This window comes from Osmia lignaria, unplaced genomic scaffold (genome assembly GCF_051020975.1).
Source record: "Osmia lignaria lignaria isolate PbOS001 unplaced genomic scaffold, iyOsmLign1 scaffold0039, whole genome shotgun sequence".
Classification (NCBI taxonomy): Eukaryota; Metazoa; Arthropoda; class Insecta; order Hymenoptera; family Megachilidae; genus Osmia; species Osmia lignaria.
Window position 1 is genome coordinate 19150 of NW_027478180.1, and position 72089 is coordinate 91238.

The window sequence follows — 72089 nt, forward strand, 5'->3', positions numbered from 1 at the left end:
TTTTAAGCATGTCGCTAAAAAGACCTGGTACATCAAAATCATCATCAAAATGAAAACTCAAGAGACGCATCTTAAAGAGAAAAATTTATTCTTTCTACTGCTTCTCTTCCGAATAATCTACGATGATTTGATCGCTTTCTATAAGCGGTTAAAGTGAAATCAACGACTTTTACTTCAAAATTAAATAACTCAGCCAAAAAAAATCGCACGACAACCAAAAACTACTGATTCTACATACAAATTGTTAAAAAAAATTTGTTAGTGCCATGCAACATTACAAATTTGAACAAAATTTTTAAAAATTTTCAAGGTGCTACTTATATCACTATAACTTTTATAAAATTCAAGATAGCTATAATCTTAAAAGAAGATCTGAAAATAGAGATTTCACAGCTTCGAATGATCTTTCCGCGATATCGATTCGCGATATCGATTTTTTTCAAAGTTATAACCATCTGAATTTCGTTCTATTTTTCGGATTCGTAGAAGTGATCCCTTAATTGTTTTGCGGAGTGTATGAATCGACCTTTATTCGCTGCCACCGTCGAAGCATTGCCGACATAAAATGTGATGACCCGTATGCCACCCGTCGGCTGTGCTTTGACGTTGTTGCGGTGGTACACAGCGAACTACCACTACACAGTTGCCAAAAAAACATCTACCGATCTTCTCGTTATGCCTAGCAAGTACATACCGTTGTTGAAGCATAGTCGACCTAGGACCTGTGCGCGACTCGTTGACACCGTAAACAAAGCAGGGGTAAAACAAAAAGTAGAGTCGAATTACTATCGAATTACACTCACTGTCTCGAAATCAAAGATCAGTTTTTGACTTATTGTCGAACATTTATCTCAAATGTTTCTATAATCTACTATTATTTTTTGTTATTGTTCTTTAGTGCCGACAAAAATGTTTTAAGAAAAGAATATTTTCGTTTATGGCAAGCGACATTCAATTTTTAAAAGCGGAAATTTTTAAACTAGTACATTTTTACTTGCCCTGCCATGTACTTCCTTCTCGCGTGGTCACCCATAAATTCTCCCTTGGACCGTCAGTTGGAGACTGACTGTATTGTTACTACGCAAGGCAATCCATGCTGAATTTCAGAACCCACTTATCGCTCGCTCCCACCACCACCCTACAGAGCTGACAACCGATTGGCTGCTGAAACACGAGTTCAACCCCAGAAAAATTGTACAGAAGACAGACTTTCAAAGAATCCTGGAGAGTACGTTACTGTGCGGAGCTGAGGAGTTTTCCGGGTTGGGCGGTCTGCGTTATGATTGGCCGCTCTCCCGCTCCTGCTTTTCAGTAACCTTCTGTCACACTTTCGGTATTGGCGGATAGAATCACAACTACTAATTCGACGTAAGACAAGGAAAGTGAAAATGACGTATCGAAAGTGAGATGCAGCTACACTGAGCGAGCGGTTAGATGGGGCGGTTAGATTTAAGTGAACCATTTTGTAAACTGCATGTATATGATAACAGCTTCAGATTATAAATTTATACCACATATGCATACCTAATATACACGTGAAGTATAATTGCACCAATCATGTTACTAGTACCAGAAATTAATTTACATTTATTATATTCCTTACCATCTGTATCGCATATTAATACGTAGATATGAAATAAAATCACTAATATAATTTTTTATCCGACTTCGAAACAGAGGAGGATACTCAATTCGATGTGTATGTATTTTTTTTTTCTTTTTTATGTATGTTCACCGATTACGCCGAGATAGATGGACCAATCGGAACGAAACCTTTTGCCTCTTGTTGGATATGTCTTCTGATTGGTCCCATTAAAAAAACATTTCGCATTTTTTCATTCCGAACGGTTTTTATTGCGAAAAAACGGAAAGTTTCTAATCTCAACATAGGTTGATTTCAATGACCCTTTAATATGTTGTCGGGGGCATGATGATGAAGAACTTTTTCATTATGCATAATCAGCTGAAAGCTTTAGTTTCCGAGATATTCGTGAAAAACTATTGTTACTACTACATTGAATTCTACGTATGCCTACGTGTATTCTAAGGCCTACTCTGGCGGTGTATGGGTCAGCATGCAGTCGCCTATCTCTACTGTTTCTATATACATATCGCGTCGACCAAAAACCAGTATACAGGTAAGTCTCGATTAATGCTAGTTCACATAGTGCGATATTCGGTTTAGTGCGAATTTTAAAATGATACCAGGTCGCATTTAATGCGAACAAAAATTCAGTTAATGCGAGGTTTGCGAGGCTTTTTTCGATCCAGACATGGATCGAAGAATGCAAGTTAATAGAGATTTGGATAAAATACTGCGGGTTTATCATCACATATACGGAGATATGAAAAAGCAGAAAAAAGTGCAATCAACACTGTTCCGTTCAAACCGCGTCATACTAACGCGTGACAACCACGCGCTCCTGCGCTAAATAAACCAACCACCGCCCGCTCGAATTAACGAAGCGCTCGCGGTATGTAATCAGAATCTTTTCACCCGTCAACCGATTAACACCAACGCTCTTATTCAAACGCACACCAACCCAACGGTCTTTTAGTTACCAAGTATTCAAATTTTCGTTATAAGTTCTTTGTGTTAAGTCTAAGGTTTCAGTATTGTATTTCGTCATTGTGTTTGTTATATTTGTGAATTATATACAATAATCGTTCATAATACGAGTTCTTCATTTCAACCGATTCCAACTACGGCTCTCCTCGATCGTCAGTCCTTTCGATAAAGACTTTCAGCAACACAATCATCCATCCGCACGAAACAAACACTGTTAAAATGCGTTAAAAAATAATAAACATGTTTATGCTATTATAATTTAATAATATAGGTATGAAAGGTATATTTCAAAATTTTGATCGTATATTTTCTTTAACTAAGAACCAATTCCTATATTTCAAGTATTCGAATAGTACGAATTCAAATAATGCGAACAATTTCTGGGATTTATTACTCGCACTAATCGAGACCTACCTGTATAAAGTGCGTTTCAGGTCTATAACCTCACCCAAAAATATTGATGTTAGGAGAGTTACTGAAAAAATATGATTATATTGATACTTGTACGTAATAAAGCATCTAAATTAACGTATTTTTGGAGAGTTTCATAAACTTTTCATTATTTGTTGAAAAATTATAGTCAGAATACCAGTTCTTGAGCGTTTCAGCATATAACCCTGGCAACGAAATGTTTGCGATTGTCTAATGTTTGTGTTACTGTTACGTCTGTGCGTTATTTTTATAAAATGCCTCGTGAAAAAATGTTGTCTGAACGCGAAAAAGGAATGATAGAGGCATTCCAATGTGAAGGAAAGAGTGTTAGAGCCATTGCAAACGCGATAAGCCGTTCGCCACGGGTAGTGAGCAATTATTTGAAGAATCCAAATCGTTATGGTAAAATCAAACGAAGAAGCCAACAGCGAATACTGACAACACGTGACGATCGACAAATTTCAAAATGTAATGTAATTAAGCGTAAATGCGGGCTTCAGGTATCTAAGTCGACGATGTGGAGATCAATCAAGCATAACCCTCACATTGTTAAAGCGAAAATGCAAAGTACACCACGTCGTAAGGATCAACACAAAGCTGCTAGGATCAAATTTGCACAAAACAATATGGACCGGGATTGGAAGCGGGTAAGTTTGTATTAGGTAATTAGATACACTCATATCAGAAATTTTTTTCTTCTATTGTTACAAATATTTAAAGAAGTTTTTTTTCAGGTGGTGTTTAGCGACGAAAAGAAGTTTAACATGGATGGTCCAGACAGTTTTAGATAATCCAGATAAATTTTCTTACTGAGAGAATGAAGTTCATTTACGCTCAAACAAAACACCTTTGCATTGATGAATCGATAGTTCTTATTGTGGAGAGACCGATTAGTTTTTAGTCAATACATAAAAAATAAAAAACATAAATACGGGATAAATTACGATCAATTACGTTTTCATAAATGAAATATTTGGACGTACGAAACTTTAAATCACGATATCTCAAAAATGAAAGCCCATTCTGAATAAACCCACAAGGCTTTTCTAACACTGGCTATGCACTACAACCTCCACATGGTGGTGTTGCAAAAGCAATTTCCACACCTTGGCACTCCGCTTGTTATTGAAGCATTAGTTCCATATAAAAGTCATTCAAGCGTAATAAAGCTTAATAATATGTTCAGTATGAAGTGATCATTATTCAATAATTCATCCCCAGCGTCGAAATATGATATATTGAAGCTGTGATATTGAATAGAGGATTCCCTCATCCCGAAATAAAACTTTATTGGCCTTCCATGTCCACGTAACTGGAAACTCGAAGTCGTATCAATTCCGTTCGCCGACTCTGCGAGTGAGTAGAAGGAATGTTGGACTCTGACAATGAGACTTCATAAGAATACGTCTACATAATAATACGTCTAAAGAATTTCAAGCACGAATACTTCAGAAAGTAGGAAAAAACGAGAATAGTCGGTATTGAATCAATTTTAATAACTTGCGTCCTTTAATCCATTTACATCCGTAAGCGGAATAATACGCATACGCTAGTAGCGTATTCAGAATTGTGACGCAAATGGGTTAATTAAGTAGATTCCTTTTTAGGTATTTTCATTAAGAAATCAAATTATTGTAGGTAATATGGACGCAAACGTAAAGGTAAATGTATAATTTACTAAACGAAAGAGTTTCATACAATAGAACTAGTTTTTAGAAGGAATAGTATCAAATTTAGAAAATAAAATTAGGGCTGTCTCTATGGTCCGCCGACCAAGGGTTAATTGATAACTTAATAACTGAGGATTGCAAAGTGTTAAATGGTATTCAGCTTGAAAATAAGCTAACGAGATGTTAGAGAGTACAGTATCTTCAAAATTTCAAGCATGACTTACGAGAAGGAAGTCTCATTTGGTAAATGATCTGAGTCTGGCTACCTACTAATTCTAACATGATTACTTTTCTGATTGCTGATCGTTCTAATATAATTTTGTGGAACAAAAAGAAACACCGATGAGTAAGTTTGAATCTATTTTAAAATTTGTTGTCACAATGACGGTGCTTTTAGTTTATGAAAAAGACTCTGAATTCATTCTCTTCTCGTTTCGTTCTTTACTTTCAGCCTGACGGACGTTTTGTTGATTCGATGGTGAGTTTGGTAGTGAAACAATTGGTTAATTATCACTTACATTTTTAGAGATAAAAAAGCTGAACTAATTTAGAACATGTGAGGCTAAATTATCCATTACAGCCAGATTGGAAACTAAACCCAGTTTAGTTGGTAACATGTCTTTGGATGATATACGAACTTCCGCAAGAGTTTGTCATCGATTTTCTGAGTATATACAGATAAGAAAAAGAAAAGTGAATATCATGAAGATTGTCGTCCGAGACTTTCGATAAAGGGTATAGCCGGGTAAGGTAGGCAAAATGGCCCTTGAACCAAATTAAATTCAGAATGCGTCATTTCATAGCATATCAAAAGAAAATACTGTACACTAATTTTCAACCCTTTATCTTAACCAGGGAGACAGTGGGGGGGGGGGGGGGGGGGGGGTGCAAAAGAAACGAATCCATTTAAAAGTATTTAATACATATTCTAAAAAAACAGGAAATACAAATTCGAAGTAGAAGTTACTTTTTCATGCGAAATACATAATTGGTTCCTGATTTTTTTAACTACGTTGCACCACATCAAAAAATCTGAAAAAATTCAAGAGTAATAGTTATACTAATATGTTATTATCACAGTAATATAAAAGTAGTGTTCTTATATTTTCAATAACAAATCGCGTTTCTTCAGATTGTTTGTTCGGTTTTTCATTTTTTACAATTAGGATTTGCAATGAAAAAATCTGAAAAAATTCCCTAATATGCGCTATCGTGTTTGTAGTGTATCAGAATTTTCGGATGTTATTAAATGGGAGAAATGGGGCACGATCTGGCGTTTCTTTTGCCCCCTCACTGTCCCCTTCGTGAAGATAAAGGGTTGAAAATTGGTGTACAGTATTTTCTTTTGATATTCTATCGAACGACGCATTCTGAATTTAATTTGGTTCAAAGGCCATTTTGCCTACCTTATCCGACTATACCCTTTATCAGTAATAGTCAGAATATCAAGTTCGAAGAGAATTTACTCAATTACCATTGTAATTAACAACATTACGTGTTAATTAACTGGAACATGTTCGAACGAAACTTCAAACGTACGTCGAGGAAAATTAGAAATTAAGTGGATATGTAATTTCTAGATAAACTTCATTTGCTGAAACTTATTGTTAGTTTAATGGATGGTCCAGCAGGCATAAATTGAGTTTTGATAACAGCACAATTTACGCACCTAAGCAACTGCCACATATTGGTAGTAAGTTAGTATTCATAGGACATGGCTGACTGTGGTGCTGTATTATTCCGAACATAGGGGAATTTTCAGCGTTGCTTCGTCAAATTAATAGCTTTCTTTATCCTGAATAATTTTCTATTTGAGAATCCAGCTATTCTCTCTAGCACAAAGTCTATTACGAATTTTCAGCAATTTCTGGTCAGGAATTTGTAATCGAACAATTATGTAAAGATAAACAGCAGATCGTATTCAGATTATCCAAAGTGGTCAACCATCAAATCTTCAAGTAAAATACTTGCAAAAGGTTCCACAACAAAGTGTCGCCGGTAAAAATATCGCGAACAAAAAATCGTCGCCAGAACATCGCCGGCGTAAAAAAAATTTAGTCGCGACATCAAGATAAAATGCCTACAAACAAGTATCTTTCTTCGTTTGACCTGGTACTTTTTCCATTCTTTTGTCCTTTTAAACACGGTTCGTGAAAAGTAATTATAAATTCCGTGACAAACTGCAATGATTGACATTTAATTTAAGTTGTCGTGTAACATCAAGAAATAAATAACGTTTAGTAATTAGAATTGCATATGGTATACGACTGGCGAACGAATAAAATGAAACTGTCGGGATCGTCTGGGAAATTCTGGACGCGTGAATTATAAAATGCAGAATATATCTTTATATGTATACGTATCTATATTTAAACTTTTTGTGTTATAATGATTGTGTTGCATCAAGACTCGGTACATATGTAAGTGAAGCGGTCAAGCGCGTAGCGCAGCCCTCGCTAGTCGCCTAGGTGGGGAAAGACAGTGAGGAGGGAAATAGCGAATTTTTACACGCTCTTAGTTTCCGACCTGATTGCGAATAAAATGCTTCAGTAACCTTTCTTTATTCTGTCAAAATCTTTAGAAAATTTCTTTTCTGTTCTGTAATCCGGTTCTGTGATCGCTCTATATGTTATTCTATAGGCACGGTAATGCTTAATAGACTGTCTTCTGTTTAATCGTGAAATCAACGCGGTATGGCTGCCAGAAAGGCAGTATTGTGACGACTCTTATAACTAAATACCTATTAAATATTTATTCTAAAGTTAAAACGTCTCTTTTTTGCCCGAGTCTTACACATATATGTAGATTCTAACTAATATTTCTTTCTTTAACTCTATTAATTTTTGCCAAAAATTCCACTTGACGAGAAACGGCAGTTCAAAGAGCTGTGATTTTGCAATCTGTCTTTATTCCATTGATTCGACATTTAATTAAAAGTTAAAATATGAGATAAACAGGACGAATCATATATGTATTTCAATTACTACGCCAATAAAACGAGACAGCAAGAGAACGAAAACTGATGGAATCAAACGTGAAAGATCAACAGCGATCGAATCGTTTCCTCAATTTCCAAATAAAATAAACTTTTCAAATATTGATTGTTGGTTTTTCTCTTTTAAGAAGAGAAAGTTTTTCATTCTTTTACAAAAACCATCGACGTATGTATTAAGTTTCTTTTTCGAGGCACAAGTCAAGAGGGTGCAGCTGTGTCCCTTCTTGGCTTATTTAGACAACGAATAGGACCGATAGAGTCTATGGGTACGTGACGAATTCTTCGTCACTGACCTGTTTGTAGTCTGACTGTTTCTTTCAAGCTGTACGGACGTGTCCTTCCACGTGCTTAAATAAAGATTTTATTTAAAGTATTTTCTTCAATTTTTATTTTTGTTTCACCACCTATTTCCAATATTGATTGTTTGACTTCACATTTCAATTTCCGTTTTCCCAATAAATGCTAAAGTGTAACGTTCCGGAATTATTATCGCGAGTACGCGAGTGCACCGACGCGTAGGGAGAGCGGTTCACTAGAAGAAGGCGACTCGTATTAATGAAGGGATCATAGATTCGGGTGGTGCGCGGTAAAGGAGTGAAATCCAACGTTACAGTAAAACCTGGATAAATTCAACGAAAGAATGCTTGGATAAATGAAACATCGCTATCCCCTCCACTTGGGGGGATCCCCCTAGGCGAACCGAGCCGCTCGACGAGGAAACTGTGTAATATGATCCGACCGTAATATCCGTGTGACTAATACTAATTCAACGATAAAACTTTTTTATTTTTAACTTTTTCTCAATGAAACTGTTACTAATGCATTTGTGAGATTTTTCTGATTAAAATGATACCAAACTCGATATAGGTTGAATTATATTTATAAACAATAGTAATAGAATAAGCAACATAGAATTGAGACCACGACTGAATATAAATGATGTCGGCTGAATACAAAAGATGTGTACGGACACAGAATCGGCATGTTGGCTACAAAGAAAACATGTGTACGGATTCAGAATCGACACCTCGCTTGGATAAATGAAACCTTTGAAACCAAAGCCGACACCGCGACTGGTTTGGATTTCGATCTCTCTTGCTTTTCGCCAACTTATAACATCAATTTTAGCAAGTAATTATAATTGAAACTATATCGTGTTTGGTACCACTTTACTCACAAAAATCTCACCAATGCGCTAGTAAAAGTTTCACTCAAAAAAAGTCAAAAATAAAAAAGCTTTTTGATTCAATTAGTATTAGTCACACCGATACGTTTCGGCTCTTTCCTTTGATTTCGGACCTCTCTCTTTCCACCACTGTCTGTCCCTTTCTACGTTCACGCTTAGCTGGTCGTCGCGTGTCATCCGAGCTTCGATACCGTGCTTAGGTAAACGCAACCACTGGGTCCCAATCTTGGTTGAATTTATCCAGGTTTTACTGTAATTCCTTTCTCAAAAATATGTAGTGAGTACAGTATTGATCCGTAATAAGCAACAGTTTTCTGGCTCGAAATAAGCAAATCTCTATCCCCACCTTTTCGTTTAATGTCGCCCGCAAAGTGAGAGGTCCGAGAAATGACTGAGAGGTCAATGAAAGCGCGAAGCCGATGTTTAGGGTAATAAATTTCACACTCGACTGAGCAGTGACATCGGTTAGTAGAAGAAGGATGGAATATATATAATGCTTTCTCAGTCTGGTATATTTGCTTCGAAGTAAAGCATAGTGCGAGAATGAGAGGGCATGCTATATTCTATCCTTGTTCAAAAAATAACATCCTTGCTCGGCCGATCACTTTATGATTTGCCGCTACCTCGGATCTCTCACTTGTTTCTCGTGTTCTCTATCGTCCCGTTTCGAGAACAAAGTCGAGCCGAATAGCCTACCTGATCCGTAATAAGCAACAGGCCAGACCCGAGCGTGTTGCTTATTACGAGGCAATCCTGTATGTTTATTCAAAGAAAATGTGTTGTGTTTATATATAAAAATATACAGGGAGGACCAGGATGGTCTCCCCACACGTTTTTCTCACTTATCATAGGCGATAGCAAAAAAAATAATAATGGGGGGTATTAAGGGTATTTATACCGACTGACGGAAAATGTTACATTTTCAAGATGGCTGCCGGTTTTGGCGCCACATTCAAATTTATTTTTTTTTCTTATGGAATGCGCGTGTTTCGAATTTTTTTATGGACTGTCCTTATTTTTGTGTGTATAAATAAATATAAAGTTTATAGTAAAAAGTCGACACTTTTCGAACTATTGACACCCAAATTCGAAAATGGTTTTTAATTCACAGCTCAAGAACCGTGGGTCCTATCGACATTGAGCTTTTTGCAATCGGTGACGCCAATGGTGACCAACAATACCATGGAAAAATTATTTCGATCAAGTTTATTTTTTTGGTCGAAAATCGATTTTTTAGTTTTCAACCCCCATTTTCTCGAAAAATTCAAATGGCACCCCCTGTATGTTGATGCATATTTTGATTGTTCTTTTTAAGAGGTTTCAGAAAAGGTATTGGTTGATACACTTTTTCCTATTGTTTTTCAAGTTATTTGCAAAAAACCGGGTTTTCGGGCAAAAAGCTAGTCATTGTTTTAAGTGCTTGTATGAATGCTCATCACAGTCATTAACAGCCTTATACTCATTCCCTTCCCCTTATACCCGTATAAGGGTTTGTTCCCTACATGCTAGTAACCTTTCAAGCTAATTCTGGGATGGTAATTCAGATGTGTTTTTTGTGTGACAGAAAACTCAATATTCTTATTCAAAAATTTTATTTGGAACTTTAGTTTACAACCTATTTACAAGTGTTCGACTATAACAGGTGTTCGAAGTGACCGCCTTGCTCTTGTAGGTAAAGTTCTGCCCTCCGTAACACTGCCGACCTCACAACTTCTCGAATCATTTTCTTGTCGATTTGCCGACAAGCCTCTTTAATTCGGTGCCGCAGTTCGGCAACATTGCGAGGTGGGTGATCGCAGTCGTACACTTTGTTCTTGAGATATCCCCACAAAAAAAAGTCAAGGGGCGTCAAGTCCAGTGACCGCGGAGGCCACGCAACACTACCTCTTGTTCCAATCCAAAAGAAATGGTTATCAAGGTAGTTTGTCACTATTCTGGCGTTGTGGCACGGTGCCCCATCTTGTTGGAAAATAAGGTCCCCCCTTATGTTTAGTGGGACATTTTGTAGGAGATTCGGCAACACATTTTGTAGAAAATCCAAGTAACGCTGCCCGGTAAGTGATCCATCAAAAAAGTAAGGGCCAATTATTTGGTCATTGACAATACCGCACCAAACATTTGTGAAAATTACAGTTTGGTAGCCACGTTCAAATTTTTCGCGCGGATTTTCCGCTGCCCATTTTATGGAATTCCGCCGGTTGAGCGCTTCATTGTTGCTAAATTTTGACTCGTCAGTCCAGAGGATTTTGCCTACAACATTAGGGTCAACCACTAATGCAGACTGAAGCCACGCAATAAAATCAAGACGGCGCATATCATCTCTGGGGCGAGCGTCGAGGCCGAACTCCGAATTCCGCGTTGGTAAAACAGTCAACGTTTCATCGAAAATTAGGCCGAACAGAAACTGATTTCAGCGCCACCTCAGTTATCGCATCCAACTAACGGCATGCTATTTACGTCACTCTTCGCATACACCTAAATGACACACGGATGCTGCGATAGGTATATGTATTATGTACGATGAATCAGACCAATTTTTGCGTGTCGCCGGAGAAACCAGTTTCTCAAGCGAGCTCGGCTCGCCTTTAATGTGGTGACTGCCGAGAATCGAAGCAGCGTACAGGGAAAAAAGCAAGTTTAAATACCCGTGTACGTGTGAGACAATACTAACACAATCAAAATTTAAGATTAAAACCTTTTTATTTTTGAATTTTTTTTAATGACTTTTTTAATGAATTTTTTTTAATGAGCTAAAATCGATATAAAATCGGGTCGGCACGTGTGCCGAGTACCCGTGGGTAGTGAATTGTTACTCATGGAATTCTTAATCTTACAGTGACTAGTGTAACGACCCAGTGATAGGTACGTCACTGCACCGACGTATAGGGAGAGCGGTTCCCCAAGAAGGCGACTCGTATGAATGAGAATTGGGATTATAGGTTCGTGTGGTGTGCGGTTAAGGAGTGAAATCCAACATTAATGTATCAAACTAAAAATTATCTTTTATTTAAGTAAGTAAATTAACTATAATTGCTCTAAGTAAGTATAATATTAAGTATAACAATAGGTACGCCCTAGATAATGAAATACAATAAGAAATTATAATAGGTACGCCCTAGATAATGAAATACAGTGCAAAATATATGATTAACGCGACTTGATCTTCGAATACAGCCAATACTCTGTACAATTTGCCAAGTTACACTAAGTACTGGAAAACTATATTCTAGTAGCTTGTATGATACCTTCGGACACGAGCGGACTATACCTACAGGTCGCAATCGGTTTCTGGTCTAGCCAGAGCTATGCTAATACAGGCCTGCTCAAGGAGCTCCGCTCCTCGCTAGCTCTTTACACTTGAACGTGTGGCTTAGTATTAGCACGTGTTCAACACGTTGCGTACCATGAGTAGGGTGTCCACAGATCCGAACTCTCGTACGTCGCTACTGAAAGAGAAGGATAGAGCTAATCTCGCGCTCTATAGTTGCCTAGGCAATTCAGCGCAAGCTTTTCCTCTACTTCCAGAGTATTGTCTGCATCTGACCGAAGCCAGGGAAGATCTGATCTGGCTCTGCGTGGAACGCCTCTATTTATAGTCAGATTCTGCTGACTTAGCGTTTTTTTTTATTATAGGGTTCCTCTGAATTTCTGGAATTCCCCATCACGTGACGGCCAAGCACCCCTGCTCCTTAGTCTACGCGGTCACCCTACTCTAGAATCTCACCCCACCGCGAGATCATCGGGGTTGCGCTGGCGCGTATGCATTCGTTTGTCGATCATTTATCGATAATCTATTTACCGACTGACTTACCGACTAATTGCTTATCGACTTATTCAATCAGACTATATTATCGATTAAATGAAATTTATTTATTATAAGAAGTATAATACAAATCAAACTAATTATTTTTTTATAAATTCAATTAAACGTAAAAATTAACTTAACTATTTCGTACAATATTTAAACCAAAAATAAATCATAACAACAACAACGAAATGAAAAAGGTGCTGGGTCTTCTTAACGGGTCGTTACAATAACGTAAATAATCCGGAACACTTGCCGAGAGCCCGAAATAATTCAGAGAAGCTTTAGCTTCGAAAACTTCCTAACGAATAAGTTTAGGGCATAAGTATGTTAGTACTTTTATGTAGAGCACAAGAAACTGCATCGACTGGTGCAGTCAAAAACATAGGTTTCCATTTAAAAAAAAAGTGCAGTTGCATTTTTCTGATGCACCGATGCACAAAAGTGCATAAAATTAGTTGCATATTATGCACCGTCCGATACCATTTAACTATTACTTATAACATCTTCTTCTATTCCCAACCGTTTCGGAGGTACAGCCTGTTCCAGTTGCGTGGGACACCCTGTATATACATATATTACCGGTGGGCTTATAAATTAAATTTAACTAATTTTCATGATTTTGAATCTCAGTATGTGTGTCTGCTCGCCTAATGGCGACCAGAATATCACTTTACCCTAACCTAACTTAATTCACTGATTAGGTAGTGTAGATTGGGTTAGGTTAGGCTATATTAAATTCCCAGCTACCATCATAGTTATGATACATTGAAATCATGAATGCAGAAGTACACAAGGTATATATTGGTCATTGGTCGCCGTGCTGTTGCCTGCAGAAACAGTAGAAAAGCGACGATTTCATACTAATGCGTACGTTGTCAAGGGACACTCACGATCAGGGATGGCCAGAATTCATTGTGTTAGTTTCGACAGTTTTTCGAAAATATCTCGAAAACTAAGGCCGAGCGGCGGTTATATGTATAGGAAAAAGTTGTTCAAAATGTTGAGTTTTACAATATATTTAAATTTCATAAAAATCGGTGAGGTGTAACCTAATCTCAATAATTACGAATGTTTTATCAAGAAACTCTATTTCTTCCTCTTCACTAGTACTTAGCAAACGTTTCCTTCTCTTCTGATCAAACACTTTCTGACCAAATAACGAATGGATAAAATAAAAAATTGATCACAAAATGAAATAAATGGACACTTACATATGCAATAAAGAAACAGCACGAATCAATGGACGATGCAATTAGACAAGAGCGTACGTACGGGAGCAATGGCAATAATATGAAGACAATTGACAGAACAATATTGAAACAATATTGATATTCGGTTACTATGTTACATAAAACGATAAGTTCCCTATTCAATCAATTGGTGAAACAGTAAAGATGTCGTAGAAAGAAAAATGCGAAGGGCGTCTATAGACACCTTTCGTATATTTCGATAGACTCGTAAGGACGTCTATACACGCCTTTCGTAGTCAAAGGGTTAAGTGCGTCTTCGTTGGGATTGCCCCGTACCGAGGCAGCGCTTCTACAAGCCGATCCGCCGCGCCGCAGCGAAAGGGTTAAATGTATTTAGTATACTATTTGGCTGAACTTCCGAAAAGCTCCCACACCCGATTTTCTTGATCTTGATATATACAGGGTGTCCCAGGATTAAATGATCAAACTGCACCAGCATGTTCTATGAGTAAAAATAAGAAATAAATGTTATATAAACGTAAGTCCGTAGATGCTTCATAAAATAGTTATAATAAAAAATCGTGTATCGTTCAGACGTTAATTCGCGGCATGAACTAATAGAAAGGATTCATAGTGCATTCTCTGAATTAAAGCAAGATAAAGATGAAATTCGGGGAGTGATAAATTCAATTTTCCTAAGATGTCAAGCTTGCATTCATAACGGTGGACAGCACTTTGAAATGGAAACATGAATTTCTCTTCAATCTAATAAAGTATGATAACAAAGCGTTTGCAGGCCTATGTTTATATAACATTTTTTTCTTATTTTTACTCCACGAACATGCTGGTGCAGTTCGATCGTTTAATCCTGGGACACCCTGTATATTATCAAGGACACCCTCCTAAGTAACATTCAATAGGTTTAAGTCGCCGATTGTTGTTTATTCAAAAGTTATTAACAAAGGAAGCTCGATATATGGGAAGGCATGCCGGGGAAGGCATGGTCTTTTGGTAAGAGTACTGTGACGAACCCCACGGCATTTACCCCTAGCACCGTCAGTGCGAACAGCTTAATTAAAAATTTCTAACATACGTCAGCGGCTGTGTGTGCGTCGACAAGCGCCCTTCGCTTATTTACTGTTTCTGTCAACAGCACCACATGGCCCGACTACAGTCCATATAACGGGTCAGCTTAAAATCAAAATTAACTACTATGTTTTGGCATGAGCAACAATTTTAGTTTATTTTGAAAGTAAACTATCATAGCATGCTCAGCGTCACTGGCTGACTTGACTGCCAGTATTGACTGCTCAATAATTCATTTAACTGTTTATTAACAATGTGTTGAACTTATACATATAATAATTGTATCTAATCGACCTAGCATGTCTATCTCGCTAGGTTTTAGAGCAGAGAGTGTCTTGTGCGGTGCGCCTGACGAGAGGTTATATTGAATCGGTAGCCTGTTGAGGGTGATTTTTACGCGAGCGCTAATTGGTGGTTTGTTTTTAGGTGACGACTGAGATTGACATGTACGTTTCGAGTCCACGCGGATGATCGGACGCACGTACCCGCCAGATCCTATTTCACAGAGGATCCTATTTCAATTTAAGAAAAAAAACTGTTATTCTATAATACATGTTTTCCTGACTTTTGACCCTTACGCCGTAACATACTAATTCCAATAATTTTGACATTGGACATGCGTGACCGGCTGTCTAAAGGCGGCCGGAATATTAATATAACCTAATCTAGCCATATAAGTAACGAAAAATATTATATTCGGATAAAGTCGTTGATGCAGCGGGGATTCCAACCTGACTATCTATAGGGTGTCCTATTCAAAACTTTGGAGATACGACGACCGTTGTAGTGTTGCCGGTCGCCGGAAATTTATTTAGCCTAACCTAACCTAACCTAACGATTTTTGTTGTGTTAGTTGGTCAGTTAGCTTAGTCATCATACAACAAAGAAAGGAAAAAGTTACAAAAATTAAAAAAGAAAATGGATTTTACAGGGGACACTATAGAAATGGAAGCCGATATCGTGACACCATAGGCAGGCATGTGCAGCTAACATGTAATAAACGGAGCCGGAGCGCTCCGGAGCTTGGCGGCGAGCTCAAAGCGAAGCGCGAACCGAACCGAGCGTCGGATAGTGTATCCCCACTCCGCCATTATCTCGAGGTTACGCAGTCGAAGCATGTACAGGGTGATCCTCTCGCTACGCTACCCAAAGGAAGTGCCGCCACAATAGAATGTAGAAGTCGACATCCCATTTCTGTCATCGCTTACTTGACCCCTGCAGCGAAGACGGCTGTGTGCGTGAAAATGTGTGTAATGAGCAGAAAAATCCCATTTAAGCACTGCGGAAAACAGAATATTTTCTTAACACATTTTCACGCACACAGTCGTCTTCATTGCAGGGGCCACCTCGGTCAAGTAAGTGATGACAGAAATGGGATGTCGACTTCTACATTCTATTGTGGCGGCACTTCCTTTGGGTAGCGTAGCGAGAGGATCACCCTGTATGTGTGACGTTTTTTGTCGAGCGCCACGCATTCGTATTTCTATCGCCTCGACCACCGCAGCACGATTTCCCCTACAACGGCTCCCTGCTACCTCGAAAGAGCTAACAATAAGAAGTAAAGTGAAGCGTGCTCCCAAACAGGGTCGACGTCAGACGCACTCTTTGAGCTGATTTTGTGCCCATGCCTGCCATAGGATGTTAACACTTGACGACGACAGCGAAGATAGCTGTGTTAGTTACGTCTGTATAGGCAAAAGTCTATGTATTGTACCAAAAGTTTTTAATTAATATCTCGGAAACTAATAGGAAGCTGAAGATACCACTTTATATTTGGGGTGGTCTATCTGCTCCCAACCAACCCTCCAAATTTCATGCCGATCCGCGACCGGGGACATTCGAAACTACAGCCGAAAAGTTTCCAATATATGATTTTTTTAATAAAATATCTACAATCTTGATTCTTTTTAAATAGCACTATATACTTCTGACTCCATATTTTTATAACTTGTAGCTGATTAAAAACTGACCAATTATCGTTTAAAATACTTTTTTATTAGATCTTCGGAAGTGCTTAAAAAATGGTGGTAAGTATTACATGGGAAACCCTGCATAATGTATAGTTCCTTCTTCAGTTAAACTGTCCTATATCTACCATTTTTTTTCATTTTTCAGAATATTTGGAAATATTGGGATTTTAAAATGATTTGTACCATGTAAGCAAAATTGAAACGTCCTATGGGTATCAATCACCGACGGGAGACTACTAAAAACTGCTATCCTTATGGGAATTTGTGTCTTCGGAAAAATTCACCGTTTTCTTACGTCCACTAGAATATTTTGCAGCCGCAGGATAAAACAGAATCCGAATCAGTAAGTTTGCCGGTAAGATATTATCGGGGCCACTGCCGAGTGTCAATGCTGTACCATATCGAATGATTATCATATGATATGAGATAATATATTATCTGGTCGGTGTTATTATTATCTCTTCGGTGATTTGAGTTAAGCTGGTTTTACAGACGTTTCGGAGATATTTCTTAAGACGTAAAATATTTGAAAAAAAAACAATAATATTAAGGGCAAATTATGCTGGAAATGTTTTTTATAAAATGGTTGATACGAATGTAAGTCTAATCCGTTCTGGGGTGGATGATTAACCTTTAACTGCTTGTGTGGTTTATAAACCACATACTAAAATTATAGCCAGAGGCGTGTGTAGATATAAAGAACATGTTAATTTTTGCTAATATCAAATAGTGGCTGTAGCTTATATACCACTAAAATGAAAATGAAATAAATATAATAAAAAAGTCTTTTAAAATAGAATATCACTTATGTAATATAATTTAAAATTCGAGCGATCCGCTGTGCCAAAAGTACCCGCCGTTAAAGAGTTAAAATGTCAAGTTAATACTCTTTATACGTAGGCAATCGTGCGCGACGACAGTCAGAATAAGAATACCTTGCCGTCATAAAAATCCTCGGTCATGAGATCGTCTTCGACAGTATGCCCTTTTGTTTACGACACCTCCAAGTTAGGAGTCTTTCTCTTTAGAAGGGAAAACGCACTGACAAAAAACACATGGCCTCTACCTTTTGCCTACTTCGATTTTTTTGGAAAAGTTATGAGTAGAGACCGATTTTTATATTTGCTAAAGATCTTACATTTTAACACAAATAATATGACAGCAGATAGTAACAAATTATCTATGTAAAATATGTGAAATTTGCTATATCCCAGGAAATAATCACATTGATGAATTAAAGTAAGACATCGCGTATATGATATACAATAATTTTTGACAAAAAAAATACCGACATGGAAATGCACTAAAAAGTATAAAATAATTTCTATTTCATTTATACCAGTATTCCACAGCTATTAATAAAATCTACTTAATCGTTAAATAGGATACTAAATACATTTCAACCTTTTCGGAGGCGAAGCAAAATTAAAAATATCCGGATATACGATTCTGCCAATAACGATTTGGTTGCGGTATGACAAACTTGACAAATAAGAAACGGAACGTTATAGGTACGGTTGAAAACATTTATAATTGTAACGATTGTATTAGAAATTGACAGCACTTTTGATGTACACGTAGTTAATTCGCACTGTTAACTTGAAATTATCAAATGGGTCATTCGGTAACCGGCGTGTCATCGGTTGTCAATCCCTGAACTGGGATCTTCCGAGTAGAAGAAAAGTTATTAATTTTGCGCCTCCTCCGAAAAGGTTGAAAAGTATTTAGTATCTTATTTAACGATTAAGTAGATTTTATTAATAGCTGTGGAATACTGGTATAAATGAAATAGAAATTATTTTATATTTTTTAGTGCATTTCGAAGTCGGTTTTTTTTTGTTAAAAATTATTTTATTTCACATTTTTTAGTGGAATGAGCAGTATTTGTAGGATGCCGTAAGGTGGTTTACCGTTCTTATTGGATAATTACAATAACAATAGTTATTAACAATAACAAATTCCACAAATTTTTGCAAATGGGAGCATCGTGGAAAAATCTACTAGATGTGAAAAGTTTCATCGCAATCGGTGCATTCCTTGCAGAGTAGTGCTAAAGAATATTAGTTCGCAATAACAATAATTATTATAAAGTGCGTTTCAGGTCTATAACCTCACCCCTAAATATTAATGTGTGGAGAGTTACTAGAAAGATATGATTGTATCAATACTTGTATGTAATAAAGCATCCAAATTAACATATTTTGGGAAAGTTTCATTTTTTTATAATTTGTCGATAAGCTGTAGTCAGAATACCAATTTTTTAGCGTTTCAGCTTATAACCGCACTTATATATTTCTATAGATTTTCAACTTATAGCTATAATTAACAACAGGGACACTGATAATAATACTAAAACTAATAGTCAGTTAAATTTCCATTACGATTAATAACTTGAAAAATTCTGTTTTTCATAATTTTGACGAGGTTCTGCAATACTTGAACATCAATATCCTTCCAGGCTTCAGTAATCGCTTCATTGAGCTCCTGAACCGTTTGATATTGCCTATTATTGGCGTAAATTTTTCGCACAAGAATGGCCCACAGATTTTCCATAGGATTACAATCCGGTGAGCACGCTGGCCAGTCCAAAATGTTAATTTTTTTCTCTTGAAACCAGGTCATTGTGCTCGTATGAATCCGTGCATTGTCTTGCTGATATGTTAGTAAAATTCGACGAAATCCACGCAAATATGGCAGTAGAAAGCCACAAAAAACCAATAGACATAATTTGGCAGATCTGGCATACGTGGTCGGCCGCCTTTCGGCGGCCGGAATATTCGTCTGATCTAGCCTAATTTAATTCATTGAAGTTAAAGCTTGGATTAAGTTTCTATAAAAGTTTTATTGATGTGCAGAATATATGTACATAATTAATATCGTCAAGTAATTGATGATACATTATATTCTTGATACATCGATATCTTTAAAAAAACAATTGAAAATAGCAGATTTCACAGCATCAGAACCGCTTTCAAATCTCCCTCAAGTCAGTGACTACAGATCCTGCTCAAGTATTCCTGCCGTTATAATTGCATCGGTAAAGTAGGGAAGGACACCCAAATGATAAAAAATTGTTTCTCGAGTCGCCAAAAATCCGTCTTGGAATTATCATTTTTATTAAAAAGAAACCTATTCCCACAATTTGGAGCATGGAGGTTTTCGGAAGTACAGCCTTTCTTATATTAAAAAATAATAAACAGTTCTTTGAATAATATACTGTTATCTAGTTTTGAGCAGAGAAACTATGGTCTTATCTTTGAAAGATAATATCTGATTCTATCATGATACTTAATATCTTACCTATTGTACGTTTATTAATAGGCTTTTCGATATTATCAATTGTGGATAAGACCCAGTTGTATAAATTTGTCTCATTATTAAAATATTGGCGTGTAACACAGCTGAAATAATAGCGGAAATTGAAAACAAAGGTTTTATACTTTTCAATGTGTAGTTACTATCTGATGATAAGACAATCATGCTTACCTATTTTACTGGCAAGCGATAGAGACTAAACTTTTGAAATCATCTTGCTCCGATTCGGCTAAATTTCGTAAATAGTTGCATTTTGTACAGAAATAATGTTTGTGAGAAGCATTCTCGGCGATTCGGAACAAACCTGTCAAGCCGGATTTGACTGAAGTTTCGTAAATAGCTTCATTTTACATAAAAATTTTAGCAACTCGAAAGTTATGATCTAAAAATATTATCGGCTGCCGGTTCAAAACCTTTTAATCCTAATTTAACTAATAAAATACGATATAAAACATTATTTATTAATTAACACTATTTTAACGAGTATGTATTGCAATCTTATTCTACGCTATATTGGTAATACAGAGAGTGATGTAACCGCAATAAAATGTTTTTCGCAGAATTTTGGGTCTTAACCGTCGAATCGCCAAAAATCCTTCTCGCAAATGTTGTTATTATTTGTAAGGAACTTATTTTTAAAGCTTTAGTGAAATCAGAGCACGAAAGTTTTCAGTATCATAAAATGATAAAACATTTTCCGCAAATTTTGAATCTAACTCTCCAGTCGCCAAGAATTTGTCTCGCAAATATTCTTTTTATGTAAAATGCAGCTGTCAGCAAAAATTTCAATCGAATCGCATTTGACAGATTTTCACGTAACCGTGGTAGATTATTCAATGAGGCTGAACTTTATTTTACCAGACCCAAAATTTTCAACATTTTTTTTTTAATCCATAGCTTTTGAAGTGTAGAATCCAAAAATGCAAGTCTTAACTTTAAAAAGTTAAAAAGTTATTAGCGTGTAAAGTTTGACACTTTTAGTGCATTTGCTACGTTACAGTGACGCTATATTGGCTTCTTGTCCAATGGACGGTGTTGCTAGCTGCAGGCAGACGCATCATTTTAGCGGGTTTAGTCAAACCGTAAAGATACTGTCTGAGTTAGTTAGGTTTATATTTATTTTATAGAGAGACTGTACTGCCTATGCGAGAACTAATCAGGTTATACATATAAGGCAATATGGTGTCACAGTAACGTAGTAAATCCGTTAAAAATGTCAAACTTTACACGCTTATAACTTTTTAACCATTGGATTCCTAAAGTTAAGACTTGCATTTTCAGATTCTATGCGTCAAAAACTATAGATTAAAAAAAAAGATGTCGAAAATTTTGGATCCGGTAAAGTAAAGTTGAACCATTTTCTTCTCTAATAAAGCATCCACTTTTAGCTAACGGCCATACGACTTAGAACTACTACCGGTTCTCGTTCAGAAAACTCTGCAGGTGGAGTGGCTGTGCTAGTTAAAAATAATATTCCACATAAACTACTCAATGTCGACAATAATATGACATTGGAGGCAGTAGGAATTAGGTTATTATCAGGCATTAACCTGATATCTGTATATAGAAGACCAAATGTAGTGCTTAAGTATCAAGACGTGGAGAAACTGATGAACACAGGGAACAAAGTACTGATTGTAGGTGACCTGAACGCAACGCACCTGACATGGAACTGCAATAGGAACAACAAGAGTGGCAAAATATTACTCAATTACACACAAAATAATAACTGCACTATATTATATCCCAACGAGCCAACCAATTACCCACCAAACAATACAACACCATCAACTATAGACATAGCAATCAATAAAAATGTCAGAAACATCTCAGACATAGAAGTGCAACACGAATTAAGCTCAGATCACAATCCGATACTGTTCTACCTAGGTGCACAACATAAAACCAACCAAACTAAAAGGCTATACATTTATGAAGAAGCATATTGGAAGAAATTTCGTAAGATGCTGAACGATAGAGTACAAATTACGCCTAATATTCCGACAACGCACGGAATAGACAGGGAAGTGCAGAAATTAACAAACAATATAAACTATTGCATCCAGCAAGCAGTGCCAACCAAAGAACTCACTAGCATTAATGACAGACTCCCCCATGTGATACTAGAACTAATTAAAAACAGAAATAAGGTACGGAAAAGATGGCAACGAACAAGAATGGCCCAGGACAGGATTGAATACTACAGGCTAAACAGAGATATCAAGAAGAAAATAATTGAGCACAAAAATAAAAGATGGGAAAAACAATTGCAAAAATTAAATCCTAAGGATAATTCTCTATGGAGAATGACCAAAATTTTCAAAACAGAACACCACTCAGTACCAACATTAGAAAAAAATGACTCTGAAGCCATAACAGCTCAAGACAAAGCCAATCTACTAGCCACACACTTCGAGGATGTCCACAACATCGATCTCACAAATAATACAGAACACCAGGAAAATGTTATAAAAACAGTGAGAGACTATATGGAAAGCACACCAACCTCAGACGCCTACAAATACTATACTAATCCCAAAGAAATAGCTGAAGAAATTAAGAAACTGCCCTCCCGCAAGGCACCTGGAATAGACACCATACAGAACATAATCCTCAAAAACATCCCAAAGAAAGTAATAGTACAAATAATGTACATAATAAACGCATCACTAAAATTGGCTTACTTCACGACACACTGGAAAACCGGACTCATAACTCCAATATTAAAACCCGGAAAGAAAAGCAACGACCCAAGCAGCTACAGACCCATTAGCCTACTAAGCACACTTAGCAAGTTAACAGAAAAGATAATTCTGAAACGCTTTAATACCCATGAAAACAAGCATAATATCATCTTGGACGAACAATTTGGCTTTAGACAGAAGCATAACACGGTCCAACAGGTGACAAGAATAGTGAATGATATTAGCATTAATTTTAACCGCGACAAAGTAACAGCTATGGTCCTTTTAGACATCGAAAAAGCCTTTGATAAGGTATGGATCGATGCAATAATATACAAAATGATAGCCTTCGGTTACCCACCAACACTCATCAAATTTACCTACTCCTACCTACAAAACAGACACCTAATTGTAACACTGGAAGGAGCAAAGTCCACCAAGCGCAAAGCAAGGGCTGGAGTACCCCAGGGGTCGGTACTCGGACCCAAACTGTTCATTATTTTCATTAACGACATACCGAAATACGCTAAAACAAACGCAGCATTATTCGCAGACGATCTAGCGATCTACGCGCACTCCTTCTCAGCCATAGTAGCAGCAAAGCAGCTGCAAACACACATCTACATATTAGAGAAATACTACAAAGACTGGAAAATCGTAGTAAATAAGGCCAAAACGGAAGTGATCATATTCACAAGGAAAAGGAAAGACAACAAAATCTTTCAACCCATAACTGTATACGGCCACCCGACTACTCCAACACACACAGTCAAATACCTAGGCGTCCACCTCGACAGCAAACTAACATACTACATGCACATCAAAAACATCATCAGGAAAACTTACTCCGTCATCAAGAAACTATACCCGCTGATGGTCAACGACTCCCCCTTAACAATTAATAATAAAAAGCTTATCTACAAAATGCTCCTACGGCCCATAATCACGTACGCAGCACCGGTCTGGTGCAGTGTGGCCAAATCACATCTAAAGCACTTACAAATTCTACAGAACAAATGTCTACGGATGATACTCTCCGTTAATAGATACACACCTATCACCTTTCTTCATGAAGAATCCGAAATTGATCTCATTGGCGACTACATCAAGGGTTTAGCTGAAAAATTTTACCAAAATCAACTAGAGAACAACAGACTACTACATAGCATTACTAGTTTAAGAAGCTACAATTTACCATTTGAATATAAACACAAGTTACCTTACGACAAATTACTTATATTCAACATGATCAAAGATTAGAAGCTAAGATATCACTTAGTCTAGCGAATTTTTATACGTAGGTTTTTCTAATTCGTTTTCCTGCAGATAATAAGTATTATCCCATAGACCGCAAATGTAATTACGTGCTAAACCAAAGAACTTCTTAAAACCACAAATTAAAACGGTAGATTAAGCTCTATAGACTGAGCAGGCGCTACGTTAGCTACTGCATTTCCATGTTAAGTGCCTTTATATATCTATAGTTAAATGTATAAATGTACAAAAAATTGTTATTATTTTCTAATAAAAGTGTTTTATAAAAAAAAAAAAGGTTCTCGTTCGATCACCGAAGTCAAGCTAAGTTCGGCGTGGGTAGTACTTGGATGGGTGACCGCTTAGGAACTCCGCGTGCTGTTAGCCTTTTTTTTTCTTAAATTGAGTTATTCGAAAGCGAAACACACCCTTCGAAAATTGATATTCCAATTCCCAATTGCTTATACATATGTCGAGAACGAAGCCGCAGATTATGCCGATGTGGTATCGGCGCGGTTGTTTATAACCACCGTTCGAACGTAATCAATAGCCAACACCTTCAGCCCGCGCTCTACGAATCCTTTAATTGGACACTGTTTTTCGTTAATAATTTAAAAACGAGATCTTAACCAAAATCTTTTATTTAATAGTAAGTAAAAGCTGGAAAAGTGCAACAAAAGATTGGCTGTATAAGTGCAGCATCGCTATCCTCTCCACTTGGGTGGACCCTCCTAGGCGAACCGAGACGCTTGACCAGGAAGCCGTGTACATAATATGATCTGAACCGTAATATCGGTGTGACTAATAGTAATTCAACGATAAAGCTTTTTTATTTTTAACTTTATTCCATGTTTGATTGTGAGTCGAGCAACACACGGTGCGATTGATAGCAAAAGTTGTAAAAGTAACTAAGTCGCGGTATTTTCAGTGTTAGATTTGTATTCCACGAAAAAATAAATATCTAAAATTACCACAATAGTATATACAAATTTGTCCATTGCTTGACACAGTCTGCGACCTTTCAGAATATTCGGGGTCTGTTTTCTGTTATAAAGTCTTGCCATAAAACTTTGAAAAAGAAAGGACAGTCAATGATGGGCCATGATGGGGTATGTGCGGACAATGACGCACTCACGATTTATTCTTGGAGGGAGCTAAGTTGAACGAATAAAAATATTTTTAATACAAAAAACAGTGTTATTAATATGTTACATAAACAGTAACACTACTTTAATTAGGAACAGATTTTGGAAAATTTTCTGCTGTTCTCCTTTCTTTTTCTTTGAGGGATGCTAGAGCCCCTTAGCCCCCCTTGAGTGCGCCAGTGTCAGCGCGGGTATGCAAGGACGCAAGCTTTTAAACGTTTGGGACGTTCGACTCTGTTCACCACATGGCAGAATAAGGGAATACATAGTATGTCATTCTCTGTTAAAAATGTCTACTTCCGCTACCTGTGAAAAAAGTAAAAATGCTCACCTGTTAACAGTCTGCTAAGAGATGAGTCTCTGTTAACAGTTAAATGATATTTTTGGTTTAAGAATTATTTTATAAATATAACAGTAATTTTCGAATTATTTTTTATTCAATTCTTCTATTTTTTTCAGAATGTTACGTACCAAATATTCTTATTTTTCATATATTTATGTAGTATCGATTATTACAATAAGAATGTAATCCAATTATAAGGTAAAATATAATTGTTTTCCAAGCAGCACCGACGAGATAATTATTGTACTGTGGCAAAGCTAAATCATCTCGTTGGTGGTATAACAGTTTTTTTTCGGCGATATAATGGGTAATATCACTATTCTACATTATCCATCATTCCTATTTACCGATCGTACCCCAGGCCCACTGGGCCCACTTGGCGTGCCGAACTTTAACACAGGGGTTGGCAGTCTTTAACAGTATCTCGTCGGTGGTAATGGGTTAAGAGTAAAGAAGATCTCTCGCGTGTAAGTCAACCTTATAGTAAAGCCGAGGTTTATCCCACGAGTGGAATCTTTCGATCAACGGAGTTTAATTCGTGCTTCCCTACAATAGAGGGTAGCACAATACACCTTTTCCACTTTCCAAGGATACCATATGAGTTATTTGTTTAAAGAAGTTTCATCAATAGTATATTATACCACTAATTGTTGTAAGTCATTTTATAGTTATATTGTTATAATTGTGTGAAGAATAACAGGCATGTTTTTAATAATTTCAAAATAGTGAAATCGATAATATGGTTTACATCTTAGCTACCATCATCACTAAAATCTAAATATACTTTTTAAATTTTGTTGCATTTCTATTACTATGCTAACATACAAAATGCAGTTCTTGTAGGTATATTGTTATTATTATGATTTAATGAATTTGTTTCATAATGATTATAAATACAGTATCAAATTCGAATTTTATTTTAATTGTTATTTCAATTATATTAATAAACTAAATAGTTTATTAATTAATAAATTAAATTAGTATGTTTAATGAATTATATGTTAATTTGTCTGTAAAAATATAATTTAATGGAAAGAATGTAATTTATATAATAACAGAAAATTTAACTTATTAATTATGGTATATAGTGGATAAACATTTTAAATGATTTCAGATAAAGTTTTGTTGTTTTCCACAAATTGTCAAGAGGTAAACATTGCTTTAAATATATTACTTTCATATTATTGATTATAATTTCTACTATTTTTCTGATTAATTAGTTTCACTACTTCCTCTGTTAAATGTTTTTTATTTTTCAATGATATATCTAATACATTAAAACATATAATAAAAGTACTTTATGCCGTTATCTACACGTATTCTGAAAATATGTAAAACATTATAAACTTGTTAAAAGTAACATATGCTATGCTAACAGCATGAATAAATTTCTTCAAATATGAAGTTAAACGCTGTAATAGACATATTAAAAAGAAAATATATGAACACAAAACAAAAGATACCACAAATTTTTGTCAAGATTTCTATGGTTGAGATAAGCTACTTGAAATGTTTATGTTATCTTTTCGTAATATTCATTAATTTGTTAATGTTCATTAAAATGTTCCAGCTGTTTTTGTTCTGTTATATTTAAGCATATTGTCGATTTAAAATAAATCGCTATAAATATTACAATGTGTGTCTGTTGTAAGTTTTAAATAAAGTTATACATAATATTTATATTTTAAAACCTGCTATTTTGCTTTAATTCACGATTTTCTAAAAGTATCTCCTGTTACAAAATAATAAAGGTTTTTATTATATCCATTGTTATATTAATTTTTAAAATTGATATTTATATGGTTGTTATAAATACATTAAAATTTAATTATGCCTGTTAATATTTTCAAAGGTGTATTATCAATTATGTTAAAAATATATTACCAGAAATTTTACAGTTCATTTACATTTTTCATTAATATTAACTAAAAATTACAAAAAGTATGTTTTTGTTATTTTTGAAGATAACAGATCAAACAATAGAAATTAAATTTATAGTTTTCCCAGCATTCATACTTATAAAACAAACACGTATACGATTCTAAAATGAATCAAAATAAACCACATCATTTGAAACAACGAAAAACCAATGAAAGTCATTAAACCGTTAACAGAGATACTTTAAAGATAGAATCTTGACAGAAAACCTCAAATAAATAAAATATGTTATAATAAAACAAAACACACTGATACAGAGGTAGTTGAAAGGTACGTTTCAAGAAAATTGTTTATTAAGGTACACACAAGTTTTCGTTCACTGTAGAACGAACAGAAAGGAAAGTAATATCCGTTACAAGCTCGATTAACACTTTGCAGAAGAGGACAAGAAATTCGAGATGTTACTACTCGCGCTGTCGGCGCCCGATTGAATCTGGATGCGTCGCGAGAGTGGTTGCGCGTGGAGCGTGTGCGCATGCCGCGCATGCGCGGCCAAACTGTGACGCTACAGTGGCGCCAGTAATGGCGGCGGAAAACACGCGCGCACGCCAGCACCGCCGCCGGTTTGTTTCTCCACGCCTCTACCTCGCCTCCACCACCGCCGCCGCCACCGCCACCGCTCTCACAACTTGTGGGTAAGTACCCTCACACTCCAATCAGTCTGCACTCGCATGTCCACGAGGTTGCTCGCACGGTCTTGCCGCCTTCCTCACGTACTCACCCCTTTCTCTCTTCTACTTGGCTCACCACGTTTAGTGCATTATCAGAGACCCGTACCACGGGGTGAACTGAGCCACTGGTTGACGTGCTCGTCGGGTATTGTCAGTCGTCGTGAGGTTAGGTCAGAGTGATCGTCGTGGCGGGATTACACGGCTCGTTTGAATTTGAATTCTGTCGTTCCGTATCGTCGTGTTATTTGTTATCCAAATGATTGTAAACGTGTCTTAACACGATCAACAAGCTTCGAACGAAACGTTTCAACGATTATCAGATGAGTTTATCGCGTAACGTAAACTGAACGCGCGAACGTCGAACCGCGTGACAGCCGCCGCATTGAGGTTAGGTTGTTCCTCGCCTACCAACGCGCCTTTTTCGAACGGATTCCTCGTGACGTTTACTTACCGAGCATCGATTTATGCGGATGTTAGTGCGAACTGTTGGTGATAACGACGCGTTTCTCGAGTGACGGATCAAGGGACAATGAGAATTGTGGAAATAGAGTGAATGTTTTCGAACGGACGTATTTCGTGCAGTGACTTCTTTGGTGCACAACAAAATGTACGCGTGGTGGTGATTAATACATTTTAATATATTTCTCGTGTACTCATAGACAGTAATATACACGAATATAATTATTTGTCTCGATTCATTGTCGAATATTGAGAAGCGATCGAAACGAAGATAGCCTGTTGCGTCGATGCGTTGCGGGTGTTCACTTTTGCACGCTTTCGCACACAGGTCTTTTTCGTCGATGCTTATTTAATAATGACAGTGATACGCGGACATTCACTTTAATGATGTATCAATTTTGCCATTGTTAATGTCTTAATTTTCTGAATATTTTTTGGATAAAAAGAACTTTGTTGGAAATTGAAATCAAAATTATATTCAAATCATTTTAATCCTTGAACAGCGGAGCCTGGGTCGATTGTGACGCAAACTTATAAAACATATACAAGAATATTAACCTAAAGTTAAATGGATTCATATATTGGAAGAATAATTATTAAAAGAACTGTATGAAATAACATGACGTATAAAAATTAAATTAAATTAAAATTAGGGTTCTCACCATGGTCCGCCGTTCAAGGATTAATATAGTTTTTTAAACCGCTCAGGAGCATTAAGGCACTTATTCAATTTGACATAAACTTCAAATAAAATATGAAATTGTTAAGAACTTTTAAAGAGATATTATTCCGTTTGACATTTTACAATAATAGTGGAATATTTTACACAATATCATTTAAAAGTTAATAAAACTACTAACAGCCTACAAATTCTGATGTTTTAGTAATTAATTTTTTTATAGCTTCTGTAGAAATATTCTTCTGTTCTTCTGGAATTATTTATTTTTGATTCTCAATAAATTATCTACTATTTTTGCTGTATTTTTGGATGTCATTATCTTTCCACTGGCCCAAATATGCAAAATTACAGTAGATGCAGAAGATATTCTCATAGTAATCAATGTTAAATAAAATTTCACAAAATTACTGTTTATTACGTAATTTTTATGAAACAATCAAATTATATATATATATTTTCAAAAATTTCTGCTAGATATTATACAAAAAAATTTTTAAATTAATAGAAATGTAGAGATAATAAATAATTAATTTATAAGCGGATAACTTATTCCTTTGTGATTAAAATTAACTTACATTTGTTCTTGAAGCTCTAAGTGAAATTGCAGAAATTTCATCATTTGCATAAAATTTTGGAGTATTTTTAAATGTAATAAGTGTCACGAGAATTCTGAACGGTTCTACCAACAAAGTTTGATTAAAATTGCAAATTAAATTTATTAATATCTAATAATACGAAAAGAGTTGAAAATACACAAAAAGAAGAATGTTCGAAAAATTGCATAGAAAAGTGAACTATCAGCTCTTGCAATAATTAATTGTATAAAAACTAATGTTTAATCAAAAAGTTTGATTTATCTTATTTTCTGAAATAAACATCATTATTGTGAGATTTCACACGTTAAAGGTAGAGTGTCAGTACGCGACGCGTACTGATTGTTCTTTGGTTCCTCGGCTTCCTTTCGATCCGACGCGCACTTATCAACGCGTTCGATTCGGAAAAGAAAAATCGATAGAATCGCGATCGATGCAGCCACTCGTGGATCAAATTCGATAGCTATCGTTGAAAGACAAGAAGGAACTGACATCAGTCATTCGACGGCCGAGTCACTGACTGCGTCGCATTTGAATTGTCCTTAAACGGTTCTAATCTATACACTTACCTTCCGATATTTTCAAATTATCTATAATGAGTATTGCAAATTAATACTGTAATATCTTAAAATTTTTAGTTCACCATTCAGATATTACGTTATTCAGAAAATATGAAAAAATTGGATCTTTAGTAAAATTGTATTGCAATGAAATTTTAGGTGGTTTTATGTTTATTTTTCTTTTTGCAACTGTTCATTGCAAAGGTTCAAACAAAATTATTTAAATATTAGGTTGGTGTATATCGGTTTGCAAGAATAGTGACATTAGTCGAAAGAGTTAATTTCATAGAAAAGCAGTTTGAATTTCACTTTTTCTATAATTTGTTTGTTACTTATTGTATTTTTGTTTGTACAGTTGTACTGAGAGTTTTCATTCTTGCCTTTCTTTATTAAAATGTCAGTTAACTCTTTTTCTTAGGGGATGAAACAATTTCTCATTTTGAGTTGCGTCATTGTTTTTGTCAAATAGTAGCTAATCAATTCTGTGGCTCGATGCAAAAAGTATCAATATTATATTTTCGGAAAAATAAGTTCAACCTTATATTATCAACCTTAAAAAACGACAATTTCTAATTCTATTTAGAAGTTACTATAATGTTTTTTCTACAGAAAAACATAGATAGCATAAGCTATAATTCTAAGAAATTTGGAACAGCAGAAACTTCTGTATCAGAAATTATTCGAACATGAATTTTTTATCACTCGAAAGCTCTAATATTAATTCATTTTCCTGTTTCGTGTTATTTTCATTTTGTATCTTTTGCACCAAGTCACGGATGTGATAGTTGAAACATTTCCATATTATTATTCAGATCAAAGAAGCCTATTTTTAAAGTTTATTTTCCCAGCTATCTCAAAATTGATAATATCCGAGTTGTGTTACTATTTTTGCAAATCACAGATATGAAATGTTGGTTTTCTAATGTTTGAATCTTCAGGTAGTAAGCACTTCTTAATAATCAGTTGTTACAAAAGAAAAACAAAATTCCTTGTAATATATGTAGGTATAGCATTAACTATCAATAATATTCATAGTTGATTATTAAAAATGACCAAAATTTTTAGGCAATCATTTTGTACTAAAACAAACTTGACAATGTTGAAGTAAAAATTGTGTAATAAAATTAATCTATCATTTGCAAAAGATTATTTAATTGTAAAAACTGTATAATTTTGGATTACATAATTTAGAAGTGAAAATTTTTCATTTGAAAATGTATCAAATATTCTACATAATAATGAAATTCCTATAGGGAAAGTATAAAGTTATTTTGAAAGAAAAATGTACTTTTCAGAACAACATTTCATTTGAACCAACCTAATGGTATTAAAATAGTGTCTGCATTAATTTCAAGCTTCAAGGTAATTTTAAATCAGATAGAAGTCCGAGGAACCAATGTTAATTTTAACGTTCTTTTACACGAAATACACTGAATACTGAGATTTATATCAAGTAAAAATTTATACTTGCGAAACTGTTTTTCATCAAATCAAGTTTCCTATGATAGAACATGAAAGGAAAGACATAAATAAGTATCTTCATTAGCTTATATTCGCATTATTTTTCCAGTAATCTAAGAAATTTGAATCTCCGATATTGCATTTCTGCAAAATATTTCTGTAACGATATTTTGAAGATATTGTACAAAATTTACGTAAACCTAATAAAAGAAATAATTTATCTGAAAATTGCATAAAATTTTAAGGGAGGAATTAGAATTTTGAACTCTTAGGAATGATAATACTAACAGTAGCTAAACTTTTGCCTATTTTATTATGAAACTTACTTAACATCTTGAATTGTGGGTGATACTTAAATTTCAATAGGAAACTATCACCCACATTGTTAGGAATTCTTTGCTTTACTTAATTAGAAATACTTCTACTAGATATTTGAAATAAATAATTATCGTGGAAATAATCAATAAAATTTGTCAAAAATAAAACTGCTATTTAATGAAATTATTAACAGCTTCAATGTGGCAATAAATTTTAATATTGCAAATTTGTAACTTTACGTTTTCAATAATTTTATTGATAATGAAATGTGCAGTTATATTTGCAACACAATTGCAATAATGAGTTGATATACACAGTTCGTAATGAATTGCTCTATTAGTATCTTACAAAAATATTTTGCTTCGATCACTAGAAAGTATTTGAAGTCACTATTTAATGATTTGAAATTTTTAAAAGCAATTGAAGGAAGCATAGAAGTATTTATCCAAAGTTTTTTAATCCTGTACATAATAATGTATAGTTTCTTTTATAGTTTCTTTCGCTATGAACCGTTATTATTTACAATCAGCGGCCCACATGAATAATATTCTGATACCATAATATCGAAGTAATCATTGTATTAACTCTCCGCCGGCAGTATTGTATTTTACTAACACGGCCGGCATTACGTATCTTTTATTTCCAAGCTCAGTTTTTTATTGTTTCAAATTGTAACAACATTCTGAGACATGTATTGAAGTCTCTAATTTAATGTATATCTGTTAAACGAAATATTTAACTACTTTTGCAATAAAAGCAATAATTCGAAGGCAAGTTTTGAGATGATCCGTAATGCCGGCGGAGGGTTAAGGAAATTCTATTCTATTGATAGGATCGCAAATTTAAAGTTCATTGTATAATGTTTAAATGAAAGGGTTTTACATTGTATATATTGAAAGAATAATTTTTATAAGAACAGTGTACAATTTGGGGAATGAAAATCATATGGAATGTAAAATTAAATTGAAATTGGAGCTCTCTCCATGGTCCGCCGACCGAGGGTTAATGATATTAAAACAATTATTGCTTGATAATACCCATTTACAATTATATTAACAAAGCAATAAATATCTATAGTACGATAACATATTTATCTTAATTAATAGAAAGGAAAGTTTTATTTATTTAGCATAGTTATTTTTTAGTATAATGAAATAGAAACAGAACTATTTGTTCCGGTCATTGAATTAAATGATACAGCGATATACACTGCCGTCGATAGGTAGTGGGACACCTATAAAATTTATTTCTGCTCAAATATTTTTAATTTATGTAGGTTTCTGCTAATTAAAGCAGTTTTAATTTATTTTCACATTTTAATAACGGTTTTGTCGTAGCTACATGCCTTTAACGTCTATCAAGCTATCTCTTCATACTCGTCACAGATAGAGTGCTAATTAATTTATGACGCTAATTCAGATGTACTATTTTTACAATTAAGCTTACTGATTGTTTATGAATAATAATTTTTGACATTTGTTGTTTTTCTTGAGCGTTTTTATTACTTTTAAGATTAATAACTATTTAGGATAGCGAATTTCTTCAGAGCATAATAATCTACAATAGATTTAGAAAATTTTCTTAGTGAAATATTCTTCTTTTGACAGAATAACATTTTATTTATATTTTTTTATGAGGCTTAGTTGTCGTAATAATTTAAAATCTCATTGTCAAACGAAATTAATTGAAAGTGGATGAAATTATAGTTCTGGACTTTTGATTATATTACGTGAAACAAAAATAAAGAAAACACATTACAGTCCTCAGTAATTTGCAAAATTTGAGTACAATATACGTGTTTTACAGTTGAAATTGTTAATAAAAAATAATTAGTGATTAAAGTCTACTTCGTTCGATATAAAATAACTCGATTTATTCGAGTACTCGAATTTCGAGTCAAACAATGATCGGTCGGTCGAGCCGAGTCGAGCGCTTGAATTTGCCGAATTACTCGAAATCGACGAAAGCGAGCTACTCGAAAAAATCGAACTACTCGAATATTCGAGCCGAAAATTCATCTTCAAGTGAATCGAAGTTTTACGATGGCTCGAATATTTGAGTAGTTCGATTTTTTCGAGTAGCTCGCTTTTGTTTCAAACAGTTTGTCGGTAATTCGAGTAATTCGGCAAATTCAAGCGAGTTCAGCTCGGCTTGTAAATTCCGAGTAACTCGCACACCTCTAAAAATAACAGCAATATACAAATTCTGAAAAGTTATTACATGATCAACAGAAGTTACAAGTGTTCTACTACTTATGGATGGCAGTCTGGCATATGGAAAAATGCAGATTCATTTGAGAAATCAGACATAACGCATTAACAAAATTATTAAATTCTCAAGATTAATAAAAAGTTATTAGAGAAAGTAAAGAAAATCACAGTATTAAGTGTTCGTTAGTTAACTAACTGATAATAAGTTTACAAAGAAAATATATCCCGATATGTAGTTTAGAAAAACAAATGGATACAGTAGGATTCTAATTCGTAGAAAACTATATACCAATAAATCAAATCGAAATAAAGGTTTAGTTTTAGTTAAAGAAGTTCTGTTTCAATAAAAATATCTGATAAAATGACGTAATATTTCGTGAGGAAGCAAATTCATCATTTTCAGTTCAGGTGAACGAAAAATTAAAAGTTCGGAACATTATTTCTTTAATGTACTTGTAAATGGAAATATCTAGCAATAATTACTTAACACTTTAATGTCCGACGTCATATATTCCTGATTTTGGCATTTAACTTTTTATGTGATTATTCTTTACCTTATTTTTATCTACTCTATCAAATGCTAATTAGAGTTTAAAATTTAGTAACTCTGCGGCGCCCGTAAAATGATTTATTTATAATTCTATTAGTAATTTTTTGTTAGATACAAAAGGGAATTTAACTTTCCGTAGGCAAATTGGATCATCTGTTTCCTTTTACTATGTCAGACTTTCTAAAAATCTGACAAAATTCTAGAAGACTAATTAAAATCTCTATTACATTATTCAATTATTCGTTCTGTCAAATGTTTACAACTTTTTTTCAATAAAAATAAAAATTCGAGGGGAAGTCTTTCGCTTCTGTCGTTAGCGTTTCGGATTGCCTACGGAGGATTAAAATTACACGAGTTAAAGGTTTTATGAAACCTGTAGTCATCAGAGTGTTAATTATCAGAATAAAGTCCAAATATTAATGTGGGTCACTGTACATTGTATAAAAAAATGAAGTGAATATTACTCGCTTCATAATTCATAATCCTATAATAACTTTTATAATTTTGTTTCTCTCTTTAAATATATAAAAATATATATAATCAAGGATGAAAGTAACATTATAAGATATCGTTGAAATAATGTGAATATAAGCTAATGAAGATACACATCTCAGACATTACTCTTCTTGATTTTCATTCAATGATTTCAATGAAACCTGGGCAAATTACGGTGAATATATTTCTGGTAGGCGAGCAAAGGAGTATAAGTTGATAAAAATCTTATTAGCCATTATTTTCAAGAAAATAAGAATGTTTCTAAATTGACTACGACGTATATTTTATTACAAGTTATCAACTTCCATGTTCAAAACTAACATTCGATTTAACATTGCACCTTAAACATCTTCTACTCGTCTAGCAGAGATATTTGATTTGATGTAAACAGTGTTCACACCTGTGACCGATAGGCACTAGAGCGGAGATTCCCAAAATGCGGTTTCCGATCGACGCGACGGTTGGGTCGCGTTAAATATTAACGCGTTGATTGCCGAAATGAAAATAGATATTTGTTGTCACATATATTGAAGCTCTAATTGTTAAAAGTGGAAACAGTGTGGAATTTTTAAATTTCAAGCAATCCGTGTAAAATAATACGAAATACGAAGGTAAATTAAAATTGGGTCTTTCTCCATGGTCCGTTGTCCGATGGTTAATTCGGTTAATTAAGTCCAATAGTGATTATCATCTTCAGCGACTGACGGTATCGAGTTGCGTGGCAGCGAATGCGTTAATTTTTATCGGCAAGTGGATCTTAAAAGGTATCCGTTTTCGATAGTGGATCTCGACTCGTCAAAGTTTGGGAAGCTCTGCGCTATAGCCACTTCTGATAGACACGGTTCGATTTCTTTTTTTAACAACTTCTTTTCGCCACGTTTACGAGTGGGTTAGATTCGGTATCGCGAGTAAATTCGCGTGGCAAGTGTCCAAGGATGAAGATGATCGAGAGAGAGAAATGGAACACGTCGATTATATCTGTTCTAGATGGATAATTCTGCATATGTGCCGAATCATCTACCGCCGCCGTCCCTGGTCGTATTTTCACAGGCCGGGGGGCTGCCGGAGGCTCTGAGAATGCAAAGACCCTTCAATCCACAAGTTAGTGTCCCATTATCCTTACCTGTACACAAACCTAAGCCTGTGTTTGCTTCTCTCTTGCTTCTATCTGTGTTTACCCGTGCATGAGAATCTGCTGAAAATGATATTTGGAACAAGGACGATTAACACGAGATTTCCTTAGCGAACCATCGTTTTTCTTGTCTTTGCAAAATTATTGCTTTCGCTCGTTCGTGTTTTAGTACCTGGAAAGTTTTTGCCGATTTGTGTAACAAAATATTGGATATTTCATTACTATATTTTTTAAAAATAAAACTTCATTTGAACAGAGAATCTCAGCTGATTGTAAAGTTCATCAGTTTTTTGTTCCTTTTTAAATTATATGAAATTCTAAGAGCATTTCAATTTGCATAATTAATCTTAATTAAATGCTGATTGATACTAATTTTCTATTTATTTACGTATTATATAATAGGATTATTATTCTCAGTCATAACTTTGATTAAATTATGATTAACCCTTGAACAGTGGAATCTGGGTCAATCGATACCCCAACTTACAAAACATATGCAAAAATAATAATCTAATGTTGACTGTATGATTTTTAAACAAAAGAGTTTCATATATTGAAAGAGTGTGAAATTTGGAAAATGAAAATATTAGGTGTACAAATTAATTCGGTGCCATTTTTAAATAGCTATAGTAATTCCAATTATTGAAATGCTCTTTATTGTTATTATGTCGTCTTACCACTTTTCAAATGTCCAAAACCGCGAGAAAATATTCAAATTAAAAATATTAATTAAGAAGGCGTAATACTAAAGGCACCGAATTAATTTGTACACCTAATAGTATGAAATACAAAATTAAATTAGAATTGGGACTTTCTCCATGGTCCGCCGTCCGAGGGGTTAATAATAAATGATGTACCTAAGGGTTATGAAGATAAAGATTTCCACTTTTAAATATAATAAACTATTCTTTAATCGTCCTCTCTGTTGTTTCTTTATGAAAGAAAAGGTTCAAATGTTAAAAGTGGATTCCATTATAACCAGAATCTTCATGTTAAATACAGGATAGAATATCACCATTTAGATTGTATCATAAATTTTTCCATGCAACCTATGAGAAATTGGCAAAAACTTTCAGGGTAACTCAATAATAACAAGTTAAGCAAGTTAACTCTTTCGTTATGGATAAACTGCTCTAAAACGCTAAACCCACCGTCATTGCGTAATGCAGATAGAAAATTTGCTCACGTTACAAATTTTTAATAATCTAATAAACATTTTTAATTCAAAAGGAGAAGATTACTCCACCGTTAATAAACAAAATTCGTCCAAGGATTAATCCTTTCGATCCCGGTAGGACACATACGTCCCACTGAATGTTTCTGACCCTCTGTGAGACAATGTGTTACATATGTGCATTATATTTTTTCTTTTTACTTTATTTGACTATATGTATATTAGCTGTAGAAATTAATTCAGTGCCTTTAGTATTACTTTTTTTAAATCACTATTTTACATTTGAATATTTTCCCGCGCTTCCATGAAATTGAAAAGTAGCGCGAAAATATGATAACGATAATAATTATTTTAATAATTGAAATTACTATAATTAAAAAAAAATAAATCTTCAATTAAAATAAAGAAAAAGCATCGAATTAATTTCTACGCATAATACCATCTTTGATTGGCAATTATTGACCATAAACAACATAACAACGTACTGAATAATCTTCATTTAGGCAGTTAAATTCAAATGGAAAATACTTGGGTCGAAAGGGTTAATGTACTCGTGGCAAATAAATCCCCCGCAACAAATTAAATACCAGATTTGGAAAGATTGACTCCAGAACGTCAAAAGGATCAATCGTTATCATGTAAAAGTCAATGATATTTTTCTCTCTCTTTTTTTTTTTTTTTTTTTAATTCATTACTATTTCGTGCGTGTATATAAACACAGAGAATAATAAAAGGGAGACGCGCAATCTTTATGCTTCGAAAAATGTCAATTTCAATGGGCCAGCTGTAATCGCTTGCAATCGCTTCGACTGGTAGGCGCTTTATGCACACCACTGGTAATTAATGCACGCTCTAAATAGGGATTTCGTTGTGAATGCCTGGAAACACGCAAACGTGAATGAATCCGTAAATCGTAGTACAGTAGATAGATAATCATTTGCTTGACGGTAATCATTTTTCGTTAAGTTTGATCGAAACAGTCGATCGGCTCTGTACACCGTAAGTATATATTTGATGTTTTTTAATTTAAATTTAAGCAAATCCCCATTTTCACCCTTTCGCTATTGTGAGATACTATAATCATCGAATGGAGTGTTTACATTTCAAGATAACAAGTATGTGATATGACAACAGAAAAATTTCTTATTGGAAATCAAATATTATATAAATAATTATTAATAATTTAACACTTTATTAGCAGGAGAAATTAACTGAGAGCGGGAACTTTTTTGGAAAAAAAATTGAGAAATTTTAAAGAAACGTATTACTACGTCAACTGTTTTCAGCTGTTACTTTTGAAAAGACGTATTACTACGTCACCAGCTTTAAGCTATTACTTTGAAAAGACGCATTACTACGTTAACCGCCCTCAGGTTTTACTTTTGAAAAGAGCTACCATTACGTCACCAGCTCTCAGCTTTTATTTTTGAAAAGACGTAGTACTACGTTATCTGACAGCAAAGTGTTAACATGAAAACGTACGAATAGGGTTTCAGGTAGAAACAACCGTAGCGAAAAGGTTACTTATAGAGAGTGAGTCAAATAATTAAAATAAGTTACAACTACTGTGTTGAAGATCTATTTTATTACAGTAGACTCTCGTTATATTGCCCCACGAGCGGCTTGACCTTCACATGGATTTTCAAGCATATTAGTGCCACTTTTATATCCCTTTCCTACTCTAACTGAAAGCTTGAAACATTTTCTGCCCCTACACCCCGTCCACGTCAATATAACGAGTGTTTATCATAATTTTCACTTGTGACAGTGCAACCAAGAAGTACTATTGCAGTTTTTTAATTAATTAATTATAAGATTAACATAAGATTTCAGTTTATTTTTGACAAATAAAATCAACTCTAATCTTTGAACAGTGGAGCCTGGGTTAATCGCGACCCGAACTTACAAAACATATGCAAGGCTATTGACCTAAGGTTACATGTATAATCTTTAAACAAGAATCATTTTTAAAGGAACAGTGTAAAATTTAGAAAATGATAGTAATATAAATTAGAAAATTAAATTAAAATAGGGGCTCTCTTCATGGTCCGCCACCTGAGGATTAACTGCGTTCAACACATATTTATATACATATAAACATCTTATCTACATTAGTAGTTGAAATGGATAAGTATTATCGTGTTATGATCGAATAATAACTAAAAATTTAAAAGCTTGATCCGTATTCTCATTATCTGGTTAATTATAACATACATAGATTTTATTACGTCCTTTGAATTGCAGATGAATTATTAACGACCAGAGGCTTATATTCGGTTCCTTTAATTAGTAACCGTTAGTATTAAAAAGTCCATTAAAATAGGCTTCCGGTCAGTAAGGTGTTAACATTAGATACCTGATACGACCATATGGCTCAATCATAAAGTGATTAACTTTGACACCTGCGATATAGAACGATATAATAAGAGTTCTTAAACATATTATAAACATTTCATTTTTAAAATTTAGCTTTTCATATTATTAATGTATTTAATATTACTTGTACTCGCAATCAAAATTTTCTTGTTTTCTTCTCATTGGTAAGTGATTGTAAAAATTTAATTAAAATATTTTTAATATGGACAGAAATAAGATATTCTAGGATTCCTTTTTGTTAAATTGTATAGTATACGTATAGTACAATAGAAAAATTAGGTGGTCTCAAATTTTTAACGCATAGTATATGTTGAACATAGATGAAAAAAATAATTGAACGCATAAAACACTATCATGTTTACCTATATAAATATAATTATTCATAAAAGGGGATATAGAACACAACTGGGTAGAAATCAATATTGATTTTAAAACAAATGGGAAAATTTCATTGATTAAAAATTGTTTTACGTTTCACAAGTGCTATAAATTGCAAATAACAGTTTCTATACTTTTTATGTATGTGCACTCACGATCAAATCAGGCTTCCCTAAAATGGTGATATAGGGGAAGCAAGAATACTGAAATTCTGAATTTTTACCTATTAATATGAAAAGTGGTTTAGAAGTAAAATTATACGATTTTTAATCATGAAGTATTACAAAATTTATTATACAATTGGAAAGTACAAACAACAAAGTAAATTATATACTTGTAATCCAATTTCTGAATCTTTGTTTCTCTAGCTAACAATAAGTAATTCAATTTTTATTTTGCATATATTGAATTTGCAAATAAAATAGCGTTAAAAAATTGTAATCTTTAATAATATTGATTCTTTTAACCCTTTATTGTCCTAATAAAGTTTCAGAGATTTCACTGATTATATTTTTCCTATTTTCTGTAAAACTAAATTCTTCTCGAAACTTCCAATAAGTATTAATTTTAAGATTTATCAATTTTTCCAAATAGCATAATTTGATGCTCAATATTTTATTAAACCGTATACACGGTTTTATTTTAACAAAGAATAAATTAATTGCGAAATATTAAACATCTTTTTAACCGAAATTATTTAAATGGTACGACGGACAAAATATTATTTATAATTTCAAAAGAGGTGATTGAACAATTTACGCGTTCGTCGTTGGTTGTTTTAGTTGTTAAACAAATATGAAAAAGGAAGGAAATGGAAAGGATTGTTCGACATGATGAGATAATGAAATAATATTCGTTGAAACGTTGAAAAATGTATGCTTTCAAAGTGCTTATTAATGAGCTCGTTTAAATACATGTAGCAGAGGTGTATTGTATTATTGAAACCGATTGCAACGTACATTCGGAATAAAAACAAAGCCTCGGCTGCCTTTCGAGACACGTACGGGACACGATTGATTGCAATCGAATAATAAAACATGGCAGCATATCAACATTCGGTGTCGCTAAAGAAATGAGATAATTTCGTTGGAAATTAATCGTTGCGTGTGTAACCGTGAACGGGAAAAGGATTGACAATGTAGAAGAAGGAAAAGAGGGGAAAAACATTGTAAATATGCAAAAGCGCATTCAGTCATTAGCGTGAAAAAAAAAAAAATGCCATCCGCGTGTAATTAAAAGAATAATGAATAGCTAATAAATCAGTGATCGAACGGAGATAGGAAACGAAGGTTGCGAAAACCTCATTTCCTCTTATAAAAGAATAATAAACTAATCGTGCGCTACCGATTCTCGTTTAAGTTATCGTCCGCATCATTATTGAACGATGAAATATTTATTCCTTGATTGACTATCAATAAAACTGCCCCGTTTTCCCGATTTTCTAAGGAAAATTGGAAGTGGGTTCGAAATGAAATGTAACGAATTAAATTGTAATTACTTGTGACATTTATACAATGTAAATATTAATTAGAATTAATTCTTAGTTTTAATGGTGGCATTTCAGTGGAAAAAAAAATGGAATGAGAATGGATTTAAAAAAAAATCTTCTTCATCCTGTACAAAATACAGTAGACTCTTTATATTGCCGTGAACGAAGCTGTAGAAGCGGAAAATTTTTCGAGCTTCCAAATTTTCAGTTCGAGGGGAAGAGAGAAATAAAAGCGGACTATAATGGTAGAAGAGTGCCACTAGTATGCTTGAAAATCCATGTAAAGGACCAATCGCTCACAATATAACAAAAGTCTACTGTATTCAATGACGGAGCACTCTTTTGTTTCTCGAATTTCATTTTTACAAAATCAGGTAAAACAAATAAAAGGTTTATTTGGATATTCAATTATTTCTAATATTATCAACAATTTTTAATATTAATCTAACATTAAAACAACGTAAATTGTACTTACAAGGGGAACTACCCAAGTGTTACACTCACTTATTAATGAAACTTTGCCAGCTTGTAGAGCTCGTCGAGCTGAACACGCCTATACTCCGTTTTGTGGGCAGACGACTAATTGTTTAAAAGATATTAATAATTACAGTTAGTTACTCCTTACATTCTGAAGTATGACAAACTTACACATACAATTCGCAATCTAGAGATCCACGGTTCAAATCCTTGATTCCCAACATTTTTTTTTTAAATGATAATTGGTCTCTTTTTGAATAACTATTACATAAAAATTATTATAAAAAAAAAAAATTTTTTTGGGAACGAAGGATTTGAACCGCGGACCTTCAACTTCCAAGTCACGGATCTGCTCCGTGGTTGAACACATGACTCGTAATCTAAAGGTCCTCGGTTCAAATCCTGGGTTCCCGTTTTTTTTTTTTTTATTTTTATGTATAATGATAATTTTTATGTAATAGTTATTCAAAAAGAGACAAATTATCATTAAAAAAAAAGAAAAAAATGTTGGGAACCAAGGATTTGAACCGTGGATCTCTAGATTGCGAATTGTATGTGTAAGTTTGTCATACTTCAGAATGTAAGGAGTAACTAACTGTAATTGTTAATATCTTTTAAACAATTAGCCGTCTGCCCCCAGAAGGGGTATAGGCGTGTTCAGCTCGACGAGTTCTACAAGCTGGCAAAGTTTCATTAATAAGTGAGTGTAACACTTGGGTAGTTATCCTTGTTAATGTAAAATAGGTACCTAAATATAAAATGCTAAAGATTATTTTTGCATTTTCATCATACTCCTGAAATGACACAAATTAGTAACAAATTAATGCAATTTTGAAAAATTAATTTTATTCTCCTTTCATGTTTTTAAATTATTTATTATAAAACGTGAGAGTTCTCTGAACTCTTAATTTATCACTTGTTCAAATATTTCTTGCGTTTAGTATTTCGAAATAAAAAGTTAGAAAAATCTCTTGAAAATTGCTTTGGTTTTTTTTTTATTTATTAAACAGAATATAGTTAGCACTACAATACTTTTTTGTGTGTCAAAAATAGAATAATAACAAATAATTCTACGTGCAGTTTAATGGAAAATTGAAGTTTTGTCGAAGAAATTTAAAAGGAGTTCGGTAATTCGTTGGATGTCGCAGTGAAAATTATAATCATAATTATAATTCAATTATTCAACTTGCAAGTTTTCAACTATATCGATGCTACTGAAAATGTTTTACTGTATTTCTTTCAAGTACTCAATTACAGTAGACTCTCGTCATATTGCCAGGTGAGCGATTTGTCCTTCATACAGATTTTCAAACATGATACTATGTAGTACCACTCTTCCACCATCATAGCCTACTAACATGATACATTTTTATGTCCACCCTTACAACCCTGTCCGCGGTAATATAACGAGAGTCTGCTTTATATTAAATTTGTGGTACTGGCCAGCTATGACACCCACGTGTTAATATACAACTGCCATGTCACCTATACAAATGTAATATTTGCAATTCCATATGAGTCGTTTACTCATTTAATTATACATACTCTTATTAGGAACTTAAAATTATGTATAACAAAATATTGTGAAAACAACAGATAAAACTCTTTTAAAGCGAAATCAGAGTACCAACTCTTTTTCAGAGTACCAAAATAAACTATCTATCTACAGTTTATTAAAAATAAAAGTATTTGATGAAATTTTCAACAGTGTATTAACCCTCGGAAAGCGCGGACCACGAAGAGAGCCCCTGTTTCAATTTAATTGTGTACTTTATTTTTTTCTATTTTCTACATTCTACTGCTCCTTTTTGTTTAAAAATTATACACATGACTTTAGATTAATATCCCTCCATATGTTGTGTAAGTTTGTGTCACGATTAACCCAAGCTCCGCCGTTCAAGGGTTAAACGAGCTGCCCATTTGTCATATCAATGAACTCCAAAAAATAAAAGGCAAAGAAAGTAATAAAATATAAAAAGTTAAGTATCAATGAAACACTTCGACTTTAAAATTATAGAAAATTTAAAAAGTGACATTAATCACTTTGACGTGTGAACGGTTGAAATAGAAGTTGAAGAGATTGTTAGAAAACGGCAGATACATTGACATTTTCTACGATTGATTTCGAAACGTATCTCGTAAAGGGTAAAGGTTCTGAAGTTGTGCAAATACGATGAAACGGTATTGAAAAACGGTATGAAACGGGCGGCGAACAGAGAACGAGAAAGAGAGAACAGGTACGTGAGCTGGAATATTGATCTGATAATGCGTAAGCATTGTTCAAATATTAGTACTCGATTTTCGATTGCTAATAAGTAGGAACGTTTCCATTTCTGTTCAAAATACAACACATCCCTTTTTATGCATTTTTATAAATATTATCACGGATCTATTATTGAGAACTAAATGTATCCTTAATGTTGATACAATTATAAATATGAAATGTTTAACGACGCGACGGTATTTAGTGTGCTTTTGGAAAATATGACGTATCACAAGGGAATGGGTAGTCAATATTGAGTTGCAATTAATTAAATGTCAATGGATAGTACACATATTGTAACACTTTGTCAGTACTAATTTATAATATATGAAAGAAGATGAACTTGGAGAGAACTGTTATCTAAGATTTTCTATTAATAATTAGAAATAGAAATAAACCAAAAATATTCAATAAATGTCAAAATATTTTCAAGTTTTATAAATTACAATTGTGTAATATTTTAAAAACTTAAAATTTATTTTTTAGACTGCAATTTAGAATACTGGGAATACTAGAATATTAAAATTACCAGACTATTAGAGTACTTAAAATATTAAGAATACTAGACCACTAGACTACCTGGGATACTAATTGTAAGAGTACTAATATATTAGGAATAGAAGACTACTAGAATATTTAGAATATACCGTGGATACTAGAATATTGGGAATACTACGTAAGATTACTAGAATACCAGAGCACTAGAATATTGGGAATTCTGAAAATATTAGAATATCAGAGTACTAGAATATTGGAAATAATTAAGATTACTAGAATACCAGAGCACTAGAATATTGGGAATACTGAGAATATTAGAATACCAGAGTATTAAAATATTGGGAATACTAAGATTACTAGAATACCAGAGCACTAGAATATTGGGAATACTGAGAATATTAGAATACCAGAGTATTAAAATATTGGAAATACTAAGATTACTAGAATACCAGAGCACTAGAATATTGGGAATACTGAGAATATTAGAATACCAGAGTACTAAAATATTGGGAATACTAAGATTACTAGAATACCAGAGCACTAGAATATTAGGAATTCTGAAAATATTAGAATACCAGAGTACTAGAATATTGGGAATACTAAGATTACTAGAATACCAGAGCACTAGAATATTGGGAATACTGAGAATATTAGAATACCAAAGTACTAGAATATTGAGAATACTAGACTATACTATTACAGTATAAGACTACTAGAATGCTAGAACATTGAGAATACCAGACTACTAGAATGCTAGAATACCGAGAATACTAGAGTAAGTACTAGAATACCAGAATACTGAGAATACTAGATTACTAGAGTATAAGACTATTAGAATGCTAGAATACTGAGGATAATAAACTGCTAGAGTACTAGAATATTGAAAATACTAAACTATTACAGTAAGAGACTACTAGGATGCTGGAATACTGAGAATACTAGACTATTAGAATACTTTTTAAATTCTGAGTTGATAAAACTATGAACGGTTTATACTAATGCTAATGTATCAAATAGAAATACACGAAAAGATAAGAATTCGTGTCATGAAAATTAGTTTTTATTATCGTACGTATTTTTATATATTTAAGATCAAGAAAATTTGGTTTTAAAATCCGTTGAAATATCATGTTATATCAACTCAATTATTAAACTCGATGGTAATTATTTATCAGCATAAAAATTCGAAAATATATGAACGAATATTCCTTAATACTTTTTCCCTGGTGAAATTGATATCACGAAATTATGCGGTTTTCCTTTTCTTCTTTTCGACATATGTGTCAGAATTCATGGATAAAAGTTATCGTATTATACGAGTGGATATCTCATTGACAGTATGCGGGTATTCATATGAATTCGAGCACATTGAAATAGCGTATAATACCGAAGCAATATGGCATTATACTGTTAATAACGCGAAACCACTGTGTGTTATAATAATCCGTCAAAACGCAAAGCTTCGTCTCCCTCTCCTCCCTCGTCGGTTGTATCATTCAATTCGCCGTGATTGACGAGTCTATTAAGCTGGCATAGTAAATGGCTGGGTGGAAGTGAACGAGTTCTGTTTTGTAACGTTTGTAATGACGAAATATCGGGCCACGGTAAATGTCATCTCGGCAAATGTAATAGATCGCGATAATAGAGCTTCGGATTCGCTGAAACGTTTAATATGTTTTCTGCCATTTTGCTGTCTATAATGGATGAAATAGACGATATTACATTATTGAAGTATGATTTATTAACCCCTGTAGACACGTATTACATTAATGATTGGACACCGCAGCATCTCTGAATTTCCTGCTTTATACGAAAAAGAATTATTTAAATATCTTAGGAATTATGTTATGAAAATATTAATTGATAATTTAAATAGATTTCAAATAGATGAATAGTTTCTTCTTAACCGTTTGAGTGCCAAGCTTCGCTTGTTCCGTGCCAAAAAATGACACGCAATTGGCTCACAAGGGAATGGTAAAAAGTGGATGGTAGAGTTGCTCATCCAGACTATGTTTATTCGAAAGAGCATGAAACGAGGAGTTTTGGGTGCCATTGGCAACGGGTGTAAATGATCACAAAAGTGCAAGTTGCATCACACGTGCAATTTTCCCTGAAACTCATCTTAATTGTTAGTAAACATCATCTAATCATCTCAAATTCATGCCTTTGTCACTTTTACACTTAATTTTCACTTCATATTTCGATTTCTCATGTTTTCTAATCATCTGCACTTAAAAATATGAAAATTGCAAAGTTCCATAACTTTTGAACCCGTTGCTAATGACACCTAAAAATTGTGCCATAAACTCTTCGTTTCATGCTCTTTCGAATAAACATACTCTAGACGAGCAATTCTCTTGTCAGTCGACCCAACTATCGGTACATTTAACGTTAATGGCAATACAGTGTTAATGTTATATGTTTAGCAAGCTGACTATCTTAGAGTGAAAATAATTGAATAATTAATAAAACTGTAAAATTAAATGACAGAGTTACCGCGCTGCATAACGTATTTTGACATGAAATATAAGAAACGCGATCATTTTTCAACCGGATTTTAGAAAAAATTTGCGGCACTCAAATAGTTAATGCATTATCTATGTACCACCTATTAAATGAAATAGATTAGTAGGAATACACTCTCGATGAAATTAGTCTTCCCTAGGGAGAATGGAATGGCTTCCTTTTCTTCGGGCTTCGGTCTGTTCCCGTAGGTATCCACGGGGAAAATAACAAAGTAGTGAAGAGGGCCTCATATATGTATATAGATCTGTGGGAGCCATTTACGTGGGAAAATTTGAATTAATATTTACTTTGTTATTTGTACCTTTTAATAAAAATCATATGATTTTGTTTCTAAATCACTTTTAATATTAATGTCGTCAAAATTAAGATTTTGAGAATATTTGCTTCTCCTATCGCGCCATTAGGATTTGTTTGGGAGTATATGTGAAAAGGTCCTCACATGGTACGTGACGGTTTTTAACTATACATCATTAACGCATTAAATGATTATCAAAAAAAAAAAAGAAAATTATTCTAAACTTTTACGTATTCCTCAGTCAATTATGTATTATATATGAATTCTACTCTTCAAATTGTAATACCTGATTGCTACATTGAAATAATTTGCAAGTTCGCGAGTGATTGATGAGAAAGTAATTATATGAATTATTATTAAATACAATTAAGGCATTAATAATATATATTTGCTGTTAGTTAAAATGAAGATTGAAAATTTATAGTATTTTATAAATTTTATTTAACTGAAAATAAATCATAGGTGTATCGTTTTTTAATTCACATGTGCATTTAAATTCAAATAAAATAGATATTTATAGTGAAATATAATTTTTCATTTTTATTTATTATTATTATTTTGATAAGACGGTAGTTGGTAATAATAAAAATTAAATGTTTGAGAAACACTGCTTTATAACTTAACTGTAACTAAAGATTAATCTTCGATCAGCGGACCATGGAGAGTGACCCAATTTTAATTTAGTGTAATTCCGTATTTCATATTATTTTCATTTCCTAAATTTGACATTGTTTCTCTAAAAATTCTTTTTCTAATATATCGAAATTCTTTCGTTCACAAACTATACATTCATCATTGTACAATATGTTTTGTAAGTTTGAGTCTCGATTGACCCAGGCTCCGCTGTTCTAGGGTTAAAAAGTATAATCTTTACTTTCAGTTTCCTTTTGATTGAAGTACACTTAACTTTTATTATTTCCACTGAGTTGTACGTTAATTTATAATAAATCAAAAGATTAACAATTGGTTTCACGTCAACAACTGATGGTGTCAGAAAGCCTATTAATAGGTTTCCCGTAAGTAACGTGTCAACGTATTTGTTTTCATGTTGCACCATGCATTAAAACCTTAAGATCGTGAAAACTTCAAAAATTTGAAGTATCTATTTCACGAATTGTTTATGATTTTGATATTACACTCTAGTATTTTTATACACAGAATATCGCGTACAATGGATGTGTGCAAAAAAATATGTAGTTCCATTAAAAAAGAAAGATTACAGTTATAAATATTTCAAATTTTTGTATAAAATATCTCCCTTTTGAATTGAAAATATTTCAGGAAATATTGATTTTTTACATTGAACTCATATTTTTTTACACAGAATGTTTCGAAGGATTGATATAGGTTAAAAAAAATATACAGTTCCATATTAACCTTGAAATCTTTGAAAATCTTTAAAACCTCCTCGATACACTTTCTTTATAATGATTGTAAAGTTATCATCTAATTTTGTATAAGGGAGAATTTTACCCCCTGAACATTGACTCTTAAAAAATCGAGTGATAAAATTAACCCTTTCGGCCCTGGATTTTTTTATACTCACTCAGAAAAGAAATTTTTCTGGCACAAAATATTGTTCATAGCTGCCATAAAAACTCCCTTGTCAAGTTTAAACGAATTTTCACCATAGACGTGAAAACCATGGTAATTGTCACCATTAGGTCTATTACAGGTGTAACAGCGCTCTAAGTACAGTAGACATTTGTTATATTGCCGTGGACAGGGTGTAAAGGCGGGAAATGGTTCAAGTTTCAGGTCCATACTTTCAATTGGAGGGGAAAGGAAGATAAAGGGGTATCATTTTCATAGGCCATGATGATGGAAGAGTGGCAATAATATTCTTGAAAATCGTATGCAGGAGAAATCGTTCACGTGGCAATATAACGAGAGTGTATTGTTCAAGATCGTGGTTTGGAATCTATAATAAACGAAACTCTCAGTATATTTTCTTTTCTATGTTATATTTTAATTATCATGTAGTATTATTTGAACTTTGGTACATGCAGTTATTTGAAGAAGGTAGTTTGCTGTGGTTACGTCTTCCATTGAAAAAGAAGGACCTAAATAAGTAGAATTTATGTATTAGAAACAGATTCATGTATTCCAATTAAAGTTCAAGTATGAATTACGTTCATCCTTCTTGTTTTCATTAAAATGTACTTGCACGTTTCTCACAATTAAATGCTAAAAATTACTCATTAAATCAATCTTAATACTTTTAAATAGCTGTGAAAAGCGTCCAATTAAACGTTTAATGATCGAAGCAATTATTTGCTAGAATTAATAACATTCATTTAAAGCCTAATGATACTCTGAGTGCGTACTGTAACTTTTTGGAGTATGAAGTTTTTACTATTTACTCCAAATAGAATAGATTCGTTATTTGGATATTTTTCTTTTTAAAATCGTGTAATCGTGATTTTTGTATGACTAGAATTTTACGCATAGGTTTCAATTAATTTTCAACTATGTGGATCTTGTGGAAATGAGGATCGTCAATGATAATTAAAACTTACATGTATTAGTAAAATTAAGTTACACACCTTTGATTTCTTTTATTGCATCGCTAAATGAAAATCAGTACCAAGAACAATAAAAAGGATAAATCTTTAAATCTAGCGTCACTGCTTCAAATGAAAACAATTCCAAAATCTATAATTTCATCTATCTTAATACACTCTCGATCAAATCAGACTTCCCCAGGGAAAATGGCGATATAGGGAAAGCAGGAATTCTGAAAATCATAATTTTAACGTTATTAATATTAAAAATAGTTTAAAAACAAAATAATATGATTTTTATTTATTAAACGCTATAAAATTTAATATGTAACTGGCAAATGCAAATAACAAAGTAAATATAAATTCAAATTTTCTCACGTAAACGTTTATATGCAAGTGGTAGATCGCTGCAGACATCATTATCGTCATTATCTTCGGGGATGCCTACGGAGAGGAGCAGGAGTCGAAGGGAGGGTGAGAACCCGTCACCCATTTTCCCTGGTGGAAAACAAATTATTTTTGACTTCTATCTGTACCATTAATACAAAAATTCTGCCGTGAAGAAAGCAAAGCTATCGATTTATAGACAGTTTTTAAGGACCCTCTAACAATATTGTTTTCCTAAAAGTGGCAAACAGTCAGTTTTGTCCTTTCTTGGAGAACGCCTCAACATTATTTAATTTAACAATGATTGCAAGGTGATTTTGACCAAGTTACTGAAATAAAGTATGCAAAATCTAGAATTTCGAACAACACGAAAATACTTAACTAGATATTAAAAATACCGAAGCACCTGTATTTAATAGAATTACTGATGAAAATAATTAAATGAATAAAATAAAAAATAATTTAGTTACTCAAGGTCGTCAGTAGCTTTATTTAGAAATATTTATTTGGCAAGTTTTTATTTTTTACAAAGATTATTATAAAGAAGATTTTAGAATAAAAATTTTAAATAAATAAAACTAATTATAAGTTATTTGAAAATAGCGAATAATCCTTAAAATTAAAGGTATTTAATTAAATGAGAAATTATTTGTTATTTTTTATGAACTTGATATATCTTTAAATAAAAATTTCAAATACAACCAAATTAATTGGCAATAATCAATAATTGTTAATTATTGCATCTAATTAAATGCATCTGCACCCCTTTGATGCTAAGTGTTTCAAATGCAGTGGACTCACGTTATATTGTCGCAGATAGGGCTGCAACAGGCTGAAGGGACGGAAAATTTTTCAAGCTTTCAAACTTTCAGTTAGAAAGCAAAAGGAAGGAGAAAAATGTTATATTTTCGTAAGCTATAATCGTGAAAGAGTGGCACTAGAATTTAATCAGAATCACGTTTAATCAAAATGATAACATAAAATAATTAGTGACATTTTCAGTAATTGAAATGATTCACTCTCAACCATTCAAATCGCAAACTTTCATTTATCCTCTTCCTCAAATGTCACTACAAAAACCAACAATTTTTTCCAAATTAATAATCAATGACATTTCATTTTTCCCTAGGTGACAGACTCGAAGGATCTGCAGGTGCCATTCAGCACAGCGGCATCTTTGGGTTACGGTTTACATCATATGCTTCATTTACCACCACAATTCTTGCACCCCTTGGATCACCGTTTACCGTTCGGAGGGTTCAGGCCGCTCGGGCCATCGGCCTTTGCTCCACCCAGCAAGTGTCTGAAGGTGGAAACCGGAAACGGGCCGGTGTCTGGGTCCGGATTGCCGAGCATCAGCTCCCTTTCCAGCATGTCGAACATGTTCTCGCCCTCCTCGTTGTCTTCTGCCAGCGGAGGCGGTGTCGTGTCCGTTTCCGGAGCATCAGCCAGCATCGGAGGCGTTGGAGGAGGCGCGGGGAACACCGCTGGGGGACAAGAGGTAGCACCTCAGAGCCCGGCTGGTTCAACCAGCCGATCGCCCACGGGCACGGTAACCGGAACAGGAACCGGATCGCTTCCCAATCGTGGCGCGACTCCCGAGGACGAGGATCGTGACACGAACGCTACCCCCGGATCGGAGAACACCGAACGCTCCACACCTGAAGAAGGACGGCCGTACAGACGTAAGTTTTTATTTTATTTTTTATTTTCTTTATAAATAAGAATTTATTTTTAATATCGTCAAGGACTCAGTTTCTGATCACTTAAGAGTAACTATTGCGGTTTTTTCAAACCAAATTCGATACATTTTGTTTTATCTTTGATTTTATATTTAGAAACGTAGCTACAATAATAACAATAATTAGATTGTAGTTTAACTTGCCAACTGAAAAACGCAAAAGGAATTTGTTGTAAATAAGTTATTTAGAAATAAATAAAGTCTTTGCAATTAGTTGGTAAGAGTAAAAATGTTTCGAATGAATCTTTATTACGATAAATTCAGTGTTTCTCTCGTAAATGATAAATATATATAGAAAGATTTTACAAAAGATTTTACTGTTTTTTAATATAACAAATTTTATATATCTACAATATTTTTTTTTTTTTTTAAATGAAGATTATTATTATTTTAAATAGAATTGTATATATTTTTCTTATGTGGATGGATTCTTTGGAATATTCTGCGTTAAAAAGTATTAGGGTATAATGTTAAAGAAATCAAGTGTTTTTATAGTACCTATTTCAAATTTTTTATACAATTTTTCATTTTTATAATTTAACCCTTGCACTGCGGAGCCTTGGTTAATCGTGACCCAAACTTACACAACATATATATATTATAAGAATATTAACCTAAAGTTAAATGTATAATTTTTAAATGAAAGAGTTTCGTATATTGGAGGCCTTTTCAAGATCTGTCGTCTTGGGGCTCTCGGCATGGTCCGCCGTTCGAGGGTTCAAATATCTCACAACTCGTCAATTTTATTTTATGTTGAATTTAGATAAAACTTGATTAGTATAAAAAAAATATTGGAATACAGTATTAACAAATTAGCACTTTCTAAGATCTCATAAATTTATGAATGAAATATTTCATATAAAAATTTGAAATATCTCAGGAATTATAAATTTTTAAAATATTATATCCTAATATAATTCGTACGAAAGAAATAATATAGTTCAGATTAGAATCATTAGTTTCCAATTTGTACCTCCATTTATAACAGCTTTAATACCCCTTTTCGAGTATCTTGAAATAAACGTGACAATTATGCGATCATTTTTCACCGCTGTGGCAACAATGAAACGGTATGTCTTAGTTTAATAACGCAGCCGGTCGGTTTCATGATTTTTAAGTTGACAAAGGCTGTGTATACAAAGAGAGCAGCTGAAACATATATGTATATATAGGAATTTGCAGAGGAGGAACCGCGGAGATTTGTATGCTTAATCTACCTAAGTCGTTTATTTGAATTCTCTAGCGAAGGGGGTGGGTACGGGGTCGTGCAACAGCTGTGTCGCATCTGAAGAAGACTCGCGGCAGGGTTTGTTTCCATGTGTTTGCTTATTTTTCGTTACAATCTTAATTACCGAAAAATTGAGCCATTCATTTCTCTTGGGCCACGATCTCTTTTTCTTTCTCGCTGTTTATCGAGCATTTTTCATACCTGTCTCCGGGCTCGCCCTCGAAGAACCGTCGACTAACAGTCCGCTTTGTAAATTCTCTCTTGTTAAAACCGAAAAAAGCATGTAGCGGTCGAGAATTTTTTTTTTTTCATGCGCTTCCTTCTCTGCCGCGGCTAATTTTCGTTTGATTGCGAGAGGCGAGGGAAAAAAAGAAAGGGTTGAAAAGTGTGCAACCTTGGCGTCAAGCTGCTTTTTAGTTTTTTGTTTTTTTTTCTCCAATGGCCAGCGCCTGGGTAACGATGTCCTTTGACTGTGGCAAACTCTGTGACGTTAGCCATCTGCTAATTAATACCTACGTATTCGCTTTGTGGTGGTGGTGGGTGCGCGTTAAAATAGAAAGGACACCGATTGCGTGAAATTTTCTTTCGGCGGTTTCGAATCAAAGCTTTATTTCACAACCTCTGTTGAATCTTTTCTGTCTTATTTCATTGTTACTTGTTTCATGTGTTTTTCTATAGCCGATACTTAATACTCAAATATCGGTAATAGATTATTAATGCGTCAGTTTCTCTGATTTCTTTTTTTTCAAAGAGTTAAAACATTTAAAAAAGTGTGGCAAATAATTTTAAGTATTTTTAATTATGGGTATGTTAAAACTAATTCTAAAGCTAACCTAAAGCTAACCATATAAACTAGTGATAAAAAATTTAATTACTTTCAACTAAGTGCTGTAGTTTCTAGTTACATTTTGGGTAATTACCTAGTTACCAACTAATAATTTAAGTTAATCGAAGGTAACTAGAGAAACTTGTTACTTGAAAATAACTGGAACCAATTAATTTTTGTTAGATTTTTATAACTATACTATGAGATACATATTAAAGTAAAAAAGCGTACCTTTTCTCATTCTGATGGAAACTCAATGAAATAAGACACGCTTTACTTATTTTTAACTAGTTATTTTAGTTATTTTTTTAAATAACTAGTTAGTTATAGTTAGTTAGCTACTGTTCCCCACCTCTAATATAAACGCAAATGAAGTGACAGAAAGTAAACAAACATTTACTTTAATGTTTATAAAATTATACAATTTCTTTTTATCCATAAATAAACATATTTTATCCATATTAACAAATTCCTTAAAAAAAGTGACAAAATTGGGCATGTTTTAGGTGAGGTTAAAGTTCAGTTTTAACACTTTTACTTTGCAATTTACTTGCACACTAGACGAGTTTCTAAATAATAAAGGAATTCTAATTTTAATAAAGGATTAAAAGTGTTTAGTCTCAAACACTTTTTAAATTGATATTTTACTTTTTTAAATAACCCTTTTCAATATATTGAAATTTGAAAAAAAATCGCAGATATCGACCAGATAATAAAGTATTACTCAAATATTTATTAACCCTTGAACAGCGGAGTCTAATTAGCCGAAAAGTAAACTTATAGAACATACGAAGATATTAATCTAATGTTAGATGTATAATTTTTAAACGAAAGAGTTTCATATATGCAAAGAGTAATTTTTAAAGAAACAGTGTAAAATTTTTAATTAGGGCACTCTCCATGGTCCGCCGTCTGAGGGTTAATTTTTTTTTTTTTTTGTTTCTGAGAAATGAATGTATTCGTGATTTTAATGTCGTAGTAAAAATGATTACATCAGGTATACTACGGAACACCACGTATAAACGTGAAATTTATAATCGTACATTAATAAAACATTGAAATCGGACTTTTGGTCGATCTGTGTACGGTTTTTTTAATTTGTGGAAATTAATTGCGTAATCGACGTATGGAGTCCGAGAGTTTGCGGGGAAAATGGTGAAATGATCAGCAAATAATTTAATCTGCGTCTGTGAATTGTTCGTGTGTATTTTAAACTGGATGATGCATCGTAAATGATCGTATGGTCGCTCGCCCTTTTTGGTAGCTGCATCGACCACCAGCTTTCAATATATCGATGTATACTTATGCATAAAATATGCTCATAATCACGATTGACCAAGAATCTTGGTAAATAGTATCATTTACTACTGCATTCGTGAATTTACACTGTCTCTATTTGATCCTGGTGTTACGTTCCGAACAGAATTTTTTACACGTTCTCCCCCCCCCCCCCCCCCCCCCCCCCCCCCCCCATCGTCGAATTGTCCCGTGTTAACGGGCGGATTAATTAACATTACCATCATCGGATTATCCCCAGTGCATGCGGGATACGACTGTCTATCCGCTCCCTTGCAAGTGATCACTCTCTTTTTGAGATTGCTGCTTGGGGCAGCAATTGTCTAGGCAAAAGCCATGTTGCCCCCCCCATCATCGAATTGTCCCCGTGTTAACGGGCGGGATACGACTGTCCATCCGCTCCCTTGCAAATGGTTCCCGTCATTTTGGAATTGCTGCTTCGAGGCAGCAATTGTAGGCGAAAGCCATGTCCCCCCCCCCTTCTCTGTCATCTCCTTGATGGGCCAGCTCCCATCGTCTTGATCCGTCGTACCCTCGACCTTGGTTGGAGGTGCGAACGGAAACCATGAACATCGATAGCTTGTCTTGCATTCCGGACCTCCCCGGATTGAACGCAAAAACGATCCTTGAAATTTCGAGATAATCTATCTCCTCCAGACATAATTCCGATTGTTAACGTAACAAATTCCTTCCTCGAAATCAGCGTGGTCCCACGGTTCAAAATCACGTGTCGTTCTTGGTACTGAATATCGCCGGATGTAAACCCGAAACATCATTTGTGTGGTCCGATAATCTTGACCACTCTAGAACGTTCCTTATCGGTTCCGCGAAGATGATCAAAATTCCCTATACGTACATTATAATAATCCGAATTTTCTGCTAAATTCACTAAGCACTATAATATTGTAATTCCGCCACGCCGGTTGGTCCAAGTTGCGAATTTGGATTTCCATTTGACATTCGTTCGAATTCAGTAACCTGTAATGGTTTTGAAAAGCATGTTTCCTTCCTATAACGCTAAGATTAAAGCAATTTTGTAAAATTTATTATATTTTAATGAGTAACGAGGTCTTTGATATGACAGGAAGAGTAAAGGAATATACGTGAATTAGAAAGAGGGAGATTAAAACAGAGAGAGGAACGCACATATCCCTGCTGCACCACCGATAAGCAAATCCCGCCTCCTTACGCATCGACACCGCCGCCTAATTCGTTAGGCGCACAACAACGCAATGTAAACAATTTCGGACGAGGCCCACTCTGGTCTTCTCCGAGAGGTGCAGATTGCGACACTCTTCGACGTACAATCGCGAGCAGCGTGTCGGCGGGTCCGCGAAGTGGTTTAGAGACGAGTTTTGTCCTCAATTGTTCGGAAGTAGCAAATAGGGCAAAAGACTCAATCTTCGTGTATCGATTTTACTTTCGTTTGTTTTGATTATTTTATTCATTATTTTAACCTTGCAGTTCAATTTTATTTCCTTATAAGTACATATATTTCCGTAGTGTTAGTTAATAGACTGCGTAATAGTTCGCGCCATTCAAAATTGTGTATCGGTGCAGCGGTTCAAGGTGTGTGTGTTCCACTCTCCTTCCTCTAGAGAACAGTCAGCAGAGAAATGGCAGCAGCAGAATTTGGATCACTATACGGAATTTTACCACATAATCCGGTGAGTCGTTTCCATTACTCTTCCGGTCGCTACATGCATATATTGATAAGGAATTTCCAGTAGTCAAAATTGACGTAGTCAATTTTGATTGTAAGAGTCTTCTTCAACTGGAGATTCCTAATTCCAAATTGTACTTTATCACACGTATTCGTCTATTTCCGGCCAATAATTGTGTGTCTCAAGTTTAAATTGTACGCGAGCTAAACCTGCGTTTTCTTATATTTAATCACATTGTTATATTTCATCATATTTTATATTTTATTTTACACCTATCATTATTATATTTCGATACCCTATATCATTCATAATATTTCGACATTTTATATATATTTTATTATATTTCAATATTTTATATATTTTTCATATTATTTCATTATTTTATATATCTTTCATATTTCAATATTTTATATATATTTTATACCTTTCACTGTTATATGTATCCCATTATATTTTAACATTTTTATTTTCTAATATATCATTTGATTCATCTCAATCAAATTTAATTTTCTTTGATAACCTTTATTAGTCTCCTTCATAAATCCCATGATATTGGCGATCTGATGAAAGGGTCCGTATGGGACTTGCGTATCTCCGAACCCACAAATATTTAATAATTTTCTGGCTTTACGGCGTCACCCGCGCGTTGCGTTATCGATAGTTGCATTGCTCGACCAGTACACTACCACATTTTTATACTCTTGTATTTATACATCAGCTGACACTTGGCGCAGTCGCGTCACAAGCACACGCGCGCGCGCCGCACGTAACATTTGGGTACTCCTTTACTCGGATAACGGCGAGTAACAAGGCTTGTCGGGATTGGCGGACGAGCTTGGAAGCGGAGCGTTCAACTCTTCTATAAGTTCGCGAACGCGACATTTGAAGGCGGCTCGAGCTCGGTGCTTAACTCCTCCGCGACGTTTCCTTTTATTGGGACGCTTAGTGCACTTAAACTACAAAGACCGCAACGTGTAATAGAATAAATCGTAAATAAAATGAACGAGTCATAAATCATCTAGTTACTTACTCGATTTTTACTCGTCGTACAATATAGCGCAATAACGGCGTGGTACAGACGACGGTGCGACTCCTTTGAGCGCTGCCAGGTAGATGGAAGAGTACAGAAATCGAATAAGAATCGAGTAGTTGATATAATAAAGATAGTAATTGAAGTACATACGTCGGGTCTTATTGTAGAGTACCGATTTAAAGAATGATAGTAGTCGCGAATAATTTAGGATGTGCGAGATTCCGTACGTAGGATTGGAGGTGGAGATGTATGGTCGGAATAAAATGCACAGAGTACAATAATGGATAGTTGATATAATATAATGACTTACATATAGTTACAAGATGGTGAGACTCGTGAAGAACTACGGTACATCACCCTTTAGGGTTAAAGACTCGTAGAAAACTACTGTAGATTACTTTTTAGGCTTGATGCGCACAAGATGAACGGCTCTGGTAGGACTACTGAGATTGGGCTCTGGGTCCTCTATTTGTATTGAAAAGGATGCTGGGTAACTGACGGGCTTATCGGCCGTCAGGGTTCTTAGAGCTGGTCATCTTCTGATGCTAACTCATCAGCTATAGATACTGCACATGAATTCATTAGTAGCAGACGTTACTTGAAGAGCATGGGAGCGGATATTGATTATGCATAAGAAAATTCTAGATGCTCCTCTCAGGGTTCTCTATCTACAGTGGTTCCCTTTACAAAGGTGAGTATAACGTGGCAGAGCTACCTAGTATCAGTGAGTGCATATGTATATATATATATAGCGTTATATCAAAAGTAAGTATGCGTGTATACAGGGTGAGTCACCTAACGTTTGCACCTCAAATATCTTTGCTGTTTGTAAAGATACGTTAAATGTCTTAAGGATAAAGTTGAATGGTTCAATGGGGCTCACACGATGCTACTTCTATACCACCTTATCCTACCGCTTAGATTCCGCGAGAAACGACTTTAGCACAGACATCCTTAACCTTTTCACTACTAACGGTGACTAGTCACTCAACGGCTGAAGCTCGCCATGCACTGACAGTGACTTTAGTCACTCGTTAAATTTCACATTCACTTTTAACTTTGATGGAGCAGAATATATGTACAATATGTTACCTGTATGATTGCTGATTTCTTGTATTTCGTTTCTTTTATTTTAGATTTACTTCATGTTTTTTATTTTTTAAGTCTGTCTGCGTTAGGATTGTCTCGTACCGGGATAACGCATTTGCGGGCAAATTCGCCGTAGCGAAAAGGTTAAAGGTAATCGACTTAAGTGTAATTGAGAAATCTCATCTTCCGGGTCAGAATCTTGGATGATAAAGGAAGGAGATACATTAAGGCAATGTTCGTCTTTGGTTCTCCTTTGGTACTTTCGTCAATAGGATTTCTCTACTTGGGAAAGTGCTGCCTCGACGTGGGTCGGGCACGGCGAAACAATCAAATCCATCTGAAAAAGCAAACGTGGTGAAAAGGGGCGAAATAGGAAACGAAAATAGTTCGTAGTTCGACCAAGCCAATTCTCCATATTGATATCGGGCTATTAATTCCCCAAACGTTACGAACATTTGTTACAAACTATTTTCTCCCTCGATTTAACCAACTAACGTGTCATTTATAAAATATAAGTGGAACTTTATACGACCATAAGTGCATAAGATGCCAATTAACCATTTTTTAAGAAACAATTAGAAAAATCAAAGTCAATCATCTTGAATGTGCAATATTCTTAAAAAAAAAATCCAAAATTTATAATATTCCGAAATTTGTAGAGCATGCTAGTAAAAACCTCGAATCTCGAAATCTTCCCTAGTATCTTTTCGAAAGCTCCAACAAGACTATTGAACGAATATACAAGAAAATAAAACTCGTGTTAAATGAATTAAAAAAAAAGAACGAGTATTATCAGTTGGAATCAATATAAAGGGTATAGCCGGATAAGATGGTCAAAAGTGCCCCCAAACCAAATTCGACTTGCTATGAACCATTCGATAGGTGATCAAGAAAAACCAGTCTGTGCCAAGTTTCAACCCTGTATCTCATCAGGGAGGGTAGTTACGGGTAAAAATGTAATTGCGAGGTTTTTGGCCATTTTCTCCTATTTAATGACATTCGAAAATTCTGAAAAAAATCAGAGACATTTCTGTTTGTGAGGTACATATTACAGAATTTTTTCAGATTTTTAAATTGAAAACTGAAGCCGTGAAATATCAAAAACGTCAAAAAATCCTGAAAAATGGCGATTTTGTATTGAAGGAGATGAGGTCCTACGATCATATTTTTTTTATAAGTGTATATTATTGATACTATCATCCTCAATTTTTTTCAGATTTTTGGCAGAGGTGCGCCACAGTTAAAAAAATTAAAAACCGATATTTTTGCTGTTTTTTGCGTGTTAGAGTTCCTTATTCGACGAATTTTCGTCTGTTATTTATCAAATACATGGTATATACACTGTTCAATGTTTTTACATGCAGTGGAATAGAATAGGAATGAAACTAAATAAACCTAATTAATAAAAGTACGTTACGTCCGCTATATTTCAAAACATTAAATGTAATTTCAACGGTGTCGGTGGTCCAGCGGTAAAGCGTCTGACTGCTAAATCGCTGGAAACTTCTTTTCGTAGGTTCGAGTCCACTCAGACTCAATCTTTTTTTTTTGGAAATACATTTTTTCAAACTTCTACCTATATGATAATCATTAATATACTTGTTTACAAATGTTTCAATAATATTTTTTTAATATTTTTATCTGTAATATACATAAATACCATTTTGAAGTACTTTCTATTCTACCGTTTCTCTTGTCATGTATTTTGTCAGTTACAGTATTATTTAATATTTTTCATTATCTCTAACAATTCTGAATATGTAGTTAGAAAAAACTGGATAAGTTTGAAATAATATATTTCCAAAAAAAAAAAAAAAAATTGAGTTTGAGTGGACTCGAACCTACGAAAACAAGTTTCCAGCGGTTTAGCAGTCAGACGCTTTACCACTGGACCACCGATACCGTTGAAAATACCTTTAATCTTTTGAAATATAACGGACGTAACGTACTTTTACCAATTATGTTTATTTAGTTTAATTCCTATTCTATTCCACTGCATGTAAAAACATTGAACAGTGTATATACCATGTATGTGATAAATAACAGACGAAAATTCGTCGAATAAGTAACTCTAACACGCAAAAAACAGCGAAAAAATCGGTTTTTAATTTTTTTAACTATGGCGCACCTCTCCAAAAAATCTGAAAAAAATTGAGGATGATAGTATCAATAATATACACTTACAAAATAAATATGATCGTAGGACCTCAGGTCCTTCAATACAAAATCGCCATTTTTCAGCATTTTTTGAAATTTTTGATTTTTCACGGCTTCAGTTTTCAATTTAAAAATCTGAAAAAATTCTGTAATATGTGCCTCACAAATAGAAATGTCTCTGATTTTTTTCAGAATTTTCGACTGTCATTAAATGGGAGAAATTGGCCAAAAACCTCGCAATTACATTTTTACCCGTAACTACCCTCCCAGATAACATACAGGGTTGAAACTTGGCACAGACTGGTTTTTTTTTTATAAGCTATCGAATGAGCCATTGCAAGTCGAATTTGGTTTGGGGGCACTTTTGACCATCTTATCCGGCTATACCCTTTACAAATTTGTGACGGGTTACCGCCGGGGGTTTGCTGGCTCAGCCGGTAAGTCCGGGGTTCAGGCGAACGAATGAATAAAAGTCGGTGGTTAGTGGGTGAAATAATAATTATATTCTCTTAACTAAAAAGTACAAGCTTATTTAAGACTACGGCCCTGGGGTCCTATCAATCTAAATGGCTTAACGGCTACGGCGACGCGGTACTTATATCTATGGTTCCAATATTATCGGCGATCGCGAGACGGTCGCGGCGCGGCACGGTTACGGCGCGGTACGGTTACGGCGCGGCACGGTTACGGCGCGTCTACAGGATTGCCTAGAAATAAGCAACTCGCTCGGGACTCGTAGAAACGGACCTCTCACTCATTTCTCGGACCTCTTACTTTGCGAGTGACTTCAAGCAAAGAAGAGGGGATACCGTGTTGCGTATTTTCAAGAAATATTTTGAAAGTTATTTCGAGGCAATCCTGCACTACTTCTTTCTTAGACGTAGAAGATCTTGAAAAACTAAATTTCTATCGATATTTTCAATCATTTGTGCAACAAATAAGCACAAATGGCAAATAAAAAACGTACAAATCAGACGTTTCCGGATAGGAGAAGGCTCTCCCTCAAAAGAACTTATAGAAAACTGTAAGTGCTCACAAAATACATTTCAGTAATTTGTGTGCAAATATTTACAAATATTTCTAACCTCATCCGTTCTACTTTGCAGGCGACAAAAACAATGGCAATCGTTGGCATCGACGATTGAACCTACTGCAGTTTTCAAAGAGAGAAATTCTCTCCCGGGAAAACGTTGTGTATCGAAAAATGTGAAGGAGGTTGGTCAGACAGATATGTCAGCCCCCCTACTAGTTTGTAAATATCATGATAATGATCCTTCGTTTATCTCAAACGATCCTAAAGATACGGGGCGCATCTCATCAGAAAACGCCCATCGCGAAAATAAAGATATGGGACGCATCTCATCAGAAAACGCCCTTCGCAAAAACGATGAAACTGTCGTACAATGCGAATGTACAAGTGAGAGATCCACTGTACAAAACGTCCTGGACAATAGCGACAACAATCTCGTCGTAGACGTCGGACACGTAGATGTGGGACGTATTTCGGAAAATGTGCCAGTAGGCCGCCGCGTTGTTGACGTTCAGTTCTTTTGGAATGAAATACATAGAACGTTCGACAATCATGCGCGAGGTATTGAATGTCATTTTCGCGATTGGAAAATGATCGGTAGTCGCCAGCATGGGTGTCTCACACAGTTTTTCTTCAAGTGCCAAATGTGCAATTACGAAGATACTGTTTGGTCGAAACCTATGCATTCAGATATAATGAATGTAAATGAGGCCATGACGACCGCGACTGTTACAGTCGGAATCGGCTATGCACAACTAGAAGAATTATGCGCCGCCTTGAATATGCCCTGCATGGCTGAAACGGCGTACCTGAGGTACCGTGAAAAACTTGTAGCTGAATGTATGAAAAGCGCAATGAATACCATGCAGGCAGCGGGGGAAGAAGAAAGACGATTAGCTTTTGAAAACAATGAAGTCGTCGACGGTATCCCGTACACAACTGTCATAGCGGATGGTAGTTGGATGAAGAAATCGTATGGTACGAATTATAATTCACTTTCCGGTGTTGGTGCCATTGTAGATTTGCGCACAGGAAAACTTCTGTTTATCGGCATACGAAATAAATACTGCACAATATGTGATATAGCGGAACGAAAAGCTACATCCCCAAAACATCATAAATGTTATAAAAACTATGATCGTTATGCCAGTTCTAGTAGCATGGAAAGTGAGGCTATTGCTAATTAATTATTAATGCTAATCTAATTTCAATCCATCTCAGTAGAATCGTCTAGCCTTACATGTGCTAATTTCAGTTTGTTTGTATGAACTATCTTAAACTTGTTTCTTCCTAATTCTAATTCCGCTGTTAGGTCATTAAACATTCTGCTTATCCTGTAAGGGCCTGTCCAGTCACAATCAAACTTAGAAATTCTGGGCTCCTTGAGTAAATATACAACGTCGTTCACATTAAATTTACTAGGATTAAACGTTTGATCATAATAATTCTTACTTCTTTGTTTCGCCTTTTCCAGATTCTGGGCCGCAATAATCTGTGTGGTGGTGATTTAAGAGAAGAGCCCTATGAAAAATATCCCTGATAATTTAAGGACAACTACTCGACTTCGGTGGAACTACAACTTTACCAACACACAAGGTAACGATATATTTCAGAAATATTGAATCTATCCGGATGTATTAGAAGACTGAAGATTTTGGAACCCAAAGTGTCAAGAAGAGGTTTTAATGACTTTAACGAAGATTCGATGTGACTAAGACCTAACTCATCTTAAGATTCATTTTTATAAAATGAAAAGAAACAGAATGTTTATCGTGCGGAAAAAATCATCATAACGTTATCAACTCCAATTTGATACTGCTTACTGTAAATCCAATTCGACTTAGAAAGCCCACAGTGGTCTGGGATGTATCACTACAATTTAAAGGAGTAAAATGAACAAGATTATCATGTCGCATAAAAAGATTATCCTCTACATGATGTATAACAGACAAAGAGGAAGGATCTACCGTAGGTCTATTTATTTCATTATCCAAATTATTGACCAATACTGTACTTCTACTATTTTCACCGCTCTCGACATTATTAAGATCTATAATCTTTATCTTTTTCTTTACAGAAACTGTTACCGAGGTCACAATCCCCTTGGGAATCCCAGTGCCAACTTGTCCACGCTGCCTAGTCTCTCTACCAAGGCATTCCACAACATCAACCCTAGAACCATGCAAGCATGTATCCATGCGCGCTGGGCATTGTACAGGAAAAGCGCGTAAATGCACGCTGGTCTGCCTGTCATAGCACGAACCATGGCACGCTGGACAAATTAATGGCCTGACCGGTTGGAAACATTTTACCGAGTCGCACCCGCATGTAACGTCTGGGGTGGATTTCACGGTTGGTCCAGCACATCTACTAGCTGCGACCTCATTCTCACAGTCACCCGAAACCACTGTTCGAGGCGAGGACAAAACCACACAGTCACGGGGATCACACACTGCGCTGGCACAAGCTGCACCGGGACCGCACAGGCACCCGCATAGGATGATCCCTTCAGAGATTTAAATAAACTTCCTGATGATACTGCTTCCGAATACAAAGTTCCTTGCACTTTGTTAGTGACCTCGTTTTGTTTAGCCGCTGCCTTTCCGCGCGCCAGGAATGCAGAGGCCACAAGCGACTCATTATTCCATGAAAGTGCCTCGGCATTGACGGTAACCTTTTCAGATTTGTACACTACAGTATAATCATACTCATTCAATCTAATACGCCACCTCATAATTTTAGACGTTGGATCCTTGACACTGTGAAGCCAAACTAAAGGTCTATGGTCAGTAAGCAACGTAAATTGCCGGCCATAAAGGTAGGGTCGAAAATGTTCCACTCCAAACAAAACTGCTAACAATTCTTTCTCGATTTCAAAGGATTTCCTTGATTTTCAGAAATTGAAGGAAACTGGTGGTCACGATTTGAATTTATGAAGCGACGATCCCGGCGCACCCGACAATCCGCAGAAATATGCCCGGCCTTTCCACAGGTAAAACATTTGCGGTCGCGCGTTTCCGCGATCAGAACTTTAGAATTTACATCAGAAACGTTGATGTTCTGTGAAGTCCGCGATGAATTTACCTGAGTCTCAATTTTTGATGCTAACTTAAGGGCAGAGACTCCTTCGAGGCCTCCTCCGAATCGATGTAAGCGCCATTGGAAAGAATCGGGCAATCGTGAAAACACATAATTGAGAAATTCGACATTTGACGGTGTGACATCTAACGTCATTATGCAGAATAAGAAACGAAAGTGAGGCGGCATAGTTGCCAAGTCACATCATTTGAGAGTTCTATCGCGGTGTTGCCGCATCTGTGACCATCTAGCAAAATGAATTTGCTCGAGCCGAGCGAGATTTTGATTCCTGGCGGACATAGAAAAGGACAGCGCGAGAGAAAGAGAAGGAGTATCATGAATGAAACAACGTAGGGCCGATCGGCGTAAATATAGTCACACGCTACGACAGATTCGATGAGACTCTGTAATACACATAACGTACGCGACTATAAGACTTATAGGAATAAAAACTATATGGCATTAATAATTTCAGGAAAGGAATGGAAAATAAAGACATGTAAATTGATCTATAATATACAATATTTATCGATTGAAATATAATCAATAAATATAAACAATGCCTCTTCTTTCTCCGCGCCGTCTACATCGTCGATTCCCATGACAGCCACTCCAGCCACGTGTTATTGAAATCTTTTTCATTTGAAATATAATAATGAATTTTAATATAATTGTACCTGCATATACAGGGTGTCCCAGTCTAAGTGTGACAGAATTATATTAAAATTCATTATTCATTTCTTTATTTCTTATTCCCTTCTTGAAATTATTATGTCAGGTAGTTTTCATTCCTATAAGTCTTATGGCCGCGTACTTACGTTATGTGTATTATTTCATTCATTCTACCCCTACCAGCACCACGAATCCGCCGTTCTTTGATGTTTCCGAACATAGAAAAGGATAGCGCAAGAAGGATAAACAAAGAGAGAAAGACTCACAAGCACAACATTTAACCCAATATTATGGTATTAAATGTTGACCAATTTATATTGTGTTTAACTTCATTTTAATCAGAAAAATCTTCTCCACATGATAGTGAAATTTTTATTAAAATAAAAAACTTTATTCTGTGCATTAGTATGGTCACATTGACACGGGGCATTTAAATGAAGGCAATAAATCCCGGTTTTAGTCCCTCTTTCGTCTTTAGCTACTGACTCTTTCTAATCAGTGTTTACTGACTAAGCAATCAAATTTGAAAAATGATTCTCCTATTCCATAACAGTTGCGGAGTGGACCGGCAATAATTATGTACATTTATCGAGTTTTCACTGTATATGGTGCAAGTTTTATAATTCATTTTTCTGGCATACCATTTCAAGTATTCTATCTGTAATTTAATTGATGAAAAATACATGATTATAAATATGAATAAAAAAGTTTGATGGATGCACACATTAGTACATGTATTGTTTCATTCTCGAACCTCTTTCTCTCTCGAGCGTCCTATTCTTTTCTATGTCTGGCAGGAATCAAAATCGGCTCGAGCCTGTTGCAATTGTAACAGATGTGGCAACAGCGTGACAGAAGTCTTAATACGATGCGGCAACTATGCCATACTTCTGACTATATTCGCGTAGCTGTTTGTGGTGTCAAATTAGAACTTACATTTATCGACTGATTTCTGTTTTTATCGACCCCGATGATAACGTGGTCAAATATACCATCAATGCCTCTGACGGAAAATCAGTGAACTATTCTTCCGTCTATTTGACGTCTGATGCGTGCAAATCGTAAATTTCGTTTTACGTCTTCCAGAAGTGATAAATTGTGAAAAGTCGAATTTCAGTGACATTGTGCTAGTTCAAGGAAGGGTGGTCTGGTGTGCTATGGGTGAAAAAACCATTAAATCGTCCAATATTTGCTAAAATGCAGCCGAACGCAGCATTCGGCAGCCATGTTGTTTGCCTACAACATCGTCTGTCTCAATCTTACAGTGTCGAAAATATCATTTTTCTCAACGTATGGTGTTTATTAGCGTTCAAACGGACCAGACCACCCTGTGGTGAAGTCCACCCGTGGGTGCTGTACCCGCGAAAATTTCATTTGTGCAATTATCGAGACGAAAAACGAAATCTACGAAATCGAGTGTCTCTCTCACGCATGGCATATACGTGCATGCTTTCCGTTGATTGTGTGAGCGCACGCATACAGGTCATGGCAGAAGGAGTCTGTGCCCTTAATTGCCGCTCTTAAATCTTTAACGTCATCATTAGAAAGAATACTCGCGACAACGTCATTTCCCAATCCCCCTAAAAATCCTGTCACCGCGCCTGTCATGAGCAATTTTTTAATGCCCCCAAATTCCTCTGAATTCAAATCTTCTTTCGCCGCCTGTACCCCGCGATCTAAAATATCGTTTACCCGGAACCCATATTCTTCGATCGATTCGCTTTCACGACGACGTACGGTCTTCAACTCATTTTGAGTATCATTTAAATTAAAACTTTGGGCGAACGTGGATTTGATCAGAGCTATCAATTCCTCCACAGTTTCCGGTTCGTCATCACCCACTATGCTCCTGTAAACCCGGTGTTGCATTCGATTCCGAATTATAGCGAGCAAAAGAGTTTTGTCCTCGGTTTTGACTAAGGTGTCAGCAAGCCTACATTGAGCAATAAAATGGTTTACTTGAAATGGCTTTCCATCAAAATGAGGAATACAACCTTTTACTATTAGGTCATCCCATAAGTTCGTGCCGACTTTTGTATGTATACATTTCACGCTTCGATTTATAAACACAAGGCGATAAGAAACCAATGCACTTCAGTTTATTTGTTTGAGGGCAGTCTAAAAGAGATTTTCATGGGTATGGGATCGTGAAATAGTAAACGGATTGATTTTTAACAGTTAAAAATGATGAGTCAAATTCGTATTCATTTCCGACATCTAATGTTATATGAATTTCGAAAAGGAAGTTCGGTAACAATTGCGACAAACAATATATGTGCTGTTTGCGGAGAAACTGCTCTTTCATCTCGTAACTGTAGAAAATAGTTTACACGTTTTAAAGATGAGAATTTTTGTTTAGAAGATGAGGAACGTTCTGATCGTTTTTCTCAGACACAGGAAGACAAAATTCAAGATCTTGTAGAGAAATCACTTAATTTATCAGTTCATGAGATGTCAAATATTCTAGAAAAACTAAAAACAACAATTCATACACATTTAAAGACATTAACACATGGGACCGTTCAAAAAACGGCACGAACTTATGGGATGACCTAATACATAATATTGGGTACCCGTAAAGGTTTTTGAAAATTTAGGCGATGACGTGACCGCGTCCTTAATCAGATTGTCTTTGGAAGGTTGCAATGAATCTAGATTTAAATTATTTGTCGGATGTTCATTCGCATCCGAAGAGGAACTCAAAACGTTAGAAGGTAATGGCCTAAGTGGAATTATTAGCGTGTTATTTGCCGTGCTGCTAGAAGGAACTGATACGCCGCCCGGCTCACCCCAACTCTGTATTGTAGACTGGGCAGGTACAAAAGATGACTCCTGTAATTGGGGTTCAAATCTTCCAATTGAGGAAGAAGACCCTGTACTAGGAGATTCTGTTGAACTTTCTTCCACGCAGACTATTTGTGCGACCCTTTCTCCTTCTGGCCCTTACTAGTTTCATTAAAAACGGCGGCATCTTATCGAATTAGAATTAACGATTACAACTAATATTCTATAGTCTAATTGCTTATATTCTAGACTTACAGTTTTCTTGCACGATCAATTTATAATCCGCAAGAAATCACTTAACGTTTTGTTTAACTTGTTGCTTCTTTCACAGGTGTACGGCTCCGTTCGTTGACGACCCGTTGATCCGGTTGACCTCAGTTTATGGGAAGAACCCTTAGTACTCCGGCTCGATGGTCCCCAATTCAGCAACAGGTACTCCAGTAAAATCTGTCCGCAGTCAGCTGCTTCCGGTAGGCCTCAACTCCGTGAGCAGTCCGCTCAGGTCTCTGGATTTTATTTCGTCCTCTCTTATGCTCCAGGAATGATGTAACGATGACGTGGACGAGGTGCGTGTGATTTCGGTGGAAGGCTTGCACGGCAGCCGAAATCACCTGTCTCCGGTATTTACCCTTCGCTCTTGGGGAAACCGTGCCAAAACCCAAGAAGGAGAAGTTGCACTAAACTTTGTCCACTTATTTATAATGTAACAGCTCAATAAAATAGTTTGTAGAATGTTTAATTAACTGTTTAATACACACTCGCGAGCTGATAAAGTAATTTAAGTGTACATAAGTCTGTCACAATCACTTTATTTAACTATTCAGTTACTTCACTGTTTTAATTTGTTTTCTCCGAATTATCACCTTTTAAATGTTTATCCCCACTTTTGAACTATCCCTTTTGAAATATTCCACAGAAATAGTTTCGCAGAAATAGGGATTTTCGGGATTGAAGCGCAGGTAAGGTGATTCGTGGAGCGCGGAGGCGTTTCACTCGCAAGGCGCGAAAATGAAAATAGTCAAACTATTATTACTGTTCACTGTGCTTTAATATTTTAACTCTTTATTTAGACTGACTTGTAAACTTTGACTTTAAAAATGTGTCGAATATAGCGCGTGAGAAAGATCTGTCTATTTTGACTGACAAAATCATTCTGCCGGTTCTGCGCTTGGCGGAGGAGATCTTCGCGCGTTGTCCGTCGATGCCCCTTCCTTCGTGGATCCTGAATCCTCCTTCAGGATCATCCCCCGTCCAATGGTGGAGGAGTCCACCCCGTCCCGTGTGGGCCCCTTCTCCTGGCTGTGGTCCACCCTCAGGCGCGTGAAAGTGGAGGCGCTACGCCAAGACGCTAAAACATTGCAGCGCACATGTGTTACGAGAAAGCGTGGGACCCAGAGAAAATAGAAAACGACAAGACCTTGTACTTGCCAAAGGCAACTCTCGAGGAAATTTACGACCCTCTTAGAGTGTATGAAAAGACAGGATATCGAAAAAGACTTCGTAGCCTTTAAGGACCGTTCGTGACTTGGTCGGAAACAACGAATTGGCTATTGTCTATCATAAATTAGTCGTTCAGGAATTTTAGCAGTGAAACTATTCAATTCTCTGGATTTCCGGCCTTCTCTCAGCTCGATCACCCACGTCGAGGGGTTTACAATTTGGGCTTTGTTTATTTTATATATGAGTGTACATACGCGCAGATGGTTTAAACTCCGCTCTTAATTTATAACCATCGATACAAAAGGTCCTCGAAGAACATCCAAGACATATCAATACAATAGACTATCGATAAATATTCCCATGGCAGTGTCGCCATACCACTCTAAACATATTCACGAGATAACGTTTCACGTTACACCTGATCACAGCCGACTCTAGTACTAGCCGTGCTGAAGTAAAAATGACAACACCACGGGAGTCCGATCTGAATATATCAACACCTACCCTACTTTACCTGCCTCCCGGACTCCCAGCCAGTGATGCCAGAACCGTGGGACGTGGGACAAATCTTTACCCTCTCCACGACGTCCCACGACGTCCCAGTGACTCCCCTACCGCAGTTGTTTCATCTAACACAAGCGCGTTGTCCCACGTGTCCGTGTAAGCTCTGCGGGTTTGGCAGAGTTCGGCTGCTCTCGTCATTTCTACGTTATCGGCTCGATGCTCAAGCCGCTAAAGCACGTGGCAGCAGCATCGACGAATCGACAAAATAATATAATTTCGTCCATGGCAATATGGCTGAATTAAGAAACCAGGAGAATCAGTTCGAATCCCGATTTTACGGTTTCAGTTCTGATTCTTAACACATTAACGTTTTTCTAATACATAAAAATACATTTTTAATACATTAATACTATGAAATACATTAACTTGGAAAGCAGTTAAAAAAAGCAGTTGAACTGCATCTTTCT

General features: G+C 35.0%; 1 protein-coding gene across 1 annotated transcript; it reads left to right on the top strand.

The window, feature by feature from the left end:
* The first annotated feature begins 28257 nt into the window (after nt 1–28257).
* On the top strand, nt 28258–52842 carry LOC143306883 (uncharacterized). The gene is made up of 4 exons (XM_076693123.1): nt 28258–28863; nt 36569–36682; nt 52210–52765; nt 52829–52842. Exons 1-4 carry the CDS (start codon nt 28810–28812, stop codon nt 52840–52842), a joined length of 738 nt encoding a protein of 245 aa, XP_076549238.1. The 5' UTR covers nt 28258–28809.
* Nucleotides 52843–72089: the final 19247 nt, after the last annotated feature.

Bases quoted from the DNA above. Each gene is read 5' to 3' on its own strand.
- LOC143306883 (XM_076693123.1), top strand. From the start codon at position 28,810: ATGTTTTCGAACGGACGTATTTCGTGCAGTGACTTCTTTGGTGCACAA. The intron at 28,864-36,568 runs GTACGCGTGGTG...TATCTGTTCTAG, and splicing joins TCTTTGGTGCACAACAAAAT to ATGGATAATTCTGCATATGT. The intron at 36,683-52,209 runs GTTAGTGTCCCA...ATTTTTCCCTAG, and splicing joins AAAGACCCTTCAATCCACAA to GTGACAGACTCGAAGGATCT.